General features: G+C 34.1%; 1 protein-coding gene and 1 non-coding gene across 3 annotated transcripts; both read right to left on the bottom strand.

Moving 5' to 3' along the window:
• Nucleotides 1-26,772: 26,772 nt before the first annotated feature.
• LOC130960221 (probable 2-isopropylmalate synthase) lies at nucleotides 26,773-59,243 on the bottom strand. Of its 2 annotated transcripts, XM_057885559.1 has the most exons (13): nucleotides 58,942-59,243; nucleotides 58,588-58,856; nucleotides 44,404-44,617; nucleotides 43,672-43,752; nucleotides 43,373-43,465; nucleotides 43,190-43,276; nucleotides 33,232-33,332; nucleotides 31,963-31,996; nucleotides 28,920-28,994; nucleotides 28,467-28,550; nucleotides 28,211-28,348; nucleotides 27,166-27,311; nucleotides 26,773-26,957 (listed from the first exon to the last, which is right to left on the bottom strand). In XM_057885559.1, exons 1-13 carry the CDS (start codon nucleotides 59,212-59,214, stop codon nucleotides 26,870-26,872), a joined length of 1,683 nt encoding a protein of 560 aa, XP_057741542.1. In that variant the 5' UTR covers nucleotides 59,215-59,243; the 3' UTR covers nucleotides 26,773-26,869. The 2 variants fall into 2 exon arrangements, 1 of the variants encoding a protein (XP_057741542.1); XR_009079033.1 differs by lacking the exons at nucleotides 26,773-26,957; nucleotides 27,166-27,311 and having other exon boundaries at nucleotides 28,334-28,348; nucleotides 28,467-28,553; nucleotides 28,922-28,994.
• Nucleotides 59,244-65,061: 5,818 nt separating this feature from the next.
• Nucleotides 65,062-65,165, bottom strand: LOC130964095 (small nucleolar RNA R71). The gene has a single exon (XR_009080204.1). It is a non-coding gene; the product is annotated as a small nucleolar RNA R71 (small nucleolar RNA).
• Nucleotides 65,166-72,089: the final 6,924 nt, after the last annotated feature.

Here is a 72,089-nt window from a genome sequence, read left to right as displayed (position 1 = left end):
AGGGAAGAAAACACCTAAATCATTTATACTACATACCATAACCAAGAAATACTGTTGGTTCAGGTCTGAACACAAGCTTGTGATTGTTATATGGTCGAAGATGAGGAAAGTATAGACAATTGGAGACCCTCAAATTGTGTTCATCAGGTTTCTTAGAGAGCAATTGTTAAAGAACTGGTGTTGGAAAAATGTTGATAAGTTGAATGGCAGTCAAAAAAGCCTCACCCTAATATTTCAGAAGCACACTAGCACTAGCCGTGAGAGTTAGTCCCATCTCCACAATATCTCAATGCTTCCTTTCTAAAGCATCATTCTGCTAATGCACATGAAGGCAGGCAAACCTGTAGATGATACCCTGCTCCTGCAAATCTTTAGACAAACTAATATATTCCTTTGCATTATCACTCTGGAACATTTTCATTTTAGCATCAAATTGTAATTCAACCATGCTTTGGAAACATTTAAAAACTGATTTAAGATGTAATCTAGAGGAGATTAAGTATAGCCAAATATTAGAATACACGAGTTCAAGAGGCTTATTATACACAATACATTAGCGTCGGATTTAGCGTCGGACATTAGCGATGAGTTTTTCCTCAGATTTACCATTGGAGTTGGCAATTAATTCGTCACCCTAAAATATTACCATCGGAGTCAGATTTAGCGTAAGACATTAGTGGCGAGTTTTTCCTCGGATTACCATCGAATTTGGCAATGAATTCGTCACCCTAAAATATTACCATCAAAGTTGATGTTCTGATGGTAACGTCGATGGTAACAATTGGAGGAAAAAAATTTTGGTGCGCTAGCTACCGTCGAATTTACTAGCGAGTAAATCCAACGCTAAACCTTGTTTAGTGAAACATTGCATTTTGATTACACACACAATGTTACCGTCAAATTAATCCGCATGTAAATCCAACGGTAATTGCGCCCTAAATTCAAACCGTGAACCCTCTTCCCCTTCATTTTGAAATTGGTTTCTCTCTCATCTTCCTCTCTCTCTCTCTCTAATCTCTCACCTCTCAATCTCTCTCCAGCCCCCTACCGCCGCTGTAAAGACCACCACCGTTGCTGCTGCTCCAACCGCTGCTGCTGCCCTGCCTTGCTGCTATTGGAAAGACTGCCGCCGCCGCTGCTCGAAACACCCCTTTCTCTGTCCTATGTTCCCGCCACTACTGCCCTGCCGCAGCTGCTCGAACCACCCATTTTAGTTCCAAGTTTTCTGTTCTAGTTACTTTAATTAGATTTATTTCTGTTTTAGTTGATTTTAGGTGGTCAGAGTTTTCATTAAATTAGTTTCCATTGATTTTAGGTAGATTAATTCCTATTGTAAATTGTTTTTAGGTGGTTAGGTTAGGATAATTTAGTTAGATTGATAAGTTATGAGCTCTGCTCAATGTGTTTAGAATTATTATCTAAGATTGTTGATTCTTGTTGCTGGGATGATTTGAATTGGTCTGAATCATTAATTCTGCATTTTACTGTTAATTTGGCTAAAGAATTGTTGCTGAATTTATTTGAGCAATGCTTAACTGTTTTGATGATTCGCTGGTTGCTGTTGCTTTGTTAATGAATTACTATTTTAATGCTTATTTTGCTTATTCATATTGCTGCTGAAACTGCTGGTTTATGTTGATTAATTACAATGTTTTGCCATATGCATTGCAAGTGATGTTTCATTATGTTATTTTGTGCTCTCTTGAGCTTGCATAGGATAATTTTTTTATTGTTAGAATGCTTTGAAAGTTAGAATATTTTGAAAAATTGTTAACAAAGTTAGAATGCTTTGAGAGTTAGAATGATTTGTTGGAATAAAGTTAGAATGGTTTGAAAGTCTAATTTAATTATTTTGAAACTAAACACTATAATTTTCTTTTCTTTTTTTAATTTGTTAAACTAAACTACTTTTCAAATTACTTATTATTTCTTGAGCTTCTTATGTTATTATTTCTTGGTGTTTGTTACATTATTAATATATTCACTGCACAGATATGACCACAAGCAGCATAGGTATGTTGAGTGGGACACGTGGTCATGGTAGAGGGCGGGCTGCCACCGAATTCCCCAGGGCTGCCAATCATTGCCTTCTACCCTGGCTACCCCCATCAACCTCATGTGACGTCACAGGCAGGTTAATCGGACTAGTAATTTATCATGGTCCTAAACCCGAACTGAGTGCCTCATTCTGCTACACCCACTACAAATGTAGTGACCCTATTGACAGAGCCTGCAGTGGGTGATACCTCTATTGCCCCTGAGCAGGATGCCCCTCCACTACTGTCCATCATCCGGTTGAGGATTTGGCCCGATGGCATGCTGTCATGAGTTTAATTTTATAATATTAAATTTGTTTATCTTTAGTTTGTTTATGTTAAGTTTGTTTATCTTATGTGATTGTTACTGTGCAATTTGTTTTGTGACAGGTTTGCATGGAATGCCAATGCTTGCACACGGGAGAGGTCATTAAGTCCATGTACGACTATCCATTACCGACCTACACGCAGATCCTGGCTGATACCAGAGAGCGCTGGTTTCAAAAGTAGGCGATTAGAACCCAATTTGGTTAGAATTGATTTATTGTATTTGAACTGTATTTTATTCCAACTAACTAATGTTGGTGAATCACTATGTGCAGTTGAAATTTATATAAGATGCAGAGCATCACCTCATGATCCGAAAGATCTAAGACCACCGGATAGCCAAACATTTTCAGCAGATGATGAGCGATGTTCGTCAGGGAAAAGACCACCTGACCTCATGGATCCATCCAAACATCAAGCATGACTTGGAGGCTCATTTTACAGATAACGAGAGATTCAAGTGTCGATGTCTGACAAACATCGCCAACAGGGCTTTGCCAAGATTGTTGAGGTATACAGGTGGGTTGGAAACCTTCATGAAGACAAAGACGAGATTGGTAAGAATTTTGGCATTGTTTTATGTTATAGTAGTTACTTGAATTAGTTAGTAGAGTTTACGGTGTTTAACTTCCTTTTTCATCAAGTTATCCAATTTAGTTAGTAGAGTTTAGGGTAACTAATTTTCAGATTTAGTGGAATTAGGTGGTTAGGATAGGTTAGATTAAGCTCTGAGATTGCTAGAAAATGTTGGATTATTTAACTATTTGCTGATTCATTGATGAGCGGATAATTTATACGCTTTTTGGCATTGTTTTTATATAGTTTTTAGTAAGTTTGAGCTATTTTTAGGGATGTTTTCATTAGTTTTTATGTTAAATTCACATTTCTGGACTTTACTATGAGTTTGTGTGTTTTTCTGTGATTTCAGGTAAATTCTGACTGAAATTGAGGGATTTGAGCAAAACTCTGAAAAAGGCTGACAAAAGGACTGCTGATACTGTTGGATTCTGACCTCCCTGCACTCGAAATGGATTTTCTGGAGCTACAGAACTCTAAATGGCGCGCTCTCAACGGCGTTGGAAAGTAGACATCCAGGGCTTTCCAGCAATATATAATAGTCCATACTTTATTCGAAGAATGACGACGCAACTTGGCGTTGAACGCCAAGTACACGCTCCTTTCTGGAGTTAAACGCCAGAAAAACGTCATAATCCGGAGTTGAACGCCCAAAGCACATCATAACTCGAAATTCAACTCCAAGAGAAGCCTCAGCTCGTGGATAGATCAAGCTTAGCCCAAGCACATACCAAGTGGGCCCCGGAAGTGGATTTATGCATCAATTACTTACTCATGTAAACCCTAGTAGCTAGTCTAGTATATATAGGACATTTATCTATTGTATTAGACATCTTTTGACCACTCTAAGTCTTTTATCATTCGGTCACTTGATCATGGAGAGGGCTGGCCATTCGGCCATGCCTGAACCTTCTTTTACTTATGTATTTTCAACGGTGGAGTTTCTGCACACCATAGATTAAGGGTGTGGAGCTCTGCTGTACCTCAAAGATTAATGAAGTTCTATTTTCTTTTATTCAATTCTCTATCTTATTCTTATTCCAAGATATTCATTCGTACTCAAGAACATGATGAATGATGATGAGTTAGATAACCCTCATTATTATTCTCACTGATGAACGCGCGTGATTGACAACCACTTCCGTTCTACATGCAACAAGGCGTGAATGTGTATCTCTTAGATTCCCCAACAGAATCTTCGTGGTATAAGCTAGATAGATGGCGGCATTTGTCTGGATCCGGAAAGTCCAACCTTGTCTGTGGTGTTCCGAGTAGGATCCTGGGAATCCGGAAAGTCTCACCTTGTCTGTGGTATTCCGAGTAGGATTCCGTTCATGAATGACTGTGACGTGCTTCAAACCTGTAACCTGCTGGGCGTTAGTGACAAACGCAAAAGAGGGATTCTATTCCAGTAGGGGAGGGAACCAACCGGTGATTGGCCGTACTGTGACAGAGTGCGTGAGCATTAGCTTTCACTGCGAGGATGGGATGTAGCTATCAACCATGGGTGATGCCTCCAGACTGGTTAGCTATGCGAGTGACAGCCGCATAGGATATTTCCCCGTGAGGATTGAAAGTAGCCACAGCTGATGGTGAACCCCTATACAAAGCTTGCCATGGAAAGGAGTAAGAAGGATTGAGTAGAAGCAGTAGGAAGGCAGGCGTCCGAGAGCTCTACAGCATCTCCATTCCGCTTATCTGAAATTCCCACCTATGAATCTACATAAGTATTTCTATCCCTTTTTAATTAACTTCTTTCTATTTTATTTAAACCCATAATCCAATTTTAATCTCCCTAACTGAGATCTGCAAGGTGACCATAGCTTGCTTCATACCAACAATCTCTGTGGATTCGACCCTTACTCACGTAAGGTTATTACTTGGACGACCCAGTACACTTGCTGGTTAGTTGAACGGAGTTGTGACTTCAAATAAGGACAATTATTGAATAAATCCAATTACAATGAATTAGATCAAAGAACAGTGATCACAATTTCGTCCACCAAGTTTTTGGCGCCGTTGCCGGGGATTGTTCGAGTATGGACAACTGACGGTTCATCTTGTTGCTCAGATTAGGTACTTTTCTTTTCAAAAATCTTTTTCACAATTTTTCTTTTTAATTTTCGTTTTTCTTCACATTTATTTTCGAAAATAATTAATAAAAATACAAAAAAATTAGAAAATCATAAAAATCAAAAATATTTTATGTTTCTTATTTGAGTCTTGTGTTAATTTTTAAGTTTGGTGTCAATTGCATGCCTTAAAAATTTTTCTTGCATTTTTTCGAAAATTTCATGCATTCATAGTGTTCTTCATGATCTTCAAGTTGTTCTTGACAAGTCTTCTTGTTTGATCTTGATGATTTCTTGTTTTGTGTCTTTTCTTGTTTTTCATGTGCATTTTTGCATTCATATTTTTCATGCATTAAAAATTTCTAAGTTTGGTGTCTTGCATGTTTCCTTTGCATCAAAAATTTTTCAAAAATTATGTTCTTGATGTTCATCATGATCTTCAAAGTGTTCTTGGTGTTCATCTTGACATTCATAGCATTCTTGCATGCATCTTGTGTCTTGATCCAAAATTTTCATGTTTTGGGTCATTTTTGTGTTTTTCTTTAAAAATTTAAAAATCAAAAATATCTTTTCCTTATTTTCCTCCAAATTTTCGAAATTTTGGGTTGACTTGGTCAAAAATTTTCAAAATTAGTTGTTTCTTACAAGTCAAGTCAAAATTTCAAATTTTAAAAATCTTATCTTTTCAAAATCTTTTTCAAAAATCATATCTTTTTCATTTTTTATTTATTTTTTTTCGAAAATTTCAAAAATCTTTTTCAAATTATTTTCAAAATCTTTTTCTTATCTTTATATGTAATTTTCGAAAATTCACTAATAATTAATGTGATTGGTTCAAAAATTTGAAGTTTGTTACTTTCTTGTTAAGAAAGGTTCAATCTTTAAGTTCTAGAATCTTATCTTGTAGTTTCTTGTTAGTGAAGTAAATAATTTCAAAAATTTTGAATTAAATCTTTTTATCTTTTATTTTATCTTTTTCAAAAATTTTATATTTTTCAAAATTTGATTTCAAAATATATTATTTAATTTGCTATCTTCTTATCTTTTTAAATTTTGATTTCAAATCCTTTTTCAATCAACTAACTAACTTCTTGTTTGTTTCTTACCTTTTTCAAAACCACCTAACTACTTCTCTCTCTTCTATTTTCGAAAATATCTCATCCCTTTTTCAAAAATTCTTTTTAATTAATTAATTGTTTCATGTTTTAATTTTAATTACATTTTATCTCTAATTTTCGAAAATCACTAACCCCTTTTCAAAAATTATTTTCGAATTTTCTTTTCTCTTTTCTTATTCTATTTAATTATTTAATTACTAACACTTCTCTTCACCTCTCTTCATCCATAAAACCGAATCCATTCTTCATTCTTCTACCCCCTTTCTTTTTCTACTAACATAAAGGAATCTCTATACTGTGACATAGAGGATTCCTTTTTCTTTTCTTGTTTTCTTCTCTTTCATATGAGCAGGAACAAGGATAAAGGCACTCTTGTTGAAATTGATCCAGAACCTGAAAGGACTCTGAAGAGAAAATTAAGAGAAGCTAAATTACAACAATCCAGAAACAACCTTTCAGAAACATTAGCACAAGAGGTGATGGCCGAAAATAATAATAATAATGCAAGGAGAATGCTTGGTGACTTCACAAAGCCAACATCCAAATTTGATGGAAGAAGCATCTCCATTCCTGCCATTGGAGCCAATAACTTTGAGCTTAAGCCTCAACTAGTTGCTTTAATGCAACAAAACTGCAAGTTTTATGGACTTCCATCTGAAGATCCTTATCAGTTTTTAACTGAATTCTTGCAGATCTGTGAGACTGTAAAGACGAATGGAGTTGATCCTGAAGTCTACAGACTCATGCTTTTCCCTTTTGCTGTAGAGACAGAGCTAGAGTGTGGTTGGATTCTCAACCCAAGGATAGCCTGGACTCATGGGATAAGCTTGTCACTGCATTTTTAGATAAGTTCTTTCCTCCTCAAAAGCTGAGCAAGCTGAGAGTGGATGTTCAAACCTTCAAACAAAAAGATGGTGAATCCCTCTATGAAGCTTGGGAAAGATACAAGCAGCTGACTAAAAGATGTCCATCTGACATGTTTTCAGAATGGACCATATTAGATATATTCTATTATGGTCTCTCTGAATTTTCGAAAATGTCATTGGATCATTCTGCAGGTGGATCTATTCACCTGAAGAAAACGCCTGAAGAGGCTCAAGAACTCATTGACATGGTTGCAAACAACCAGTTTATGTACACCTCTGAGAGGAATTCCGTGAACAATGGGGTACCTCAGAAGAAAGGAGTTCTTGAAATTGATGCTCTGAATGCCATACTGGCTCAGAACAAAGTGTTGACTCAACAGGTCAACATGATCTCTCAAAATCTGAATGGACTGCAACATGCATCCAACAGTACTAGAGAGGTAGCTTCTGAAGAAGCTTATGATCCTGAAAACCCTGCCATGGCAGAAGTTAATTACTTAGGTGAACCCTATGGAAACACCTATAACTCATCATGGAGAAATCATCCAAATTTCTCCTGGAAGGATCAACAAAAACCTCAACAAGGTTTTAACAATGGTGGACGTACAAGGCTGAACAATAGTAAGCCATATCCATCATCTTCTCAGCAACCGACAGAGAACTCTGAACAAAATAATTCTAATTTGGCTAATATAGTCTCTGATCTATCAAAGGCCACTTTTAGTTTCATGAATGAGACAAGATCCTCCATTAGAAATCTGGAGGCACAAGTGGGCCAGCTGAGTAAGAAAGTCATTGAAACTCCTCCCAGTATTCTCCCAAGTAATACAGAAGAAAATCCAAAAGGAGAGTGCAAGGCCATTGATGTGATCAAAATGGCCAAATGCACAAAGGAGGAGGAGGACGAAAATCCTAGTGAGGAAGACCTCCTGGGACGTCCTTCAAGCATGAAGGAGTTTCCTATTAAGGATCCAGAGGAATCTGAGGCTCATCTAGAGACCATAGAGCTCCCATTAAATCTCCTTCTGCCATTCATGAGCTCTGAAGAATATTCATCCTCTGAAGAGGATGAAGATGTGATTGGAGAGCAAGCTGCTCTATATTTAGGAGCTATCATGAAGCTGAATGCCAAACTGTTTGGTAATGAGACTTGGGAAAGTAAACCTCCCTTGCTCATTAGTGAACTAGATACTTGGATTCAGAAAACTCTACCTCAAAAGAAACAAGATCCTGGCAAGTTCTTAATACCTTGTACCATTGGCACCATGAGCTTTGAAAAAGCTCTATGTGATCTGGGGTCAGGGATAAATCTTATGCCACTCTCTGTAATGGAGAAGATGGGGATCATTGAGGTACAACCTGCCTTGTTCTCATTACAATTGGCAGATAAGTCCATAAGACAAGCTTATGGATTAGTAGAGGACGTGCTAGTAAAGGTTGAAGGCCTTTACATCCCTACTGATTTCATAATCCTGGATACTAGGAAGGAAGATGATGAATGCATCATCCTAGGAAGACCTTTCCTAGCCACAGCAGGAGCTGTGATAGATGTCAACAGAGGTGAGTTAGTCCTTCAATTGAATGGGGACTACCTTGTGTTTCAAGCACATGGCCATCCCTCTGTGACAGAAGAGAGTAAGCATGAAGAGCTTCTCTCAGTTCAGAGTCAAGAAGAGCCTCCACAGTCAAACTCTAAGTTTGGTGTTGTGAGGCCACAACCAAACTCTAAGTTTGGTGTTCAAACCCCAATTCCAAACTCTAAGTTTGGTGTTGGGAATACCACACTTAAGTTGACCTGATCATCTTGTGGCTCCATGAGAGCCACTATCAAGCTATTGACATTAAAGAAGCGCTTGTTGGGAGGCAACCCAATTTTATTTATCTAATTTTATTTTATTTTGTTTTGGTGTTATTTTTGTGTTGAATTAGGTACATGATCATGAGGAGTCACGAAAAAAATCAAAAAAATTAAAAACAGAGTCAAAAACAGAAGAAAAAAAAATTTTCACCCTGGAGGAGGCACAGACTGGCGTTCAACGCCAGTAAGGAGCATCTGGCTGGCGTTCAACGCCAGAACAGAGCATCTTTCTGGCGCTGAACGCCCAAAACAAGCAACAACCTGGCGTTTAACGCCAGGATGCGCACACAGAGGACAATCTGGCGCTGAACGCCAGAAACAAGCATGAAACTGGCGTTCAACGCCAGAAACATGCATAACATGGGCGTTTAACGCCCAGAATGTGCATCAATGGGCGTTTAAACGCCAGAATGATGCATGAAGGCATGTTACATGCCTATATGGTGAAGGAATGGTATTTGTTTTCACCTCAGGATCTGTGGACCCCACAGGATCCCCACTACAGGATCTGTGGACCCCACAGGATCCCCACTACAGGATCTGTGGACCCCACAGGATCCCCACCTACCACATTTCTTTTAATCACACTCTTCTAATCCAAATCTCATTCTCAATATCACACTTCCCAACACCCTTCATCAATCACCTCAATTCCTCTTCCCAATTACCCCATTTACCATTCACATCATCCCCTCTTCCCCATACACCCCACCTACCCCCACTACTTTCAAATTCAATTTCCCACCCATTCCCACCCAAATTGGCCGAACCTATACCCTCCCCCCTCCCTATAAATACCCTTCAATTCTTCATCATTTTCACACTACACAAACACCTTCTTCTCTCATATAGCCGAACCCTCTCTTCTCCCTCTCTTCCAATATTCTCTTCTTCTTCTACTCTTCTTTTCTTTTTTTTTTTTTTGCTCGAGGGCGAGCAAACTTTAAGTTTGGTGTGGTAAAAAGCCTAAGCTTTTTATTTTTCATTCACCATCAATGGCACCCAAGGCCGGAGTTTCCTCAAGAAAAGGAAAAGGGAAGGCAAAAGCTTCCACTTCCGAGTCATGGGAGAAGGAGAGATTCATCTCCAAGAGCCACCAAGACCACTTCTATGATGTTGTGGCAAAGAAGAAAGTGATCCATGAGGTCCCTTTCAAACTCAAGAAGAATGAGTATCCGGAAATTCGACTTGAAATTCAAAGAAGAGGTTGGGAAGTCATAGCCAACCCCATACAACAAGTTGGAATTTTAATGGTTCAAGAGTTCTATGCCAATGCATGGATCACTAGAAACCATGATCAAAGTATGAACCCGAATCCAAAGAATTATATCACAATGGTTAGGGGGAAATACTTGGATTTTAGTCCGGAAAATGTGAGGTTGGCGTTTCATTTACCTATGATGCAAGGTGATGAACACCCCTACACTAGAAGGGTCAACTTTGATCAAAGGTTGGACCAAGTCCTTAGGGACATTTGTGTGGAAGGCGCCCAATGGAGAATGGACTCCAAAGGTAATCCAGTCCAACTAAGAAGACTGGACCTCAAGCCTGTAGCTAGAGGATGGTTGGAATTCATCCAAAGATCCATCATCCCTACAAGCAACCGATCTGAAGTTACTGTGGATCGGGCCATCATGATTCATAGCATCATGATTGGAGAGGAAGTAGAGGTTCATGAAGTCATATCCAATGAACTCTACAAAATAGCTGACAAGCCTTCATACATGGCACGGCTAGCCTTCCCCCACCTCATATGCCATCTATGTTATTCAGCCGGAGTTATCATAGATGGAGATGTCTCCATTGAAGAAGACAAGCCCATCACCAAGAAAAGGATGGAGCAAACAAGGGAAGTTCCTCGCGGCCCTCAAGGAGAACAAGAGGAGGTTCACCATCAACAAATGCCTCAAATGCACTTTCCTCCCAACAACTATTGGGAGCAACTTAATACCTCCTTGGAAGATTTGAGCCATAATGTGGAACAACTAAGGGTGGAACACCATGAACACGCCCTCACTCTCCAAGAAATAAGAGAAGATCAAAGAGCAATGAGGGAGGAGCAACAAAGGCAAGGAAGGGACATAGAAGAGTTGAAGAACATCATTGGTCCTTCAAGAAGAAGACGCCACTAGAGGTGGATTCATTCCTTGTTCTTTATTTCTTTCTGTTTTCGGTTTTTAATTATGGTGTTTATCTATGTTTTGTGTCTTCATGATCATTAGTATGTAACCATGCCTTAAAACTATGAATAAAATCCATTAGTCCTTCACCTCTCTTAAAAGAAAAATGTTTTAATTCAAAAGAACAAGAAGTACATAATTTTCGAAATTATTATTGAATTTAGTTTAATTATATTGATGTGGTGACAATGCTTTTGTTTTCTGAATGAATGAATGAACAGTGCATATGTCTTTGGATATTGTTGTTTATGAGTGTTAAAATTGTTGGCTCTTGAAAGAATGATGAACAAAGAGAAATGTTATTGATGATCTGAAAAACATCATGAAATTGATTCTTGAAGCAAGAAAAAGCAGTGAAAAAAAAAAGGGATCTAAAAAGAGTATATAGAAAAAGAAGAAGCAGTAGAAAAAGCCAATAACCCTTAAAACCAAAAGGCAAGGGTAAAAAGGATCCAAGGCTTTGAGCATCAATGGATAGGAGGGCCCAAGGAAATTAAATCCAGGCCTAAGCGGCTAAACCAAGCTGTCCCTAACCATGTGCTTGTGTCATGAAGGTCCAAGTGAAAAGCTTGAGACTGAGTGGTTAAAGTCGTGATCCAAGGCAAAAGAGTGTGCTTAAGAGCTCTGGACACCACTAACTGGGGACTTTAGCAAAGCTAAGTCACAATCTGAAAAGGTTCACCCAGTTATGTGTCTGTGGCATTTGTGTATCCGGTGGTAATACTGGAAGACAAAGTGCTTAGGGCCACAGCCAAGACTCATAAGTAGCTGTGTTCAAGAATCAACATGCTTAACTAGGAAAGTCAATAACACTATCCAAAATTCTAAGTTCCTAGAGATGCCAATCACTCTGAATTTCAAAGGAAAGAGTGAGATGCCAAAACTGTTCAGAAACAAAAAGCTACAAGTCCCGCTCATGTAATTAAATTAATATTCATTGATATTTTGGACTTTATAGTATATTCTCTTCTTTTTATCCTATTTGATTTCAGTTGCTTGGGGACAAGCAACAATTTAAGTTTGGTGTTGTGATGAGCGGATAATTTATACGCTTTTTGGCATTGTTTTTATATAGTTTTTAGTAAGTTTGAGCTACTTTTAGGGATGTTTTCATTAGTTTTTATGTTAAATTCACATTTCTGGACTTTACTATGAGTTTGTGTGTTTTTCTGTGATTTCAGGTAAATTCTGACTGAAATTGAGGGATTTGAGCAAAACTCTGAAAAAGGCTGACAAAAGGACTGCTGATGCTGTTGGATTCTGACCTCCCTGCACTCGAAATGGATTTTCTGGAGCTACAGAACTCTAAATGGCGCGCTCTCAACGGCGTTGGAAATTAGACATCCAGGGCTTTCCAGCAATATATAATAGTCCATACTTTATTCGAAGAATGACGATGCAACTTGGCGTTGAACGCCAAGTACACGCTCCTTTCTGGAGTTAAACGCCAGAAAAACGTCATAATCCGGAGTTGAACGCCCAAAGCACATCATAACTCGAAATTCAACTCCAAGAGAAGCCTCAGCTCGTGGATAGATCAAGCTTAGCCCAAGCACACACCAAGTGGGCCCCGGAAGTGGATTTATGCATCAATTACTTACTCATGTAAACCCTAGTAGCTAGTCTAGTATATATAGGACATTTATCTATTGTATTAGACATCTTTTGACCACTCTAAGTCTTTTATCATTCGGTCACTTGATCATGGAGAGGGCTGGCCATTCGGCCATGCCTGAACCTTCTTTTACTTATGTATTTTCAACGGTGGAGTTTCTGCACACCATAGATTAAGGGTGTGGAGCTCTGCTGTACCTCAAAGATTAATGAAGTTCTATTTTCTTTTATTCAATTCTCTATCTTATTCTTATTCCAAGATATTCATTCGTACTCAAGAACATGATGAATGATGATGAGTTAGATAACCCTCATTATTATTCTCACTGATGAACGCGCGTGATTGACAACCACTTCCGTTCTACATGCAACAAGGCGTGAATGTGTATCTCTTAGATTCCCCAACAGAATCTTCGTGGTATAAGCTAGATAGATGGCGGAATTTGTCTGGATCCGGAAAGTCCAACCTTGTCTGTGGTGTTCCGAGTAGGATCCTGGGAATCCGGAAAGTCTCACCTTGTCTGTGGTATTCCGAGTAGGATTCCGTTCATGAATGACTGTGACGTGCTTCAAACCTGTAACCTGCTGGGCGTTAGTGACAAACACAAAAGAGGGATTCTATTCCAGTAGGGGAGGGAACCAACCGGTGATTGGCCGTACTGTGACAGAGTGCGTGAGCATTAGCTTTCACTGCGAGGATGGGATGTAGCTATCAACCATGGGTGATGCCTCCAGACTGGTTAGCTATGCGAGTGACAGCCGCATAGGATATTTCCCCGTGAGGATTGAAAGTAGCCACAGCTGATGGTGAACCCCTATACAAAGCTTGCCATGGAAAGGAGTAAGAAGGATTGAGTAGAAGCAGTAGGAAGGCAGGCGTCCGAGAGCTCTACAGCATCTCCATTCCGCTTATCTGAAATTCCCACCTATGAATCTACATAAGTATTTCTATCCCTTTTTAATTAACTTTTTTCTATTTTATTTAAACCCATAATCCAATTTTAATCTCCCTAACTGAGATCTGCAAGGTGACCATAGCTTGCTTCATACCAACAATCTCTGTGGATTCGACCCTTACTCACGTAAGGTTATTACTTGGACGACCCAGTACACTTGCTGGTTAGTTGAACGGAGTTGTGACTTCAAATAAGGACAATTATTGAATAAATCCAATTACAATGAATCAGATCAAAGAACAGTGATCACAATTTCGTCCACCATTCATGTTGCTGAAATTGTTTGCAAAATGCTTGATTGTGAAAATAATGATGTTAATTTGGTTTGGATGAAACCCTTCAAGGGTGGCTAAATCCGAATTTCAGGGGAGACTCCATTGAAATTTTTATAAGATTTTTATTTAAATAAAAAAATTAAAATTATGTTTTCAAAATTAGAATAAAGATTTCCTGCCTCATATATATTTGTTTGTCATTGTTTAATTTGTTCATTTATTTTAACGTTTGGTTGATATATTAAGTTATTCTTTAAGTCGTTGGATCGTAAGGCGACAATGGGAGAGACCTTCAAGTATACCCATACTTTGAAGGCAAACATGGAGAGATTTGCTGACAAGTGGTCAACGGCCCATTATGTGAGTTTAAATTCATCATAAATTTTAGCTTCATTTAGTTTAAAGTCAATTATTTAACTATTATCCTAATCACAACTAATGTGTGTGATGTGGGAAGATTATCAGCAGAGGTTAGAGGCCATGACCCATCAATCTCAGCCCCCTGGTGGAGCCGACGAAGCCGGCTCCAAGACCTCAGTTATGGATTTCGACAGGATTTAGCGCAAGACCGCCTCTAAACCCCACAAGAATTGCTACTTTGGGTTAGACTCATTCTTTTTTAATGGCCTTCGCTCCTCTGCATTGGCTACTTCCTCTGCCTCTGCCTCTGCCACCAGCCGTACTGATCCCAGGAAGTTATCGATCTGAGGAAGGAGGTGCAGAAGCTAATACAGAAGCTTCACCAATAGTCGAAGCAGTCTGAGCAAAGGTATCGAGATTTTTGTACGTGATGCCACTAACTCGGACCTGATGGAGAAGCTGGAGCAGCTCGAGTGACTGCGACAGCAGATGGAGGAGTACAGCTAGCAGATGCGCGCTGGAGGCAGTAGCGCTACTGGTTCTAATGGCGACGCTGTTGGTGGGGCACCAACTGCTGCACCTACTCCGCCGCCTTAACAGGGGGACCACGACGCCACCACTGCTGATGACGACGATTATCATGATCTGTAGAGGTTATGGTTTTTCGCATTTTTGTTTGTTTAGGGTACACTACTCTACCTTTGTGACATTTTGTTGTCTTCATGCCATTTATTCTTAATAACATAATTTGTTGATTTTTGCTAATTTTAGATTTGTGATAACAATTTTGTTAACAAGAGTTTTTATTTGATTTGACTGTCAATTATGGCTAAACTATGCTAAAAAAAAAAAAAAAATCCTACCGGCGCATGTACCGTCGGATTAATCTGTTTTGGTGCCATTTGAAGCAAAATGGTGCCAAAGTTACTGTTGAATTAATCCAACGGTAAAAATCAACCCAGGCTCAACAATCCATTGAAAACACTGATGGAAAGACCGCCAGTAATTAGCATCAGATTAAAAAATCTAGCAGTAAGGGGTTTTCGCTGCCGTTTATATCGCCAATTACAGGACGATGGTAAATCTGACGGTAGTTAGCATTTTTCTTGTTGTAGTAGAGGATGTGGGAAAAGATAAGTTATATGATTTTCCTAAGCAATATGTAAGACAAACAATTTTAGTTATATCAAACTTCAGAATACAATCATTTAACATTCTGACTAATATAGGAGATGAAGAATGTCCTAGCCTTTTATGCCCGATTTTGGCATTATTTGTGGCATAGCTATCAACAAGCATTGCTTTAGTTGGTTGAAGAGCAAGGGTGAAATTTTAAAACTTATACAGTCCATTCTCAATTGAGCTAAGGAGGAGCAATTCCTTAGTCTCCTAGGATTTGACACAACAAAAGTCATCATGGAGCTCAAAGAAGACTTTCTTATCTTTTGCAAGTTTATTAACACTAATCAAGTTCTTAGTAATATTAGGAACATGCAACAAATTGGCTAACGTAAACAATTTTGTGCTCAAATCAGATTTAAATAAAGAGTTTTTAACATGAGTTCTTTGCAAACCTTAACCATCTCCAATCATGACTTGATCTAAACCATCATAAGTTGTTTTCTGCATCAGGTTGTATGGATCGGGTGGCATATGGTGCGTAGCTCATGAGTCTGGATACCAATTCGGATCACTCAATGTAGAGGGAATTGCTATGGCATTACTTGTAGCCATGCTTGCTCTTGGACATGGTGTAACAGCCCAGACCACCCGCTAGCACGATATTGTCCGCTTTGGCACACAAGCCCTCACGGTTTTACCTTTGACGATAGGGATGATAGCCGAAGTCCCCCACACTCACTCGATAAAATGCATCATGCTAGGGAGAGGTATCCACACCCTTATAAGGCATGCTTTGTTTCCCTCCCCAACCGATGTAGGACCTTACAATCCACACCCCTAAGGGAGCCCAGTACCCTCACTGGCACATCAATCTGGGCTCCAGCTCTGATACCATAATGTAACAGTCTAGACCACCCGCTAGCACGATATTGTCCGCTTTGGCACACAAGGTCTCACGGTTTTGCCTTTGACGATAGGAATGATAGCCGAAGCCCCCCACACTCACTCGTCAAAACACATCATGCTAGGGAGAGGTATCCACACCCTTATAAGGCATGCTTCATTCTCCTCCCCAACCGATATGGGACCTTACAATATGGTATCAAAGCCGAAGCCCGGATCGATGTGGCAGCGAGGGCGCTGGGCTCCCTTAGTGGGGTGGATTGTAAGGTTCCATATCGGTTGGGGAGGGGAGCGAAGCATGCCTTATAAGGGTGTGGATACCTCTCCCTAGCATGATGCGTTTTGACGAGTGAATGTGGGGGGCTTCGGCTATCATCCATATCGTCAAAGGCAAAATCGTGAGGCCTTGTGTGCCAAAGCGGACAATATCGTGCTAGCGGGTGGTCTGTCCACAACCTTATAAGGCATGCTTCCTTCCCCTCTCCAACCGATGTGGGACCTTACACATGACCTTTGAAATTGTGCATTCGGATATTGTCTGAATCATTGTTATTACCCATTGACTCAAAATTTCTTGGTTCATAACTATCATCGTATCTGTACCAGCACTATGCAGCTGAGTGCCCTAGCTTGTGACATACTTGACAAGTGATTCATGGTCTTGAAAATCTATTTCCTTTTCCAAAATTGCCTGTTCTACCTCCTCTATCTCAAAAAAGTTTTGAATCTACGTCCTCTAAAGCCATATTGTGTATGTTGCCTCTAAAATTTCTTATTATTTTGACCCTTATAGTGTGCTATGTTTGGCTAAAGAGGGTGACGCGTAATGACGGACCCAGAAAATTTTAGGAGTGGGAGCAAAAATATATATCCTAAAATAAATTTTTTTTAACATTGCTAATTATACTAAAAATATAATGGAGATATAAAAATTAAAAAGAGTTAATGAATATTTTTATTCTTAAAATACTTTAATTTAATTTTGATATACTATCAAATTAAAAATTTTATGCATTTATTTAATTATGTATTATAAATAAAAAATTACATTTTATATTCATCACGTAAATAATTATCTAAAAAATAAATATAATTAAATGACTATGTAAAAATATATACATATTTTAATATATCAAAATTAATTTCTATGCTTTTAAATAATTATTCTACTACTTATTATAATTTTCAATATTAATTACCTCTCATTCAATTAGAAAGTTTATTCGTTATGATATTTATGACATAAAATATTCTTTAATTTAAAATAGTTGTCATAAACAAGATTATTTAAGAGATAAAATTAAAAAATTTTATATAATATTAAAATAAAAAATATTAATTAATAGATAGATACTATTTTTTTATCTTAACTACTTTTTGAAGACAAAATAAGATACAGGTAATTTTACTTATATTTAGAGAACTGAAATTTTATTTGGTAATTAACTAGTTGATTAGTTTTAAAAATTATATTATCATTGTTCATTAATTTTTTTATTGAGTTTGTTTATTTACTTATTTTTAATTTTAATATTAAATTAAATTTAACAAAATAAATATAGTTACAGGTTAAATTTAATAAAAAATTATTTTTAACAAGAATCTCAAAATAAAATTTTATAAATTTTTGTGGGACAAAAATATAATTACACTAGAATAAATATATTGATTCATATAATATTTTTTTTACTTAGTGGGGGCAAGTGCCACCCTCCTCATGAGCCTCGGTCCGTCCCTAGTAACGCGTTTTTAATTAGCCACCATTTTGACACATGTGGACCTTTGTTAGCCACAAATTTTGCCATTTGGGCATGCTCTGTTTTGTGGCAAAATGAAACGATCCATAACAACTTTTGCTTTTGCCACGCTTTACCCGTGGCAAAAATGGAGAAAACATGGTTTTTTTAGCCCAATTTTTTTTCGTGGACAATGTTAATTGTTGTTTAACAACAGTTTTTTTTCGTGGCAAAATAAAAACATGTAAAAAATAAGGTTCAACTTTTACCATGCTTTATTTGTGGCTAACATAAGTAGACTGGTTTTTTTCATGCTTTTTTGGTTGCCAATATTGATGGGTTATTTAACAACACATCATTCTGTGACTAATTAGATGTTTTTAGTTTTTTTTTTGTAAAAATTAATTTTTAGGTATTAATTGCTAATTTTTTTTTGAAATTATTTTCCTTCTATTCATGTGTGTGTATATATATATACTACTATTTTTAAAATATTTTACATTAAGAGATACTATTAAATAAACAACAATAATCAATAATAAACCACAATATATAACAAACTAAATAACAATGGTCCAGAATATGCATTGTTCATGAAACAAATTAAATCAAGCATGTTCTAAAATTCTATATGATAACAAATAAAATTATTTCTAATAACGTGGTTTAAACTAGACATATCTAAAAATTAAACAAACAAGCCATGAGGTACGCTAAGTCTGACTAAATGTGTGGCACATCACCGGAAAAAGTAGGTACTTTATCACCATACTTTTGTATTAGAAATGTGTGAAGTGTTGCCGCTTGATCCTTAGCTTGTTGAAGTTGCCTCTTTAAATTCGCATCATTCTATTGTGATACACTGCTAGAGCCACCACAATTTGCAACTCCAAGGATACGCTTTGACTTACCAAAACCACTAGGACATATAGTATTACTAAAACCACGGACTCGCTTACCATTTTCAGGACCACAGACTTTTTCAATTGCATACATTTGAGGGAACACCTTCAGTGACAGCACACTTTTGATCTTAAGGAAAATGCTCTGATATTTGTTCCTACATATATAATTGATGCATGAGCATATTACTTGTACCCTTTTTTTGTTTATTTTCTAGCTGTTTTTAGTTAAAATTTATTAAGTTTTATTATATTTGACTGCAAAAAATCCTCTTTTGATGCTACTTTAAGTCGTTTAGTGTTTTTATGATTTTAGGTGAAATTTGGAGAAATTTAGCAGAGTTTAGAGCAAAAACAAAGGAAAAGAGTTGAAGCCCCCCTCTGGGCGCTAAACGCCAAGCTTAGCGCCAGCAAGCTTCACAACCATGCACGTTTCTTCCCCCCTTTGATTCGAATTGAAGGCCCACTCTTGGAGCATCTCTAGTTGGACCTAGCCTTTATTATTTATTTTTTATTTTATATTTGTAATTTTTATTTAAAAATAATATCTTTTAGTTTTAGGATTTTTATATTTCTATTTTATTTTATTAGGTTAGTATAAAAGGAAAACGATCCACCCTTTTTGGGGGATCGGACTTCCGCACTTTTCAGAACCCAAGTTTTTCTTTGTAAGTCATGAGTCACTAAACCTTTTGGTCAAGGTGAGGAGTTCTGTTTATTTCTATGGATTGAGATTATTACTTTTATATTTTAATCAATATACTAATTCAGTTTCAAGGATTACTTTCGCACTTAATTTTATGAATCTGGGTGGAATAAAAGTATGACCATTATTCTAGATGTGTTCTTGTGACCCTTGGAAGAGGTCTCTCACCTAGACACAACTTGAAAGTAAATTCCACCTAAATTGCTAATTACATGAACTAATTGAGATACGTGACATATAATCCTATTTGCTTTGGGTAATTGGGGTTTTTGTGGCTATAAACTAGTTTTGAACTTAACCCTCTAATCAAAATGAAGTGACCACGACGGTGGCAGTTAATGAAGGTTAGAGGAGACTAAATCACTAAAACAGTAGGGTTTAGTCATTTACAGTTTGCCATGAAATGAATCATGCATTGTTAAAATAGTTGGTAAGAAGTTTTAATCCAGAAAAGTAAACATCCCCGATACCTTAATTGTTTTCTCTTACTGTTTTTACACTATACATCTTAATTGCTTTCTTTACTCTTTGGTTTATTTTTCTATGCGATTTCAACTACCAACCTACTTCTTTATTCACCTAACTAAGCCAATCAGCTAACCATTGTTGCTTAGTACCTCAGCTCTCGTAGGATTGATCCTCACTTACCTGAGGTATTACTTGGACGACTCAGTGCACTTACCGATTCAGTTGTAGAAATCCTAAATTCCGCACCAATAATACTACTACAACTACTATATATGCCTTGCCTATTGTAAAAGCCGATTAATTAATGATAATTAACCTATAAATAAAAATTTATTCTAGAAAACCAAAATGTGATTTTTATCGCTTAATATGATAGAGGAGATTGAGACGAGAATTTTGATACCAATTTTATAGAAATCGGCCCAATATTGGACCGAACGGGCCAAACCAGGCCAACCAAACCCATATTGGGCCCTTGGCCCAACCAAACTAAACGTAAAATAACCTAAAACAGCACTTTCTCTCCTCACTTAACACTCATTCACGCAGAAATGAAAGCAAAAGGGGGAAGAACACTCTCTCAAGTTCTAATCCTTGGTTGATCTTCAAACTACCATAACTTTTTATCTAAAGCTCCGATTGCCGAACCGTTTGCGGCCACGCGTTCACCGTGACGAGCTCTACAAAACACACTACTTTGTTCTTGAGGTAAGCCACGATTTTGGTTCAGTTCTTCATTCCTTAATTTCCAATTTCAAGGAGAAAAGTGTTGAGATTTTGGGCTCTTTGATGTTATAGGACCCAACTCTCTTGAAGGAGAAGATTAATCTTGTCTCCTTGAACCTTGGGTTTGGTAAGATTCTCAACCTTAGTGGAATTTATTGTTCTATGATGTTTGGGTATTGAGTTGTTGTGTTTGGATATGATAATTGTGGCATAGGTAGTGTGTATTTGAATATTGAAGATTGATTGAGATTTTGGAAAGCTTGGAAAAGGGCTTTGGTGTGCTAAAAATCTGTTCTTTGAGGTTTTGAGACCTTGAGAGCTTGTAGAAAAGTGATTTGGAAGTGCTCCGGTTGAGCAGGGGAAATCAGCTAAGGTATGGTCTCGGTTTCTTGTATCTAAAAGGTAATGTGGTGTGAAAACTTAGGCTAGAGGCCCTAAGATAGGAATTGAATTGTTGATGTTATGAATGGTTGTGATATATGGTGTGGTCATATATGTGATCATGAATATTGATGCCTTGATGGTATGATGCATGAGAGATATGCATGTTGTGATATATGCTTGATGATTGATTGAGGTTGAATTGTAGGTGAAACCATGTTGATGGTGAGTATGATATTGATTATGTGTAATGATGGTTAATTAGAAATGGTGTTGTTGGAAATTGGTATGAGGAAGAGTATATGACATGAAAATGTGTTGAGATTGAGTTAATTGGGTGGGATGGATTAAAATGATAGGATGGTGTTTTGTAAATTTTGGCAAAAATGTTAATGTATGAGTTGAGGAGACTTGAGGTTGATTTTTGGTATATCTTGATTGATTTTAAAAAGGGTTGAAATTGGTATGTTTTGGTTGATTTTGAAAAGGGTTGGAATTGGTTTGTTTTGAAAATAGCACTTTGTGGTTTTGTATGAAAATATGGTTTTTGGGCATACTTTGACGGAGCATAACTTGGTCTCCGGATCTTCGTTTTGTACCAAACTTATTTAGAAATGAAATTGGATCTGGGATGTTTATGACATTCAAAGAATGGGTGAAAAATGATTTGAAACGAAGAAGTTATGTCCATCGGAAGATTGTGGTTTGAAATTGTGAATTCTACAGCTTTTAACTTAGTAAAAATTTTGGCAGAATGCACCCCCACGCGTAGGCATGACTGACGTGTATGCGTCGTTTTTGCTATCCACGTGTGTGCGTGGCCGACGCGTACGTGTCGGTGTGCCGCACCAAATGCCCAGCCAACTTCCCGAGAGTTGTGCGAGAATTGTGCTGGTTTTGTGCATGGGGCACAAAACGCACCCACCCGTAGGCGTCACTTGGCTTTTCTTCCATCCACGCGTGCATGTAGGCGACGCATATACGTCGATGTACTTTTTGGCTTTTACACGTGTGCACATGGGCGACACGCACGCGTGACCTTGTTTTCTCTCCGAAGTTGATTTTTGAGTTTTCAACGCCAAATTTCATACTTCTAAGCCTCCGATCTCACCTCTTATGTCTCAAATCATTATGATATGCCTAGCAATGGGAAAGAAGTTAGGGGGTGTGGTAACTTGTGAATGAAGAAAGAGGAGAACTAATGATCAATGATGATCAAATATGATTGTAAGAGATACGGAGGATGGCGATGGAAGTGCTTTATGTGCCATGAGCGGATGGGCTGTATTTGTTAATAAATTGGCTGGTTCTGGATTGAACTATGAGTCGGATGGCTGAGTTATTGCCGAGTTATGGCGGAGCCATTATTGAATTATGGCTGAGTATAATTGCATATATGCTTATTGAATGAGATGTGAATGTTGCACTTCCACTATCTGAGATACAAGTTTCCCTAGGTGAAAGTAGTGGCCAGCCACCACGTACTCTAGGTGGAGACTCGATACTCTGCTGACCCTATGTCGTAAGTGTGGTCGGACACTAAAAGTTTCGGATGAGCTCGCCCCCGTGAATATACACCAGTGAGGGTGTTGGATATGAATTGTGAATTATGTTGGGTATAACTCGAGTTGGGGATGCACAACAGATGAACAGTCCAATGGTTAGCTACCGGAACTTGTCGGGTTGGCTTTATAACCGACAGATGAGACTCATCAGCCATTAGATACTTTGGTTTTATGTTTTCTCTTAGATACTTTTTCTCCACTAAATAATACATACTGTTTTGACTCCTCTTAGAGGTGACTTTGGAGAATAGGTTTTGTATTTCACCCTTTCGGGTTTCCTTTGGATTTCTTCTTTATATATTTACATGTATATATTTCTATGCTTGGACCGGTTATCTTCGCAACCGGATTTTGAGTTTTGATATTCCTGTTTTTTACACTCTTTTGTATATATAATCTCGTGTTAGTTTATCCTTTATCCGTTACGTTTTTGACCGGAGTGTTGCATCTTTCAGTTTAACGATTTTGTTTTATCCTTTTTCCCTTAAAGGCTCCTAGTTATAATAATTATTCACACTACTATACGTACTAAAATTTATTTTTAAAGGTCGTAAATCGTAATACCTTGTCATATCTGTTTTATGACTTAAGCATAAGACTCAGTATGGTATGGTGTTACACCTATTAATGGCATGAAATAAATATAGATACATACACTATAATACTACTACTACTATATACGCCTTGGTTATTGACAACTTTATTGATGATTCGTCGTGATCGGTTGGTTATCGATAGCCAAGTCGTCTTTAAAATATGATCATCTAGACGAGACATTTTTTGACGAGCCAACTTTATGATGAATGAGCCGTTAGTAACATCCCCATATTTTGTCATCATTAATTAAGTAAAGGTGTGCAATGCCTGAGCCATCCCTAATCATTTTCTTCTTAATATTTAATTTTTTATACATAGTGACGACTAAGCAGTCAGTAATAATTATATTATTATTTTAAAATATTAGAAATAGGTTATCGACGGTCAAGTCGACTACAACATATATAATCATGAGTGTTGGCTAAGTTGTCTTTAATTGTTATATTCTTTATTTTTTTTAAAATATCAGAAATTCGTTATAGACAACCTAACCATATGTAACATTTATAAATATATATTTTTTATATAAATTTAAATTTAATAATTTGCACAAATTACTATAACTAATAACTAGATCGTTTGTAATATAAAAACAAAAAATTTAAACATTGTGTCCCTATTTATTATTTTTTTTTATTTCTTGGTTTTCTTTACATTTCTAACATCTTTTTTTCTCTCTTTGTCTCTGAAATTTTCTTTACTGTTTTTTCCCTTGTCAAAGCATCGCTCTAGATTCTGTGAGCACCATTGTGATTGTGGTGTTTTCCTTCAATTTAGTGATTTACTTTTTTTATGATCTAATTTTTTCGATAATTTTGTATGGATGTATTTATTTGGCTTTTTATTTATTTATAACAATCATGATCTTCAATTGAAGTTTTTTGGAGAAGTTAGTTCTCTTGGAAATTGTGTTTGCAAGTACCAATGAAAGAGTTTCACAAATTTTTTTTCAATAGCTATGTAGTTAATGAAATTAATTAAACTTATTATTATTAAACCTTGTTTAAATTTAAAACTAGTAATTTATTATTTAATATAAGTGCAACTAACTTATAAACTGAAACTATTTATTTTGTGAATTATTGCATGTTTGAGATAGAGACTTGAACCTACAGAATAGGATTGTAAGATTGAGAGGTGAAATGATATGTATAGAAGGTGTAGAGATTCTTTTCGTTTGTCTGTTGAAAAAATTTGTGTATGCTCTATTTTTTATGTTGTTAATAAGGTGATTACGTTGGTTAGAAATATAATAACAAAGGTAATTATATATTATTTTATATTTGTTTAATTAAATATTTTAAAGTAATAATCATAAACTTGAAATAAGATGAAATTTAAAAAATTTATAGTGTATTGTTAGGGTGGTTATAAGAACCACTATTAATATTTATTATGAAATTTACCCAAGTTCCGTGTCTTATCTATGACTTTTAGTAGGACCAATTTAGGATAAGATGTATTTATTTATAACTTTATAATATTTAGTAATTTAAACCTTTATATAAAGTAATAAAAACTCTATTATTATTATTATTATTATTATTATTATTATTATTATTATTATTATTATCTGTTATATCTTAGTTGTTATTCAACATATAACTTGGCAAAATAGAAAAATATTTTGGTTTTATACATCAATAACCAACAAGGAGCATATTATCTTTCACTTTATGTTTATTTATATTTAGTTCGGTAATAAAAAATTTCTAAACAAAATTTCATCTACCAAGATGGTTATAAAAGGAACATTGCAGATTCAGAAGAACTTTATATTCTCTACATTCAAAATACAATTTGACGGTCCAGTTGTTGATGATGAAGAAAATCGACGAAAAAGTAATGGCTTGCACTGTTAGTTTTTGATTTGTTGACTTTTTGAAATTTAATAAAAATTGATGGTACCGAGCGTCATTGATAATTTTATCAATAATATTAACAGCTAGATCGCTAATTTAATTATTAAAAATAGCAATGGCTTGGCTATCAGTATTTATTGACAATTCAACTATTCTGTTTTTTTTATTTTTCTTTATCATTTTTAACTAAAAATCGACAACTTTGCCGTCAATCTTAATATCAAAATTCCTATATGTCCAATTATTTATTAATGATTCCATTTGAAAATAATTTATAGATAATACATCAATTAAGCTTTTAGAAATAGAAACAAAATTTATATTCAATATGGCAATAATATGTCCAAATAGTAGAAATAATACTCAATTTGGTCCCTAAATTTACATACGAGCCTCAATTTAGTCCGTAAAGTTTTAATTACCTTTATTTAATCCTCAAACTTTGCGAACATGACTCATGTTAGTCCTTGAAACAATTTTCAATGTATACACATTAATAGAACGCTGTCATGGACAGACGGATGCCACACTAGACTCTGTAAAATGATATCATTTTGTTTTTGACACTTAAATAACCAAAAAACATCATAAGTGGTGTTTATTAAAACTTTACCTAACAAAACAAGTGATGCGACATTATTTTTGAGCTATTTGAATGCCAAAATCAAAATTACATCATTTTACATGTTTAAGTGTGGCATTTGATTGTCTATTTTAACGCTCCATTAATGTTTTTTAACTAAAAATCATCTCAGGGACTAATGTGAGGCACGTTTATAAAATTTGGGGATTGAATAGAGGTAATTAAAGTTTGAGGGACTAAATTGAGACTCGTATACAAATTTAGGAACCAAATTGAGTATTAACTCTCAAATAGTAAATAGTCCGCTAATATAAATATTTCAAGATAAGAGATAAATAACTATACACATATTAAATAATTCACAAAGAAATAACTCAATTCACATTTAACAATCAACTAACAATATAAATCCAAAACAAAGTAAATAACTCTACTTATACTCATCTAAATAGCCATCATCTATGTCATAAAGGCTGAGAGATAATATTAATAAATGCATAAATAACTAAAAATGCATCATTCTTCAATATAAAAAAAATAAAAGATGACTAAAAAAATAAAGGATGTATCTGCAAAAATTGACACAATATGAAATATGATACATGATATATGGTATCATTCCATTCAGGTAAAGGTAATATAACAACAATTAAGTGTAAAAAATATCAACTATGCTAGGTGCACCAAAATTAGTCACTAAAATCAGCTACCAATATAGAATACACATGAAAATACAAAATACACACTAAAAATGAGTTAAACTACACAAGTTGGCTGATTTTAATAACTTACTTTAGTGTGCATATAGTATTTTTGGTAAAAAAAATATACGCCAATGAAGAGTTAATATATCTTTTAATTTTTTAGTTCTTCATAGATTAACACAAGAAGATTTAAGATACAAGATGTGTTATGATAGGTAACTATTTTGTAGTTTATTTTTTGAAATCACACGCACACGCACATTATTAATACTTACGAGATAAATTCAAAGGAGTAAATGTTTATAATGTAACTATAATATCTCAACTCTTAAATGTAGAAATTATAATAATTTTATCAAACATTATTATATATAAATTATTTCTTGGAATCCAACATCTTGTTCACAGCTGCAATATAAGCTTCAACACTGGAAACAGCAACATCTATTCCTGTTCCAATTCCACTATACATAACATCATAAAAAAGAAAACATTATGAGTGTGAATGATTTTAAATTGTGACTATAGTCATAATTCTAATTACCTTGTATGTTATGCAAAAAGAATATATATATATATATATATATGCAATAGTTGATTGATGATTATTGTAAAGAACATATTTGACAAGTTAAAGTAATAAACATTTGAATTTATCATAGAACTATTTACCTAAAAATTGGTTGAATACTTTCTTCAACTAATGAATGAGTAGATGTGTGGTTATTCATTCTACAAATGCTAACATTTGTAGTGATAACAACATTAACATCTTCTATCATTGTAGTCAATGTATATTGAACAAGTTTTATAGCTTCCTGCATAAAAATTATCATAAAAATTTATTCTTGTCATTTTTCAGTATTAAATACAAAAATATTAAAAATTAGAGTCTAACAAAGCATTCAAGTATTAACTTTCAATCTTATAGCTAGCTCGCTCTCTCTCTCTCTTTTTTCTTCTAAATGAATCCTCTAAATGTCATATAATTCAGTAAACTAAAAATGATCAATTTATTAAAATTAGAGACATGTATCTCCAAACTAGTGAACAATTATGTTAAAAAATAATTAAACATGATTTACCAAAAGAACCCTATAACAAAAAAAAATGAATACATATTTGTATCTATACCTATATTATCATATGTGTCAACTCTCTTTAGTATATTATGACTTACTTTTTCTATAACAATGACAATTTCGGAAACAAGAAAATAAATTCATGATCATTTCAAAAGTAAATAACATATATGTATTCAATTTAATTTGTAGATCTAATAGGATTTATTCATATAAAGTTATGCTAAAAGCTATACAAATGGATTATTTTAATGTATCTTAATTCATACATTATCTTTCTTGAAAGGTCAAATTAACTATTTACACAAATTAAGAATTTTGTCAAAAGCTTCTTGGATTATTTAATTTGTTAGGTATATCTCATCCTTTTAACATTTAATATACGTAATCTTAGCTAATGATAATCATTCTAATGAAGTTTTATAAAATTACAGAAGTTGTTTCAATCGACATTCTCAATCTAATCTATGAGTAAAATGGACTAAAAAATATAGTTAATGCTCTTTTCATTCATCTATTATTCACTAAAAATCTTGTCTCATCACAAACACACCAATTAAAGATGAATCATTAATAATAATTATAATTTTTATTGTAGTAATGATAAAAATACTCAATTGAGCATTATTTCAAACCTTTATAATAAGATTCACTGCTTTGAAAATTGAATCTATTGAACCTGAACCAACAGAACAAGCAACATGTATGCCTCCATCAATGGTATTATTGAGTCTAACAGTTGCTGTTGAAAGACCCAAAGTTCCACAAGTCACCTACATAGTACATACATTAACACATTTTAATTTAAATTAATTTGTTCCATTTTGTCAAGTTAAATCCTTATATCAAACACAAAATTTTTTTCATATATATATATATATATAAACCAACCTGTATGTCACTAAGTTTCCAAATAGATTTCACTTGAGTAACTTCATTTGATACCAATGCTCTAAGGTCCACATCAGTTACCCTCTTAATAAACCAAATATTGTAGTTAGATAATAAGAAAAAAATCATTCAATAGGTTAAAATTTTACATTGAATACTTTTTTAATGTATTAGGTTAAAAAGAGTGTAGTAACTTAATGGTTAAATCTCTTACATCATTTATATGTCCACTCTTAAAATTATAGTATATTTGTTTGGTATATGGTGAAACAAAATTATTTTATTGTATTAAAGTTTAAAGCAAATATCAAATAAATCACGTACTTAAATTGCAAATAGATGATTGTCATCAGTGCAAGTTAGATCTAGTTAATAATAATAATAATAATAATCATCATCATCATCATGCAAAGTTGAAATTAGAAAAATTTTAAATATATAATTATTATTTACCTTTTTTTTGTCGGCTACTGCTTTAAATTTCCAAAAGACACTATCAATTTCATTTTCTTTAAGGTGATAACCAAGCTGAAATCAGAAAAGACAACTAACTCATAAAATATAGAAAAGACAAAATTAATATGCCATTGAATATATATAAAGCAAAATCACTAGTTTTTTTTTCCAAAACAAAATTATATATGCATGTCATATTTTTTTATTGAGTTATGCTACGTGTATACCAAAATTAGCTACCAAAGTCAACCATCAGTATAAAATACATGTTGGAATATAAATACACATTGAAAATAAATTAAATCACACATGTATTTATGCAAAAATACATTGATGACTGATTTTAGTGACTAATTTTGGTGTACAAATAGCATTTTTGTTCTTTATTTATGTAAATCGTGATAAGGTCGTAGTGTATGTTTGATAGCATTTGTATGTAAATCACAATATCCTACCATAGTTTACGTTTCAAAATTTCAAACCCAAATGCACAAGTCATGCTAGGATGTTAATAGTGTGTAGAAAAATGTAAATCCACTAACGTACATATCTCATGATACCCTACCATAATTTATGTAGAAATAAAAAAAATACTCAACACCATCCAACCAAGATTTACACTCGAGATAAGTCTTTATATATAATTATGCAATGAAACTATTTCAAAATATTATAGAGTGGAAAAAAAATATTTGAAATTCTATTTGTGTTAGTCCATACTTACATAAAAATTAGAAGTGATTGCTCTTTCGGTGCTAGCTCCTAAAAACCCACATATCGTGGCTACACCTCATGACTATCATATTCATGTGGTGCTTGGCTCAAATTGTGCTGAAAAATGGGATGGTGGAGTCCATTTCAATGAGAATTGACCTCTTCTATATCTTGTTGGGGCTTTGTTAAGGTCAACATTAAGATCCAAAACACCTTCTCAAAATGTGGCATGTAACCATCAATGACACTTACAAGTTTTTTAAACTCCATAAAGAACTCTCATCTAGTACTAAATACTTGCTCTAAATCTCACGAACTTGCTAATCCTAAGAATAGCATAGAGTTAAAACCTCCTGGATAACCACCCTATTCCAATTTAACCTACACCTCTAGCTCCTCCCACCCCGAACTTCTAATAGAACCTCCATCACCCTATCCTAGACCTTTCTTAGAATGACTCATGCACCATCTTGAACCTCCTCAAGAACCCCCACACCCCACCTAAAAGCTCCTCCCAATCCTTCTACTGTCTCCACCACCTTCTTCTTCTCTACTGGCTCCATGTTTATTTTCCTCCACATTCCTACAACTATGTTGGTTAGTGCGAGTAAAAGTTATTTGATAATATTCAATTGGCATGATGTCTAGTCCTTGCTATTTAGCTAATGTAGTAATCTGATTTCGGACAAGAGAATTTGTAATTACTCTAGCCTGTCGAGGGTCATCCAAAAAGTTATCAGCAAAAAAGAACCATAATCCTGCATCATGTTACCGCTAAAGATATTCTACTGAGGGTCAAAGATCAATCACTAGTTTAAAGTATAACACCTTTTATCAAATCTTCTTTGCTAACGTTCATGCCACGTAATAAATAAATCTCGAAAAAACTATGTTAGTCTTTAACCATCTTTTGATAATAAAAGTCAATATTTATGGCTAGTATGGTGCACATCCTCAATCTTGTTTTAGAACCCAATCGACCTTATGCAACTCAACTGAAGTAAAATTCATCAAGATGGTCATCGATTTCCGAAATGCCATGTGTTTAAGCTCGAGGATACCAGGATGAAAATTGTTGTATAACCTCGTGGTTCTTACAACTTATTCTATCTGGAAGTTTCATATTAGGTAAAATTATATAAATATACTGCAATAAAGTAAATACAAATGATAGTGATCTTTAATTAAAATAATGCCCCTTACCTTGAGATAAGTGACCAACAGACAAAATCAAAACCTCTAGGCTTGATTTTGAAAAGTTACCAAATGTCCAAGACTATAACAATGTGAGCATCTTGACCAGGTTCATAATATTTCAATTCCCAACTAACACAAATACCTATAACTAGGGTATAACCTACCTACTACAGATATGACACTAAATGATTATGCATGATAATCTTTTGTTGTCTTCAAACACTCTGTACATTGAATTGTTTTGTAAAAACTAACAAAAAAATTTTAAACATTGGAATAAAATAAAATAAAATAAAAATATTAACATCCAATATCTAACATTCTTTAGTTTGCTAAACCAATACAAAAGCCTATTTTTATAAATAAGTGAAAAATATGTTTTCACTAACTTTAGATACTAGATTTGTTAGAATGGTAAAATATTTTTGAATTGTACTAGAAAAATAACACGTTATATTCTAAAGAAAATTCAACTAAACATACATATAAATAAAATAAATTAGCCATCAATAATAAAAAATAAATATGATTGTAAATTCGTTGTCAACTATATGTGCTACTTTTGTTTCGCTGTTTAGAGGCAATGCAAATACCCTAACACCCAAGAAAAACGTATGATTAAACGAAACAAACATGCATTATATCAAATTAAACTCCTAACAATATATAACAATGACTGTGGGAGTGTGTACTTAAATTTTGCCAGGATCCTAGATATCCCAATTGCATAAAAATTGTGCTAGGGTTTCGGGTATCCCAAATGCACAAAATTCTCATAGGCTGGTGTGCTTCCTCATTTTCATGTAAATCGCTATAATTTACCATGATTTTACGTGTTTCTACGCACTATCAATATGCTAGCACTATTTATGTGCATACGGGTTTAAAATTTTGAAACAAAAATTCGTGTCACAGTGCCACAATTTACATACAAACACTATAACATACAACCTTGTAGCACACTTATATAAATAAAGACATAGAACATATGCACATGTGATTTTATTTTTATGTAAAAAAATCTTATATATATATATATATATATATATATATATATATATATATATATATATATATATATATATATATCCAAAGAGAGTGAGAGAAAGAGAGAGAAAATATAATGCACCTCTTCAAGACGCTTCATTAAGCCTTGTCGTCCACTGTATCATTGAGGGGAAAAAGAGAAATATTAAAACATGAACAATAAAATTCACACAAGAATAAAATTCATGTGCAGAGTAATAATTAAAATAATGAGAATCTAATTAAGATTGCAATTGATTCGAAAAATTGTTTTCATAGTGGTTTTGTTTTTTGTACTTATAGGTGACCAAATAGTTTTTAGCCAACACAGAATTAATATATTTTGGAAAAGTATAGGTAGACAATGAAAATACTAAACAATGTGAACAATGGGTATATCGAATGTTCATTTCACTAAGTGTGCGGATGGTTATCCTAATATTAAGATTTAGGTGGGTAATTTGGGGGTGTAGTGTGTTTTTATTTTATTGGCCAATTTTAGAGCCCATTGTTCACATTGTTCACAAAAGCCATTGTCTACCTAGCAAATAGAACATTTTGAGTACCAATAGCAAATAGATAAACCAATAGAAAAAACAATAAAAATAAAAATACGACAGAAATTTCAATTAGTAGTATGTTATTCATTTTAAAATAAAGGCGCATAAATATCTAAAAGAAAATAATTCATATCATATATTTAACGTAAAGCAAAGTATACTCATTCTTTTGTGCACATATATGTGTAGATATTTTGAAAGTTTGCCATCAATAATCCCACAAAACCCAAGTCATGGCCACCCAAGCTTAATAAGTTCTTAAGAAGGTACTACTTATGTGAAATTCTATAATGGTAAAGCAGAATTTGGTTTGAGACAGAAGGAGAATTACATAGTTAACTTGTGGTAAATTAGAAATTGGACTTTTTATTATCGTTAAATATTTGAACTACAATCATACAAGCTACTGATTACAGTTAAAGCTAACTAAGCGATTCGATTAACTTAACCATTCTTTCAACTATCTACTACCAGCATGGTGCTATCATAATTGATTTACTCAACTGACTTTACCATCAACTTATTTCATTAACATCATCACAATAATTAACTTGCACAACAAGTCATCCAACAAGTAACAATCATCTAATCATATAACCAAGTTATTATATTAATTAACTTACAACAAATTACTCATTTAACCTCAACAATATATACTGAATACTAATATTTATATACTTTGTAAATGACAAAAGTTTTCAATATATAGATAATTACAACAACTTGTTCATAGATATTAAATCACACACACTAGCATAAAAGAATCATCCTGTATTATCTATCATACCAAAGTATTTTTTTATATGACATACCTAAGTTTTCCCAATACAATGCCAACTTCATTAGATCTTTCCAACCCAATGGATTCCGGGGGTATTATTTCATATGTAGCTTTATGTTTTAACCATCCATCCTTATAAAAATAAAAATAAAAAAGATAGACACAAATGCATCAGAAGAAAAAAAACTTTCTTTGTTGTGTGCTTAGAAAACAGCTAACAAAAATAATATTACATTATTGAATTTAAAGTAAAAATATTTTTTAACATATTATATTGATTTATTCATGTTAGAAGTAACTTTTAGATGTATTATACATGTTATTATTAGTTTTAAAAATAAATGAGATATCGGGTAAAATCCAAATTAGAAATGAAAAGTTTGATTACTGTATTATGTATTTCATGTCAAGAAAATAAAAATAAAAATAAAAATACTTCGTTTATGGAGTACGAAAAGAAAAACATAGTTATTTGAAAGAACTTTAAAAGTTTCCTTTTGTCATCAAATTTTAATCTTTAAAAATTAAAATATAGTTGTTTATTTATATGCAGCCTGCCAAGGATAAGTGTATGAATTCCTTAGAGTTAGTTAAAGGTTTTAAACAGAAAATCTAAATCAGGAAAGTTGAGTTAGTTGAGTTGGTCACGAATCTTGAATTCATGATATATTAAGTGATAGGTTGTGAGCTATTCGCAGAGTCTAGTGTTAGTTGTAGCTTTTAATCACTTTACCATTATATTGAGAATTCAGAATCATTAGTTTTATGCATCTCCTATTTTCATGATCATCATTCTTCTTCTGTTTTAGTTCAATTCTGCAACACAACTTTTTTATTATGAAAGATATCTCAAAATCTTTAATGGTATCACAAGCTATTGGATATTGATTCATGGTTGAATCAACGACTACCAACTCTACTAAATCAACAAATGACAATGCTTTGTTGAATGGCTCTTCTTTCTAACCAAAGTCTTTTCAAAATGCTATCAGCAACAAAATGGGTGAAAATAATCATAGAACCTTATAGCAACAGGCCTTAGCATCCATTAGAGGCCAAGATTTAGAGTCACCTTCAAAAAGATTCAATTCCTTCTTAACAATATAAACATTAGTGCCAAAAAGATTACAATGTCAGGTTTTTTGTTCTTGCTTCAATGGATTCTGTCTTCTCCAACATGGTTAGATGTGCATTTACTCATGAAATCTAGAATAAAGTTGATGATTATTTCCGTTAATCTACAAAGTATGAGATGAAACAGTTGAAAGCTGGTCTTAAGAATATCAAAAAGCATGGTTTAAGTGCAAATCAATACATCTCTAAGATAAAGGAAGTAGTTGATTCATTGGTAGCTCTTGGAAGCCCTCTTTCAAATGTAGAACACATTGAGGCTATTCTTACTAGTCTCAACTCTAAGAACCAAATCTTGTTTACTATGGTTAATTCTAAACCTGAACTTTGTTCTCTATATGAATTTGAAACTATAGTCATGATACATGATGACATGTGATGAGCGGATATTTTATACGCTTTTTGGGGGTATTTTCATATAGATTTTAGCATGTTTTAATTAGTTTTTAATATAATTTTATTAGTTTTTAAGCAAAAATTATATTTCTGGACTTTACTATGATTTTGTGTATTTTTCTGTGATTTCAGGTATTTTCTGGCTGAAATTGAGGGAGCTGAGCAAAAATCTGAGTTAGGCTGAAAAAGGATTGCTAATGCTGTTGGATCCTGACCTCCCTGCACTCGGAATGGATTTTTTGGAGCTACAGGAGTCCAATTGACGCGCTCTCAATTGGGTTGGAAAGTAGATATCCAGGGCTTTCCAGCAATATATAATAGTCTGTACTTTACGCGAAGATAGATGACATAAACTGGCGTTCAACGCCAGTTCCATGTTGCAGTTTGGCGTCCAGCACCAGAAACAGGTTACAAGTTGGAGTTCAACGCCCAAAACACGTTACAACCTGGTGTTCAACTCCAAAAACAGCCCAAGCACGTGAGAGGCTTAAGTCTCAGCCCCAGCACACACCAAGTGGGCCCCAGAAGTGGATCTCTGCACAAATTATTTTAGTTTACTAATTCTCTGTAAACCAAGGTTACTAGTTTAGTATTTAAACAACTTTTAGAGACTTATTTTGCACCTCATGACATTTTTAGATCTGAATTATATACTCTTTGACGGCATGAGTCTCTAAACTCCATTGTTGGGGGTGAGGAGCTCTGCAGCGTCTCGATGAATTAATGCAATTACTTCTGTTTTCTATTCAAACACGCTTGTTCTTATCTAAGATGTTCATTCGCACTTAACTATGAAGAAGGTGATGATCCGTGACACTCATCACCTTGCTCAATCCACGAATGTGTGCCTGACAACCACCTCCGTTCTACATCAGATTGAATGAGTATCTCTTAGATTCCTTAATCAGAATCTTTGTGGTATAAACTGGAATTGATGGCGGCATTCATGAGAATTCAGAAAGTCTAAACCTTGTCTGTGGTATTCTGAGTAGGATTCTGGGATTGGATGACAATGACGAGCTTCAAACTCGCGAGTGTTGGGCATGATGACAAACACAAAAGAATCAATGGATTCTATTCCGACATGATCGAGAACCAACAGCTGATTAGCCGTGCTGTGACAGAGCATTTGGACCATTTTCACTGAGAGGATGGGAAGTAGCCATTGACAACGGTGACACCCTATATATAGCTTGCCATGGAAGGAGCCTTGCGTGTGGGAAGAGGAATACAAGAAGAAAGCTTAAATGAGAAAGACAAAGCATCTCCAAAACTCCAACATATTCTCCATTATTAAAGTAACAATTATTTATTTTATGCTCTTTTTACTTAATATGAAACTAAAGAACCCTATTGGTATCCTGACTAAGAATAATAAAATAACCATAGCTTGCTTCAAGCCAACAATCTCCGTGGGATTCGACCCTTACTCACGTAAGGTATTACTTGGACGACCTAGTGCACTTGCTGGTTAGTTGTGCGAAGCTGTGTTAAATAGTCCATTAATATTGGCATACATAATTTTGTGCACCAACATGTTATAGCAATTTAGAAATCCAGAGAATCTATTATCTCAAGCTCATCTTTCTCATACTTCTTTTTCAAATTCTTTCAATTCTAGAGGTGACAATATCAATAAAAGAGGAAGATGGGGGCATAATGAATAGAGGAACTCGTTCTTGTTTTGCATCACCAAGACCCTAATGTTAAGATTGTGGTAGATTTGGCCACATTGTTTGGCACTTTTTCCATAGATTTGATAAACAAATTCCACTACCATCTCAACCATAGAGCTCATATTTTGCTTCTACTTCATCATAATCTGCACCATCTTCCTCAGAATCACAAGTCTTTTGGATCCTTTTCAGTTTCATCACCACCAACTCCAGCCTTTCACAATCCATCTGTTTACATGGTTGTTCCATCTTCAATGGTTGATCTAACATGGTATCCTAACACTGGTGAATTACACCATGTCACTCCAAATGCATCAAATCTCCTTTCAAGTTCATACTATGCTAGCCCAAAATAGGTTATTGTAGGCAATGAGAAAGGTTTGTCTATCTCTTATTTGATGACTCTATTTTATATGCTTTAGATACAAATAGATTTTTTAACTTACAACAACTGATTCACTCTACCAGATTATTAAGAATCTTGTTAGTGTCTCAAAATTTTGTGAAGATAATGTTGTCTTATTATTCATTAAAAATTAATTTGTATCATTAGAATCTTCATGAAGAGTGTTGAAGTCAAAATGGTCAAAGAGTTAAAGAAGCAAAGTTTGAGTTGAATACAATAATCATCAATTTGCTAGATTTTACTAGAAGATAACATATTGAAAGTTTGAAGATTTTTCAAGAATATTCAAGAGAGTAGTACAACTACAACATCCTACAACATTGAAGAAATTCAAAATCAAATTGAATTGAAATTGGAAACCAAGCAACCTAAATTAGAAGATTATGGAAACTACATGAATGCAAGTTGTGTTTCTAGCACAAATTGAAGGAAGATTCATGAAGCCAACTCATGAAATGGTGGCCATTACAAAATTGATTTGTGGTTCATAAATTATTATTTTAGTAGGAAGCATTGTCTATATAAAGGCACATATGCCTTGAGAAATGTGTGTGTTCCAACAAAAATGAAATGAATATGTTTTGAAATATTAAAAATTCTCTCCTTATTATTATGAGTGTTTGTGAGTTTGAGAGATTGAAAATATGATAGTGTTACTTATGAGAGTGAGTGATCTTGGGGCCAATTAAGTTGTGGGTATTATACTTACATTTGGTATCAGAACTGGTTAATCCAGCACTTGGTGTTTGAGAATTTGTGAGGTGTGGGAGATTTCTCACATAGTTGTTTGTTCATAGAGTCAGTATGGCAAATACTTTTAATATTGTGTGGTCCGGTCCCAAGTTAGATGAAAAACTTGATTATAGTTATTGGGAGACTTTGTTGTCTACCAATTTGAAGGCCCAGAACCTGTGAAATTTCATTAAAAAGGGTTTGCAAGAAGGAGTAGATGCTGCTCAACAAAGGAGAGATCAATTGGCGCTATCTCAAATTCATCAAGGTGTAGATTATACTGTGTTTGGCAAAATAGCAAATGCCAAAAGTGCAAAAGAAGCATGGAACACGTTGAAACTGTCATATAAAGGCGTAGATAAAGCTCAGAAAGCAAAGTTACATTCTTTGAGAAGAGAATATGAAAGATACGAGATGTCTAGCTCAAAAACTGTTGAGCAATATTTTACTCGTGTTATAGATCTTGTCAATAAGATGAGAGTCTTTGGAGAAGATATGCCCGATAGCAAAGTGGTGGAGAAAATTCTTCGCATCATGCCGATGAAGTATGACCATGTGATGACTATGTCTAGAGTCTCACGATATCGATACCATGACTATTGCAGAGTTGTAAGGAGCCATGGAAAGTCACATCAGTAGAATACTGGAGAAGTCACAAAAATCAACCGAGGAAGCCCTGAAAAGCCGAGTGAATTTAAACAATGTTGCAGAATCAAGTCGTACATAAGAAGGACGAGGTCGTGGTTTTAACTTTCAGAGTATAGGCAGAGGAAATTTCAGAGGTAGAGGTCGTGGCAATTACAACCAAGAAAGTTATAATAATTTTACACCACCTAATCAAGAAAGAGGTGGAACGAATTTCAGGCATGTCAACCGAGGAAGAGGTCGAGGCAATTTTTATCAAGAAAGAACCAATTTCAATTGCTTTCATTGTGGAAAGTATAGACACAAAGCAGCAGATTGCAGATTCAAAATGGTGAATAACAATCAAGCACACGTTGCAGAAAATCAGCATCAAAATACTAATGATAATCCGGGTACTCAGACTTTATTTTTTACAAGTAGTTCATGTGCTGAAGATAAAAATATATGGTACTTGGATAATGCTTGTAGTAATCATATGTCTAGTAGAAAGGCGTTATATTCTTCATTAGATGATTCAGTTAAACTATTATTGAAGTTTGGTAATAGTACAAAGATCCCTATTGAAGGAAAAGGGCATATACCAATTAGATGGTTCTCTGAGTTATATTTTTGATGTTTTCTATGCTTCTGAACTTGATTACAATTTACTAAGTATGGGGCAATCATCTGAGAAGGGATATAAGATGATAACTTATCGTGGATATTGCACTGTATTTGACAACAATGGAAGGTTCATAGATAAATCAAAGATGACTTCAAACAGAATATTTCCATTAAAAATTCAACATGTTAATCCTTCTTGCATGAGTTCTGTGATACTTGATGATAACTGGTTGTGGCATATGCAGTTTGAGCATTTTCATTTTTCTGGCCTAAACTACCTGTCAAGAAAATGACTTATTTCTGGTCTACCACGGATTTATATTCCCAATTGTGTTTGTGAGATTTGTCAACTGGAAAAGAAGCACAGAGATTCATTCCCTACAGAAAAGTCATAGAGAGCCAGAAGATTACTTGAAATTGTGCATTCAGATATCTGTTCTATTAACGTTCTAAGTAATAGTGGTAGCAGGTACTTTATCACTTTTATTGATGATTTTAGTAGATATACATGGGTATACTTTCTAAAGAAGAAATCAAAATCATGTGATGTCTTTAAGACATTCAAGGCATTTGTCGAAAAAAAAATGCCTAAAGAATTTTGGGCAAAGTAGTCGCAACAACAATTCAAATTTTAAACAGGTGTCCAACAAAAAGTGTTTGTGATAAAACTCCAGAGGAAGTTTGGAGTGGAAAGCGGCCTTCCATTCATCATTTTAGAGTCTTTAGGTGTATAGCTTATGCCCAAATACCAAATCAATTAAGGAAGAAGTTAGATGACAAAGGCGAGAAGTGTATTTTTATCGGCTATAGCACAGACTCAAAAGCATACAAGTTGTACAATCCAGAAACAAAGAAAGTAATCATCAGTAGAGACGTGACGTTTGACAAAAAAACCATGTGGGACTAGGACACAAAGACAGAAAAGTAGCCGATTGTAATTTCAAATACATGTAATCATGAAGAAGAAAGACAACCGGACACAACCGAACAACCAAAATCATCTAGAAGACCTCAAAGAGAGCGGATACTACCTGCTAGATTAGCAGATTATGAAGTTGGCAATGACAACGATCTGTCCGATGAAGAAATCATAAATTTTTCTCTATTTTCATATTATGAGCCGTTGAACTTTGAAGGAGCCTCTAAAGACAACAATTGGAAGAAAGTAATGGATGAGAAAATTCATGCTAATGAAAAGAATGACACATGGGAGCTGACAGATTTACCAGCAGATAAGAAGCTGATTGGAGTAAAGTGAGTTTACAAGATTAAATACAAGCCCAGTGGTGAAGTTGATTATTTTAAAGCAAGATTAGTTGCAAGGATACAAACAAAACCAGGTATCGACTACTTTGAAGTATTTGCTTCTGTTTCTAAATTAGATACTATTCATATGATTATTTCACTCTAGGCTCAAAATAAGTGGAAGATACATCAGATGGATGTTAAGTCACCATTTCTAAATGGCACTTTAGAAGAAGAAGTGTACGTTGAGCAACCTGCAGGATATGAAGTTCCTGGAGAAGAAGATAAATTTTACAAATTGAAGAAAGCTTTGTAAGTGTTAAAGCAAGCACCAAGAGCGTGGTACAAGAAGATTGATTCTTATTTCACTCAGAGTGGTTTCAAAATATGTCCATTTGAACATACTCTTTATATCAAGTTCGTTGAACCTGGAGATATCTTGATCGTGTGTCTTTATGTTGACGATTTGATCTTTACTGGCAACAATTTGAAGATAATTAAAGAATTCAAGAAGGCTATGATAAAACACTTTGAAATGACGGATATAGGCTTGATGTCTTATTTTCTTGGCACCGAAATTCTTCAAAAAGATGATAGAATTTTTATTTCTCAGAAGAAATATGCAAATGATATTTTGAAAAAATTTCAGATGGAGCATTCAAAGCCAGTTCCTACTCCAGTCAAAGAGAAGTTCAAGTTCCTGAGAGAAGATAAAGGAAGAACAGTAAATCCTACATATTACAAAAGCTTGTTTGGAAGTTTAAGGTACTTAACTACAACCAGACCAGCTATTGTGTTTGGAGTTGGTTTACTTAGCAGATTTATGGAGGAGCCTTGTACCAACCATTTGCAAATGACAAAACGGATTCTTCGATATATCAAAGGTACTTTAAATGATGGTATTTATTATGAAAATACTACTGAAGCGAATATTGTTGGTTACACTGATAGTGATTGGGCTGGAGACATAGAAACAAGAAAAATTACTTCAGGGTTTGTATTTCGTCTTGGTTCTAGTGCAATTTCATGGTCGTCAAAGAAACAACCAGTAGTAGCACTCCCTACAGCAAAAGCAGAATATATATAGTAGTAGCAAGTTGTGCAACGCAAGCAGTTTGGATAAGAATAATTCTTGAGGAATTGAATGAGAAACAAAGTACTCCAACAATAATATTTTGTGATAACAAATCTGTTATTGCACTTTGCGAAAATCCAGTATTCTATGGAAGATCGAAGCATATTGATATTTGGGTTCATAAAATCAGATAGTTGGTAAATGAGAAAGAATTTGAGATTGAGTATTATCCTACAGAGAACCAAGTTACAGATATCTTTACAAAACCATTGAAGACCGTGTTATTTTACAAGTTGAAAAAGATATTTGGAATAATTAATTCTACAAGCTTGATTTAAGGGAGGCAATGTTATTTATTATAAATCAATTTGCATCATTAGAATCTTCATGAAGAGTGTTGAAGTCAAAATGGTCAAAGAGTTAAAGAAGCAAAGTTTGAGTTGAATACAATAATCATCAATTTGCTAGATTTTGCTAGAAGCTAACATATTGGAAGTTTGAAAATTTTTCAAGAATATTCAAGAGAGCAGTACAATTACAACATGCTACAACATTGAAGAAATTCAAAATCAAATTGAATTGAAATTAGAAACCGAGCAACCTAAATTAGAAGATTATGGAAACTACATTAATGCAAGTTGTGTTTCTAGCACAAGTTGAAGGAAGATTCATGAAGCCAACTCATGAAATGGTGGTCATTACAAAATTGATTTGTGGTTCATAAATTATTATTTTAGTAGGAAGTATTGTCTATATAAACGCACATATGCCGTGTGTATTGTGTGTGTTCCAAAGAAAAAAATGAAATGAATATGTTTTGAAATATTAGAAATTCTCTCTTTATTATTAAGAGTGTTGGTGAGTTTGAAAAATTAAAAATATGATAGTGTTATTTACGAGAATGAGTGATCTTGAGGCCAATTAAGTTGTAGATATTATACTTACATGTCTTTTTCTAGTTTCATGCTTACATCTGCTTTGTGAAAAGTCAGAACTCCAATAAGATTCTTTTACAAGGCTTCCATAGAAGTGGTATATACAAATTCTATAGTTTTTTGTATGTTGATTGCGCCTCACATTTGGAGGATACGCGATCAGTATCTGAATTTTGTATTTTTTTTTATTTGGAGATAATTTAGTGTCTTGGTCTTGTAGAAAATAATTAACAATCAACAGGTCTTCAACAGAGATAGTATGAATCAATAATCTTCTCGAGCTGGATTAAGCCAGTCACAATTTCCAGCATGTTTTGTGATAATCTAAGCACTATTATATTGACAGCCAACTCAATTTTGCATGATAAAATCAAACATTATTGGTTAGATATTTAATTTGTGGAGGACAAAGTTAAGAGCAATATGCTGCATGTTGTTGATATTCCAAGAACTGAACAAAGGGCTGACATATTGACAAAGCCGTATTGTTAGCAGCATCCTTTGAAAAATGGAAGAACAAACTTAAAATAATTCAAGACCTATGCTAAATTTTGGCAGATGTCAAGGATATAAGAGTGTGAATTCCTTAGAGTTAGTTAAAGGCGTTGAAACAAAAATTTTAAATAAAAAAGTCAGAATTAGTTGAGTTTGTTACTATTCTTGGATTTTTTATATATTGAGTGATAGCTTGTGAGGTGTATATAACTATATATATTCAGAGTCCAGTGATAGTTGTAACTTTTATTCTCTCAAATACAAACTTTATAATTGTATTGAATTTGTTCTATCTAGTCTATTTCTGCAACACTACTTTCTTGTTGTGAAAACTACCTCAGAATCTTGACACAATTAGTGAAAAAATTGAAGTATTTTAAGCTTAGACAATAATGCTAATTCGTAGTCTAAGAGTTATAAACTTCAATAATACTTTTAGGGTATATATATTTTACAAGAAATTCATCTTTTCTAGAAATATTATTTAATGTCGTATTTTCATAAAATAAAAAATATTGAATATAATAATATTGTCCATGAAAAACCAATATATGTTTTCAAAAAACTAAAAAAGAATTGAATTAAACTTCACTACACCTAAGATATTTGAGCATAATTAAGCTATATATTTAATGCACTGCCGTACCAACCTGATGAATGCCACTTTCATGAAGAAAGGCATTGGCACCTACAAGAGCTTTGTGCGGTTGTAAATGCATATTAGTGTAATCTTCAACCTATAGACAAATTAAAGATTGTGAAAGGCTCAAACTAAATATATAGGAGTGAAAAAATTAATAAAATTGTTTAAACATTAGTTTGAGATGTAAAACCATCTTGCTTGTCTTTAATATATGCTTTGTGTTTATTGATGTATATAAACCATCAAAGACAGTAGCACCCCTGCATTTTAAGGCCATCACAACCTTGCAAAAATAAAATAATAGATTAGTTATTGAATACATATTAGCTATAAGATAAGATAATGTTACAAACTATTTATCATTATTAAAGAAATAACTATCTACATTTAAAAAATTCTCTCTCTCTCTCTCTCCACTTTAAATAATATATCACGTTCACTAATCTAATGCATTCATTGTAAAATTATCCACAAAATTTTAATACACACCTCTTCTAGTGCAGCATTACCAGCTCTTTCTCCAATTCCATTCATTGTTACTTCTAATTGTCTTGCACCAGCACGTGCACCCTGAAATAGGTTAATTCTAGATAAATTAAAATTGTTTTTTTATTATTTAAGTAATTAAATTGTTTAATTGTTTAAATAAATATTTAATCTTTAAAATAATTTATTTTTAAAAAGTATTTAAGCCTATTTTTCTTTAATTATCTAGTTTAGCATTTATCATCAACATCTCTTAGACTCTTCCTATAGTCATGTAGTGGCTAGGTGGGTGAGTGGTTTCAAAAAGATTTAAAAAAACATACAAGATTACGGTTTTACAAATACTAATGAGTTTGGAATTGAATCATTTGTTTATATATTTTGGAAAAGATGATTTAAAATTAAGTATGTTGAATTTTGAATATCATATATTTTACATTAAAATACAACTTAACAAAATTTTTTAAAATAGATTTTTTATGGGTTTAATTAACATGTACTCTAAAAATAGAATACGTGATAAATTTATTATTAATAAAAAATTTAAATATTTTTATTTAATAAAAATAAAACAAATACTTTAAAATAAGAACACATGTTATTAGTTAAACTCGTTTTTTATTTCATAATACGAATATATACAAAAGTTTTGAAAAGTCAAAAACTTATTTAAACCTAACTAGATTAATATTTGTTGTAATAAGTGATAGAGTTATATATATGCATGGTTATTACCGCTATTGTGTTAGCAACAGCTAGTCCAAAATCATTATGACAATGTGCTGCAATAACAACATTTTCAATTCCATCTGTATTGGCTTTTATATCTGCAATTAATTTCTCATATTCCCATGGCATTGCTATACCAACAGTATCGGGTATATCAATAGTTGTTGCTCCAGCTTTTATAACTTCTCCAAGAATTTCATAAAGGAACTCTTTCTCTGATCTGATTACATAAAATAATGAATTAATAATTTATATTAAAATATCTAAAATAAAACTTACATCAATGGCACTTAATTTGCTACATATCCACCTATAGTTGTCAGAATCGAATCGATAATTAACCCAATCATACGACTGAGTTACTGAGTCACTGGATCAATCGGTAAGTCACTAATTTATTCAATTGACCCGCTCATAATTAAATAAAATTATAAAATTATAAAATTAAAAATTAAAACTTAAAATACATATTTTTACAAATATATTAATAACAATCAAATATCAGTTTTTATATATAATTTATGATGCAAAAGAGATAATAAATTAATCATTAGTATAAAATATTTTCTCAATTCAAATGAATAAAAAAAAAAACATAACACAATCAATATATCAAATTTGGTATTAATATGAATCTAGCTATGTTTAAAAATAATAAAAAATTGTGGAAAATTAATTACTATATAATTATCTTTTGTTATATAAAATAATAAGGAACGAGTCGAGCCTTCCATCCTGCATTTTTTTAGTTTAAAAATGAAATTCGTTGAAAGAAGAGAATAAATAATGGTGTAAACAAGAGAATGTAGACATAGTGTAAGCAACAGTTAATAGATTTTTTAAAAAAAAATTAAGCAAATTATTTTATTTTATTATAATAAAAAATATCATGTGACATATTTTGATTATTAATTTAATAATAATAAATTATAAGCTATAAATAAAATAGAAGAATAGATCAAAATCAGATGAAAAATGAGAAAGAAGTAAAGAAGATGAGAAAGGCAACTTATTAATTTTAAAAGAAAAAAATTTTGTTTAATAATAATGACAAAATGTCATATGATATATTTTGTTTGCTAAATTAATAATATAATTAAATAAATAAATTATAAATTATAGATACAGAGTAAGAGAGATATAGAGAAATAAAAAAAAAGAAAAAAAAGAAAAATATAAAAAATAAAAAAATTTATTAATTTAAAAACATCTTACTTTAATTATAATAAAAAATATGATACGTCATATTTTAATTGTGAAATTAGTAATATAATACAAATAAAATATGCCGAGTAAGAAAGGGTTGAAATTATAGGCTTTCATAACATGATGGGATAACTGTAGAAACAAACTGGAAATATCAATGGTAATAATTGAGAATGAAAGGTTTGGGGTAAATGCATCAAATTGTATGGAATTGTACGGTTAACCTTCAATATAAATTGGTAAAGGCGACAAAAACAACTTAACAAGACATGTGGAGTTAATTACTGGATCAGAAAATAGAATTAACAATAAAATAAAGATACAACATTTACCTGTTAAAGTAGTAGAAGAAATGTCAATACTACTCATAGATCTAAGTATCTAATCTATATATATATATACGAGTATGTTGGATCGATCTCTTTTAAAATGAATAAATTAGTATAATCAGAAAATAATAACTTAATTATTTTTTAATCAAGTAATGAAGTTTGTGAATGATATAAATGACAAATTTAACGATGATTAATTTTTTATTTTATTATTTTAGTGTTTTTTTTAAATAGTAGGTAGGTTATATATATTTTTATTTTTATTTTTTGAAAGAAACAAAGCTATATTAAGTAAAGAGGCTCAAAATATCATGTTGGACCTGGTTACAATTCATAAAAGGTGTCTCCTCTAGCCACACAATATTTGGTTCGTTAAGAACTATGTTAGCTAGTGTATATGCAACTAAGTTTTCATATTGTTTACATGTGAGATTTGATAAGTTCTAAAACTGTACAAAAGGATTTTACTATTAGAATAACCCGTTCAAAAAGATCATTCTTCGTGTGTGTATCTAGCAAAGCAATAACAATCTGTATATTATCATATTCTAAAATAATAAGGTCCACAGTTTTGCCTAACGAAACCCAAGTCCAAGAAAACAGCAATGGCCTGTGTTTCTCTAACAAAGAGAGTGATTAGGAGAAAAAATGTGACTGTAATAGCAACCTCCCCGTGGTGGTTACAGACAATGATTGCTACGCATTCAGATAATTTGGTCTCATTTTTGAAAACATAACCGATTCCTCTCAAACTAAATTTGATGAAGGCAACAAAAGAATAAACTCCTGTGCTCCTTTCCAATGAAACATATGGGTTATCTAAGATTGTAAGGAAGTGTTATGTGAATTGGCTTATCGAAGCATAAATGGAAAACTAAACTAAAAACGCTTAGCCCAATCGCAATGTAAGAAAAGGTGAAGGGTTAATTCTTCATATTCTCAGCACTATGGACATAAAGTTAAGCAATGAATTCCCTTATTTTGCCAAAATTGTTTTTAGTTAATGATGGCTGCCGCCAGCCAAGTTGTTCCTTCCATTGTACGTAGTGTTTTGAGCTTGCTATCGGACCAACCGGTATACACTCTTAACCTGAAACTCTCCATTATTGTTATATTTTCAATAAAATATGTCTTGTTGAGCCTCTATATTGATTGAAATGGCTAGATAGTCTATCTCAAAGGATCAAAAAGTGTTCTAAATAACATTATGATTCTACGATTTGCCTATAGAGTTAATAAGATTATCAACTGTAGCTTGTGAATCCATATCTGGAAGATTACTCTATGCCTTAAAACCATTCTGATTAGGTAGCCACGAATCGCCCTATATTTTAATCGTTTCTCCTGTGCCAACCCTCTAGAGACCTCCCAGCTTTACGATCTAAAAGAGCCATATATATTCCGCAAAGTGTAACTAGATTATGTCTTATATTTGAATCGGTAAAGCATTGACGTGGGTAATATCTAGCTTTCAAGGTCATTGCAACTAAAGAATTTGGTGATTTAATAAGCATCCAACCTTGTTTAGTGAGTAATGCATGATTAAAGGCTTCAAAACTTCTGAACCCTAGACCTCTATCTGCTTTAGTTGTCCATAGTTTATTCCATGTAACTCAATGAACCTTTCGGTAACCTACTAACCATATTCTCCAAATGATTACATAAATCCATGGGAAGTTTGAAGCAACTCATCATGTGAGTGGGAATGGAATGGACTGTACGACAAATTTAACCAAAACTTCTTTGCCCACCTTTGATAGGGTGTTCTTTTTCTAACCTTTTAGCTTCTTCTAGTCTCATCAAATACCTATTTCTTAAAGCAACCTACTGCTATGGAAAGTCCCAGGTATTTAAAGTGATGTTCGAAAGTCTTAATGTTCAACCAATCTTGGATAAGGGTTCATTTGGGAGGAGGTACGTTTCAGCTAAATAAAATTCCAGATTTTTCCAAGTTGACCCTTTGTCTTGAAGCCAATTGGTAGGATGTGAGAATTTTCATCATGGTAGAAATGTTATGAAGAGTGGATTGTAAAAAAAGTATGCTGTCATCTGCAAAGAATAGATATGTGATCTCTAGTATAGTCCTAGCTATTTTAATCACGCGGATTGTGTTTCTCTCTTGGGCTCGTCGTAGAAGTCCCAAAAACACTTCTGCACAAAAAATAAAGGGATATGGGGAGAGGGGATTTCCCTGCCGAATACCTCAGATTGGCCTAAACTCATTAGAAGGCCTTCCATTAATAAGAATTTGAAAGGACACTGTACCAATACATGCCCCTATTAAGTCAATCTAGTGTTGAGGAAAGTCCATTTGTCGCAAGACTGATAGGAGAAAAAGACATTCAATTCGGTCAGGAATAATCAACTTTAACCTATTGACGATTGTCTTTGTAACAATCTTAAGCAAAACATTATATAGCGTAATAGGTCTAAACTACTTAGTATGGTTAGGCTCCTTTATCTTTGGGATAAGACAAATAAAAGTCTTGTTTGCGATAGAGGGGTTCCTTTTGTTGCTTAGGATATCTAACACCCAATTAGTTGTGTTGGCACCCACAATGCTCCACATTTTTTGATAAAAGAGGACCGGCATTCCATTCAGACCTGAGGCTTTTGTCAGGTGCATTTGAGCCAATGCTATCTTGACTTCTTCACGGGTGAACTCTGGTTGAAGTATTACCAGTCTATCATCTGTTATACGGTCATGCACCACCTCTGTGACCTAGTTAGTACTTTGAATTGTCTGCCCTCAAAAAAGATCCAAAAAAATTGATTATGACTCCCTCAATTTTGTGTTCTTCTCTATGGATGACCCTAACTTCATCTGTTATCTGAGTAATTTGATTCCTTTCCCTCTTTTGAGAGGTCTTATGGTGAAAAATTCTGGTTACGGTCCCCAACCTTGAGCCAAGTAGCTCTAGAATGTTGCGCCCACCAAACCTCTTGCCTCCGGCCTAACTCAATGCACGCGTGCGCGCACCTGGCGCGTACGCGTCCTTCAACCAATATGCACATCGACGCGTAAGCACGCATGACGCGCACGCGTCGGTAAAAAAAAAAAAAAAAAAGAGTTTTTTTTTCTCATCTTCCATTTTCTTTTGCTTATCACATTCGCATACTTCTACTCTTCCCATTTTCATTTAGTTTTTGTAGCATGTTTTCGTTTTTTTTTTAAGTCATTTCAATAATGGTGTTGGATTCTTACACTCAAGTGTTGAGACTTTCTTGCATTATTTTGGTGCTTCTTGACTTGTTTGATATTGTTGGGTGATGATCCTTTTAAATCAATGCTTCATCTTGTATGACTCTTAAGTCTTTGTGCATTGATATGACCTCCTATTGTCTTTCATGACCCACTTCTTCTTATGTGAACTTGATGTGCCATTTTCTCTTATTGTTTCCTCCTCTACATGTTGTAGCTACTATGTAGTAGAGGACCATACTCTTATTTGGCATTAGCCCCCGCCTATGTTATAATTGCCTTGATATCTTTGTTATAGGCTTAATTTTCTTTCTTTCTTTCCTTTTAGGTTGGCCACCAAGAAGGGAGATATGAAAAGCTTTTAAAGGGGCAACAAACAAGTCATCCGCACAACCTTTTGAAGGAGCTCATCAATTGTAGCAACTCATCCACCTTGCTCTTCTTTGAGTGCACCGAGGACGGTGCAAACTTTTAAGTGTGGGGAGGTCGTCCGACCGTTCGGCGATTTTGGGTGACAAGTTTCTAATCCCAACACTTTTGCATTTCATTCTAGGATTTTAGGATTTTTACTTGCATTCTCTTAATTTTTGCATATGTATACACAATAAGCTTAGTCAAAATAATGAATTTTTCAAGATTTCTATCTATAGGGCACCTTAATTGATTTGAGTGGAAAACTTTTCATAGAACTTGCTTGAATCATATATATTGTGGAACATGAATTTATGAGCTAAGAACACAAGCAAGTGAGATTTGAGCCTAATGGTGTGGTTACATATTATAACCACTTATTTTTCCTTCTTGTGTGCATTATTCTCTTTCTATGAATGTAATCTTTGATTTGTTTGATTCTTTATGTCCATTATTTTGTGTATTCATGCATTTATATGATTGAGGCCATCATTTCATTAGCTCACTTACCCAAATGGCCTTACCTTTTATCTTCCTTTGTTAGCCAAATTTGAGCCTACGCTTAACCCACTTTGTTCTTAATTTAGCACATTACAAGCCTTAAAGCGGAAAACAATAAAAGTCCTTAATTTGGATCTTTGATTAGCTTAGGCTAGTGTGTGTGTGAGTATCATTCAAGTGTGGGAATCTTGGGACATTGGGGGAATAAAATGGTAGTTTTGTATTTTTATTGAAATTATTGGGAATTGGGGTACATGCTCATGTATTGATTAAATGTATAGACCTTATGCATTGATGTCCTTGTATATAGAAAGAAAAAAAAATGAGAAAAACAAAAGAAAAAGAAAAGAAAAATAATATGAAAAAGAAAAAGAAAAAAAGAAAGAAAAAAAAGAAAGGAATAAAAAGGGGACAAAATGCCCCAAATCAAAGTATAGTCCAATAAAATCAATGCATAGGTGTTATGAAATGAAAAGGAAATACATGAGTATGTGAAAAAGTAAAGAATGGGTAGTTAGGTTAGCTTTGAAATTGTATAGGATGTCATAGGTTAGGTGGGAAGTTTAAGCTTATCAAAGATTCAAATTTCAAACTCACTTAACCAAATATGCATCCTACCTTGACCCTAGCCCCATTACAACCTAAAGAAAAGACCTCATGATACTTGTATGCATGCATGAAATATATGTCGATTGTTAGAAGAAAAACAAATCTTAGAAAGCATGATTAGGAGAGAATTGAGTGAATCAACCCTAAACACTTGAGCGAATAGAGTGCAAACATTACCGGTGAGGGTTTGATGCTCAATTACATGTTTCCACCTATGATCATCTCTTTTCATGCAAGTTTGTAAAAATATTTAATAACTCAATTCAATTGTGGATTAGACTTGCTAGTCCTTAGCCCTTGTGCATATATGCTTCTTGAGAATTGATTTATTTTGACCAAGCAATTGCATTCATTTAGATAGTTGCATATAGGTAGATTGCATTTAGTTAGTTTTCATTGAATAAATGTTGATCCCGTTGCTTTCTCTTGGTTTAAGCATGAGGACATGCTTGGTTTAAGTGTGGGGAGGTTGACAAACCCTAATTTGACGGTTTATCTTGTATTGATTTTAGGGGATTTTATAACCTTTTACCCACATTTATTCAATGAAATAGCATGGTTTTATAACTTCTCCTTTAATTGTGCTTAAGAGGGAAAACATGCTTTTTAGGACTTAAAATAGCTAAATTTAATTCTCCTTGATTCCATTAGATGCCTTGATATGTTTGCTAAGTGATTTCAGATTTAGAAGGCAAAGATTGGATCAAGGGAATGAAGAAAGAAGCATGAAAAGTTGGAGAACTCATGAAGAAATGAAAGAACCGGAAAGCTGTCAAGCCGACCTCTTCGCACTTAAACGATCATAACTTGAGCTACAGAGGTCCAAATGATGCGGTTCCAGTTGGGTTAGAAAGCTAACATCCGGGGCTTCAAAACGATATAAGATTTGCCATAGTTGCTACACGTATGGTGGCGCGCACGCGCAAAGTACGCGCACGCGCCGTTGCTGCCACCTAGTTCACTTAAAGCAACATGTGGCCAGCGATTTTAGAAGCCTTGTGGGCCCAATCCAACTCATTTCTGATGCTATTTAAGCCAAGGATTGAAGGGGAATCAACATACTTTCATACTTCACATACTTTAGATGTTAGTTACCATTAGTTTAGTTAAGTAGTTAGAGTAGTTTCTAGAGAGAGAAGCTCTCACTTCTCTCTAGGATTAGGATTAGGATTAGGTTTAGTTCTTAGATCTAGATTTAGATTCATCTTCTTCTACTTCTATCTTCTCAATTCCTTGTAGTTACATTCATTCTTCTCCTATTCTTTTGTTGTAATTTCCTTTATGTTGTTCTTATGTTTTGTTGTAGATCTACTTTTGTTTCTCCCATATTCTTTCAATTCAATAAGAGGTAATTCATAATAATTGTTCTTCTTTGCTTTTCTATTATTGATCTCTTGCCTTTATAGTTAGATCTCCCTTTAATTCTTGCAATTCATGTTGTTTACTTCTATTGCACTTTATGTGTTTGTTGAAATGCCTCTTCTAGATTTAGTGTAGATTTTATTCCTCTTGGCCTAGGTAGAGTGATTAGTGACTCTTGAGTTATCTAACTCCTTTGTTGATTGGTAATTAGAAGTTGCTAATTGATTTGAATGCCTCTAAAGCTAGTCATTCCCTTAGGAGTTGATTAGGACTTGAGGAATCAAATTGATTCATCCACTTGACTTTCCTCCATGGTTAGAGGTTAACTAAGTGGGAGCAATACACAATTCTCATCACAATTGAGAAGGATAACTAGGATAGGACTTCTAGTTCTCATATCTTGCCAAGAGCTTTGTTAGTTGTTAGTTTATTTCCTTTGCCATTTATAACTCTTGTCTATAATCTCAAAAAACCCCAAAATAACTCACAACCAATAACAAGACACTTTATTGTAATTCCTAGGGAGAACGACCCGAGGTTTGAATACTTCGGTTTATAAATTTAGGGGTTTGTTACTTGTGACAAACAATCTTTTGTACGAAAGGATTAGCGATTGGTTTAGAGACTATACTCTACAACGAGATTCTATTTGAGAAATTCTAAACCGTCAAAAATCCAATCGTCAATCATCTAATTCCAATTGGTTTTATCCTATAGCCTCCAACACCTATTCAGTTTGTATAGAGGTTTGCAAGTACTCCAACTTTTGTTGTTTATCTTTTATAACTCTAGGTAGAATTCCAAATTCCGTTCTCTCTCACTCATCAAGACATTTTCCACAATTCTGCAACTGCTATATAAGATTTTTCCTACCCAGTATCCATGCCTTCTTGACCACTTATTTACATTTAGCCTTGTTAAGCCAGGCTTCCTCAAAACGAAAGAGGTAAGGTCAATTTTTTTTTATGCCGTTTACCTTCGATATCAAGTAGAATTGGACAATGGTCAGACCTGTAGCGTTGTAGATGTTATATGACTACATTAGAGAAAGAATCCTTCTAATCAATATTAGCCATAGCCTGATCGAATCACTCTTGGATGTTGAGGTCACCCACTTGATTGTTTGACCAAGTAAATGCATGGCAAGCAAAGCTCAAATCCAGCAGCTCGTTTTATTGAATGGACTTGCAAAATCCCATAGTTTAAGTATATGTCACTAGTAGGCTCCTTGTTTGTCATGCTACTCCAAAACTTAATTGAAATCACTAAAAATCATCCAAGGCCTGTGATTTGAATAACCGAGTTATTTGAGTGACTCCCAATACCTTTGCTTATTCGTCGCTTCGGGAAAACCATGAAACGCAGTAGCCCACTGAGGATGGTTGTTGCTTTCTACCCAGATAATCATATCAATATGATTGGAAGACATTGATTGAATTTCTACGGTGATCGTACTATCCCAAAGAATCGCTAAACCCCTAGATCGACCTCTACCTTCTCCAAAACAATCTACTCCTACTATATTATTTAACTGCCATTGCCATCATAAACGATTGATCTCATTAGCTTTCCTTCGAGTTTCCATAAGGATGACTGGGGGGGCTTGTTGACTAATGAGCTTGTTTAAAGCTCTAATTGCCTATGGGTTCCCAAACCCACAGTAGTTCGACTTAGTAGTTTCATGGCTATAAGCAGGGCTGCCCCACATCCTCTACCTCTGAGTTTTGTGATTCTGAATATTGTCTCTTCACTCAGACAGCCCCATCTGCTAACTCCATTAAATTGTCATCCTTATTCTTTCTCTTTTCATGTAATTCCAACTGACCCCCTAACTCCCCTTCTTTAGTGTGTATCTCTTTAACCCTTTGCTTTCATTTTTTGACAGTATTTTTTAGTATTGTTGGTGACAACCCATGTGGGACCATCATTGCAGCTTCGTAATTAACAATATATGCATGATCATTAACAATATGTGCTGGCTGCATCTGTTCCTAGGTTGGATGTAGTATTGGGATCTGTTCCAGGTTTGAGGAGGCAGTTGCCCATGCTTTTGTTGTGTTTGAGGTGATGCCAAATTTGGTACTGTATTGAAATCACTCGTTGAGAGATTGGCTAGTTTAGCAAGGAGTTTATCATGTCTCTTGGCTGGCTCATTCCTTTGCTTAAAGTTATCTTTACATAAACTACTCTCGCAATCATGTGTAGTATCCTACACTTGAATTCTCTTTTCCATAATTTTAGCACGAAGCCATGTACCCCACTCACTTGATTGTATATAATTTTCTCCATTGGTTTCGGCAGAACTGTCACAATTGGTGTCATCATGTCCAATACGGTCCAAGAGTAACAAAAAGCTGGTAGTCTTTCATATTTGAAATCAACCCACGTAACTCCGTCTTGATGGCTGCCAATATGTGTGTCCACCAAAAACGGTTTATTAATCCACATCCTCACCTTGGCCTTAATAAAATTCTGAATTTGCCACCTCCATAATAGAGGTAGCAATCAAGAACATCTCCGAGTAAAGCTGCCAGTTTTTGGCCCAATTTCCACATTTACACATGAACATCATCAGTAAAGAAATCTATGCGTCGTGGGTTAAATTTCCTCTCCCACTTTCCAACGAGTAGCTATGAATTTCTAAAAATCTAGGGACTTCCTTTAAGGAAACGTACCATATTTGCCAAAAAAAAATTGGTAAAGTTTAAAGTGAATTTCCTTCGTATGGAATCCTTGGAGATTCCTCCAAATATTTGTCATAGCACTTTGTACCCAGTTAGGAATAATTAATTTATCGGTGAATTTTTTTTCAAAAGATTATACTTGCACTTGTTAATACCCTCATCTATGTCGGCTTCATCATATATAATCGGTGGGTTTTCATGAGTTTTGATTTGCTTAGAAGCTGAAGAGTTGGATGTATATTATACTGAATTATGCTGTAAATTTGAAAGTGTAAAAGAATTGCTCTGAATTATCTAGTTATGGTTTAATCGAGTCCTAATGTCTAGTTGGATGGAGGTTGATGTAAATGTTGATTGCTCTATGGTAGAAACAATGGTGAATAGCACAGTAGCAAAAAAGAGCTGCACACAGCAATGTTGACACGATTAATGATGAGATAACATATCTGATACTACTCACTTGGCAATGTCGCTGTTAAGTCAGTGACAAAACTGAGTGTAATCAAAGGAGAGGATTTTGAGGTGGTGCTAGCATGTTAAATTGGTTATATATACTTAGGAAAAGTATAGGTAGACAATGAAAATATTAAACAATATGAACAATGGATATATCGGATGTTCATTTCACTAGGTGTGCGGATGGTTATTCTAATATTAAGATTAGGTGGGTAATTTGGAGGTGTAGTGTATTTTTATTTGATTGGTAGTTGTTCATATTGTTCAAGAAAGTCATTGGTTACTTAGCATAACCCATATCACTACAAGAAAGTTTCAAAATAGTGACCGATTTTAGCGACCAACAAAATCGGTCACTATTAGAGACCCATTTTGCGACCAAACAAACTTTTCTAGGATTTAGAAAAAATTGGTTGCTAAATCAGTCGCTAAATTTAAATTAGCGAATGGTTGCTAAAATAAAAATTAGTAACCGATTTAGCTACCAATGACAAAGCCAATCTAGTCGGTCGCTAAAATCGGTCACTTTTTTTTATAACTTAGCGACCGAATTAGCAACCAAAACAAAAAACAAGATTTTAGGTATGTTGGTGGCTAAATCGGTTGTTATTTTTAATTTAGCGACCAATTTTGCGACCAATATATAAAAATAAGTTTAATGATGGTTGGTCGCTAAATCGATCGCTAAGAAGTTGGTCGCTAAATCGGATTCTAAGTGTTAAGATAGCGACCGATTTAGCGACCAACTATAAAATGCTAGTTTTAAAGCATTCAGTCGCTAAATTGGTTGCTATTTTATAATTTTGCGACCGAATTAGAAACCAACTTAAAAATATATTGATAAAATAGTTGGTCCCTAATTTGGTCGCAAAGGTAGCAATCACTAAATCAGTTACTAAGGGTTAATATAGCGACCGATTTTAGCAGTCACTAAAAACGGCGTCGTTTGGCATTGTCCCACAACGATGTCGTTTTATTTACGTGTCCAAAGACTAATCTGTCCTGAGTGTGACACATGTTGCTTTACCTAACACGTCATATTTACAACATCCACGTAGGAGAGAGAGTGTCGTGTTAATCGGTTTAACCTAACTTAAAAACCTATATGACATATATCTAGTAATTTTAGAGATCTAAGACCTAATTAATTTTTCTAAAAAACAAATTTATTGGACCACTAGATCTTTAAAGACGTATTTAAAGTATTACTCTAATAACAAACACTTACACTTACAGCCCGGTTATTAAAGCACAGCAGACACAACCTAATATTTGACAAATTGAAAAAGTTGGTCCTATTATTAGTTAGGATTTAGTTAATATGTGTTTTTAAAATACATGATAAATTATTATCAATAAAAAAATTTAAAATATTTTTATTTAATAAATATAAAATAAATATATTAAAAATTTAAATTTTTTTTATATTCTTAATAATTTTTTTAATTTTTAAATTGTGTGTCCTAAAATAGATAAACCCTATTAACTAACGCATTTAGATAACTTTAATTGATTCTTAATTACTGCATATCTAGCAACACTTATCAAGAGAAGATGCATCTAAAACACACGAGAATTTAGATATATACAGTTTAAACGAATTATACTTGTTTTTTTAAAATAAAATCTCATTTGAAAATTATTATGAAAATTAAAATTATATACCTAAAATGAGTTTTATATCATGGTTAATCAACCATTAAGGTATCTCCAACTACATTTGTTAAAGTTAAAAAATTCATTTTAACCAAAAAATATTTCAAAAGACGATTGAGGGAGAAAAAGTTCAATCATTTACAACATAAAAAATCAGATATTAATTAGTTATCATCATATAGAGATACATATTATACTTTTATAAAGTTTAATTATGCTATATAAAAATAATTTATTATTTTACTATAATAAATTTGATTATTTTATTATAAAATATTTTATTATTGTGATGTCAAATTACTTTATTTAAAAAATATATATGACAACATTTATAGATAATGTATATTAATACGTAATAACGACGGGTTATTGTTATAGACCATCTTTATTTAAAAAGAAAATATTATAACTACATAATATTTTTTAATCATTTGAAATACTTTGTGTAGTATATCCAAAAAATTAATCGCGTTATATATATATATATATATATATATATATATTATTCAATTTATTTTTAATATATATTTTATATTTTAATATATATTTAATACGAATTTAGTAGTTAAGGTTTTAGGGAAATAAAATAGAGGTGTTATCATATCAAAGAAGTTTACACTTAGCAAGTTTCAGGGCTTAAGTAAACTACTAGCAATGATCTTTGACTATTTTGTTTTCGTGATGAGAAAAGCACAGCCGACAGCACCAACCGCTGGTAAAATCAATACTTTTTGGTATATAGAGTTCTTTTTGTTGAGGAGAAAGGAATAATGAGCAAGGGAAAATTTAAATTGAATGTGTTTATAATTATTACTTACTTTACACCGATTTATTTCTACTTTTTATTAAGACTGCACATGAATCGAATAATATCTATATATCTGCGGTAATTATTTACATCAGATTTGATCCGTACTATCGTAAGATCGAATTGCAGATTTAGCAGTGATATCCGCAAATTTGATTCGCAGATCTATATATCCGCACGTCTCATATAAATAACATAGTTTAAGAAAGTAAACCCTAATGTGATATGAATTTTAGTGTGTTGTTTTATGAATTTTATAATATATTATTTTTAATTTTTTATGTTATAGTTCAACTTTTTTTGGTGACTTGTTATAGTTCAACTTAGAATAATTAAACTTAGATCTTGTGTTATTATTATTTTTTTATTATTTAAAAGAATTTTTATTGATAATATTTTAAGAGTAAATAAGTTTAAACATGTGAAAAAATAGATTTTTTGGACAATTTTTTGTAAAAATAGCCAAACAGAATCTTAAAACAGTTTTTTTGAATTATGCTGATATACCCGATATCCGATCCGATCCAATGAGTGCAGTGTGGATCAAATAGAATTATAGGCCATATCCAATCCGATTTGTATACAGCATTATTTTTTATAATTTTAGAAAGTCAATAATTTTAAATAAAGTTATATAATCAAGAAAATTTATTATTCTTAGTTTAATATTCTAAATTTTTAATAATAAATTTTAAATTTTAAATCTTAAAATTTATTCATAATAATGTACAAATAAAATATTAGACTAAATTATTGATTAATATTAATAAAAAATATTAATTAAAAAACCCTTAGCAAGAAGGAAAATATCATAAATAATTAAAAAAGAGAAATTTTTTAGTGACCAAGATAACAGTGTTTAATCTTTGGTCATGGTTAGATACCATTGGCGTGGTCTCCAGAAAACTCTTCAATTGTAAAAGCAACAAAAAAATTAATTGAAATAAAAAAGAATAATTAAACCTGACAGCATCTTCAGTGATAAATTGGACATCATCACAGCCCAAAGACCGTGCAAACTTGACCATTCTACATGCAAGATCAAGAACCTCTTCCTTCGTCTTTTTAAGCTTGTGCTTCATGTGGATCTCACTCGTGGCGATGAACGTGCTGATCCTTGGCCTCTTTGCCGCCTTTACAGCTTCCCAAGCTATTTCTATGTCCTTCTCATTGCATCTCGCACCACCGGCGATGACCGGCACGTACCCATCATCATCGACGTTGCTTCCTACCTATAAAGGCAAAAGGAAGAAGACAGATTAGGCATTATAATCATAATGATAGCCATCGGAGAAGTAGTTCCTTATAATTTTCTACCTCTTCTGCTATCATCTTTACGGCAGCGAAGTCATCCTTGGACGAACAGGGAAACCCTGCCTCGATGACGTCCACGCCAAGCTTAGCAAGCTGGCGGGCGATGTTGAGCTTCTGGTGGGGAGCCATGGCAGCGCCCGGGGACTGTTCGCCGTCGCGGAGGGTGGTGTCGAGGATGCGGACATAATTAGGATCAGGGATGTAATTGGGTTTGTAGTGTGGCCGCTTTTGACTATCATTTTTGTTTCCAGTTTCAGAAGAAGTGATAGGTGCCATGATGGAGTATTGTTTTCTTCAAGAGTGAATCAAAGCAAATATATATATAAATATACTAAAATTAAAATAATATTTTTTAATATTAAAAATATTTTTAAAAAATATTATTAAAAAAATTGTTACCAAAATATAAAAAACTTAATTTTAATTTTAACAATACTTCTAATATATAATCACCATAGCATAATCATATTATAAATATATATATATATATATATATATATATATATATATACACGATAGGACTATTTATTTTAACTTGACTTAAAAAAAATTAAAATAAATCAAATCGGTATAATATAAAATTAATATATACAAATTTATAAATTTTATATAATAAATTAATAAAATTTTAATTTTAAAAATTAAATTTAACAAATATTATATTATATTTATTCTAAAATGATATTTTAAAACAAAAATAATATCATATAATATATAAAAAAATATCTAATCTATTCTCCAAATTTCAAACCGTGCATCAATTAAATACTCGACTTTCGAAAATGATCAACTATGCCTCTTAAATTGAGAAAACGTAAATTCATGTTCGTCCTTGAGTAAACTGTCATCTTAATAGAGCTCATATTTATTGTTAAGTGACAGGTTGTCATGGCTAACTGTACGTTAATGTGCTCAAATTGATCTTTAAATTTATTTTTTTAATGCCCAAATTAGTCTATTTTAAATTATAAAACTCTAAGAAAAACGTTGAGTACCGTCGAATTCATCGTCAAAAACAATCGGACGGCACAAACTTCGCCCGTAAATATTTATCCTCGGATTTATTTCGTCCGACGGTAATAATTATTGTCAGATCCTCCGACGGATTACCAGCTCAGAAAATTAATTGGTTACTAGCGAATTTTTTTATGGTAATATTAGCGCCAGAAAATGTTGTTCTGTGCCATATTATCATCGGATTATTTCAATGGTAATTTCGACTGTAATGTCAATTTTTTTTAACATTTGACATCAATGGTCAATTTTAATTTTAAATTTAAATTTTTTTTCACATAATTAGTAGTTAATTCATAAATAATGAAGAAGTTTTATTTAAAATAAATAATAGAATGTTAAAATAAATTAAAAGTCAAGTACATCAAATAAATATAATAAAACAATAAAACAAAAAAATTAAACTAATATCTACAGATCCAGATAGTTGTCGTCATCATCAGTCCCGTAGTCCTGAGTTGGTGGCGCATAAGGCAGTGATGTTTGTATACCACTAGTAGGGTCGATGCCAGCGGCGCGCATCTGGACTTGGTACACACTCCATCTAATCCTCCATACGCTGCATCTGCTCTAACGACTTCCTAAACTCTAACCTAAACTCATCCGTAGACTAAGTCATGTGGGTGAAGATCTCTCGATACCTCTCTGGATAATCGTTAAGCTCTTGAACCTGCTGATCGGCGGTATATTCCCTACTTTGTTGAGACTGTTGAGTCTAGTGATAGACCCAAAAAATTTTAGTATGGAAGCAAAAATAATATATAATAATAACAAAAAAATTAATGTTAATTTTAATATATCAAAATATATATTAATTTTTAAATTCTTTTCTTCTCATCTTAGTATTTTGACAATATTGCAATTTATATTTATTATTAATATCAGTGCGTTGCATTATTGTCAACTATTTTGTGCCTATCAAATCATATTTTTAAAATTATTTTTTATCTAATATATAAAATAAATATAGTTCAATAGTTAAAAAATCTAAACAAAATTCTATTATAATTGTGTAAGATACAAAATAAATAAAATAAAATAAAATTTTGATGTGAGACCAAAATTGATTTTTATAATATTTATGATGAAAAAATTTTTAATAAAAATAATTATGAGCAATGTTACATGAAAAACAAATATTATTATTTTTTATCAGTAATAAATTATATCTATATTTATAAATATTTGCACACAATAAATATATAATTTGTATCTATATTTATTAAAATTTTACTGATGAGCGGATAATTTATACGCTTTTTGGCATAGTTTTTACATAGTTTTTAATGAGTTTAAGCTACTTTTAGGGATGTTTTCCTTAGTTTTTATGTTAAAATCACATTTCTGGACTTTACTATGAGTTTGTGTGTTTTTCTGTGATTTCAGGAAAATTCTGACTGAAATTGAGGGATTTGAGCAAAACTCTGAAAAAGGCTGACAAAAGGACTGCTGATGCTGTTGGATTCTGACCTCCCTGCACTCGAAATAGATTTTCTGGAGCTACAGAACTCTAAATGGCGCGCTCTCAACGGCGTTGGAAAGTAGACATCCAGGGCTTTCCAGCAATATATAATAGTCCATACTTTATTCGAAGAATGACGACGTAACTTGGCGTTGAACGCCAAGTACATGCTGCTGTCTGGAGTTAAACGCCAGAAAAACGTCATGATCCGGAGTTGAACGCCCAAAACACGTCATAACTCGGAGTTCAACTCCAAGAGAAGCCTTAGCTCGTGTATTGATCGAGCTCAGCCCAAGCATACACCAAGTGGGCCCCGGAAGTGGATTTATGCATCAATTACTTACTCATGTAAACCCTAGGAGCTAGTTTATTATAAATAGGATGATTTATCAATGTATTAGACATCTTTGGTCTCAGTTTTGTTTTATTCTTCATCCTAAGAGACTATTGATCACGTTTTAGGGGGCTGGCCATTCGGCCATGCCTGAACCTCTTTTACTTATGTATTTTCAACGGTGGAGTTTCTGCACACCATAGATTAAGGATGTGGAGCTCTGCTGTACCTCAAGTATTAATGAAGTTCTATTTTCTCTTATTCGGTCTCTATCTTATTCTTATTCCAAGATATTCATTCGTACCCAAGAACATGATGAATGTGATGAGTTAGATAACCCTCATTATCATTCTCACTTATGAACGCGCGTGATTGACAACCACTTACGTTCTACATGCAACAAGGCTTGAATGTGTATCTCTTTGATTCCCCAACAGAATCTTCGTGGTATAAGCTAGATAGATGGCGGCATTTATGAGGATCCGGAAAGTCCAACCTTGTCTGTAGTGTTCCGAGTAGGATCCTGGGAATCCGGAAAGTCTCACCTTGTCTGTGGTATTCCGAGTAGGATTCCGGTAATGAATGACTGTGACGTGCTTCAAACTTGCAACCTGCTGGGCGTTAGTGACAGACGCAAAAGAATCAAGGGATTCTATTCCAGTAGGAGCGGGAACCAACCGGTGATTGGCCGTACTGTGACAGAGTGCGTGAGCATTAGCTTTCACTGCGAGGATGGGATGTAGCCATCAACCATGGGTGATGCCTCCAGACTGATTAGCTGTGCGAGTGACAGCCGCATAGGATATTTTCCCGAGAGGAATGAAAGTAGCCACAGCTGATGGTGAACCCCTATATACAGCTTGCCATGGAAAGGAGTAAGAAGGAATGAGTAGAAGCAGTAGGAGAGCAGGCGTCCTTGAGCCATGCAGCATCTCCATGCGCTTATCTGAAATTTCTACCAATGAATCTGCATAAGTATTCTATCCCTTTTATTATGTATTTTCTTTTTATTTTATATTTTCGAAACCATAAACAATTTTAATCCGCCTGACTGAGATCTACAAGGTGACCATAGCTTGCTTCATACCAACAATCTCTGTGGATTCGACCCTTACTCACGTAAGGTTATTACTTGGACGACCCAGTACACTTGCTGGTTAGTTGAACGGAGTTGTGAATTCCAATAAAGAAAATAAACAGTGCCCTAAGGGTATATTCATACAAGTACAAAGAACATAAGGATCACAATTTCGTCCACCAAGTTTTTGGCGCCGTTGTCGGGGATTGTTCGAGTATGGACAACTGACGGTTCATCTTGTTGCTCAGATTAGGTACTTTTCTTTTCAAAAATCTTTTTCAAAATTTTGCTTTTATTTTTCGTTTTTCCTCACTTTATTTTCGAAAAAAATTAATAAAAATACAAAAAAATCATAAAATCATAAAAATCAAAAATATTTTGTGTTCTTGTTTGAATCTTGTGTTAATTTTTAAGTTTGGTGTCAATTGCATGCTTTTAAAATTTTTCTTGCATTTTTTCGAAAATCTCATGCATTCATAGTGTTCTTCATGATCTTCAAGTTGTTCTTGATAAGTCCTCTTGTTTGATCTTGATGATTTCTTGTTTTGTGTTGTTTGTTGTTTTTCATGTGCATTTTTGCATTCATATTTTTCATGCATTAAAGATTTCTAAGTTTGGTGTCTTGCATGTTTTCTTTGCATTAAAAATTTTTTCAAAAATATGTTCTTGATGTTCATCATGATCTTCAAAGTGTTCTTGGTGTTCATCTTGACATTCATAGCATTCTTGCATGCATTCATTGTTTTGATCCAAAAATTTCATGCATAAAGTATTTTTGTTGTTTTTCTCTCTCATAATTAAAAATTCAAAAATAAAAAAAATATATCTTTTCCTTATTTTCCTCCAAATTTTCGAAATTTTGGGTTGACTTGGTCAAAAATTTTTAAAATTAGTTGTTTCTTACAAGTCAAGTCAAAATTTCAATTTTAAAAATCTTATCTCTTCAAAATCTTTTTCAAAAATCATATCTTTTTCATTTTTTTTCTTTTTTCGAAAATTTTAAAAATTATTTTTCAGAAAATCTTTTTCTTATCTTTATATCATATTTTCGAAAATTCACTAATAATTAATGTGATTGGTTCAAAAATTTGAAGTTTGTTACTTTCTTGTTAAGAAAGGTTCAATCTTTAAGTTCTAGAATCTTATCTTGTAATTTCTTGTTAGTGAAGTAAGTTATTTCAAAATTTTTAAATTAAATCTTTTTATCTTTAATTTTATCTTTTTCAAAAATTTTATCTTTTTCAAAATTTGATTTCAAAATATCTTATCTAAACTTACTATCTTCTTATCTTTTTCAATTTTGATTTCAAATCTTTTTCAATCAACTAACTAACTTTTTGTTTGTTTCTTATCTTTTTCAAAACCACCTAACTACTTCTCCCTCTTCTATTTTCGAAAATATCTCTTTCTTTTTCAAAAATTCTTTTTAATTAATTAATTGTTTCATGTTTTAATTTTAATTTTATCTCTAATTTTCGAAAATTACTAACCTCTTTTTCAAAATTATTTTCGAATTTTCTCTTCTTCTTTTCTTCTTCTATTTAATTATTTAACACTTCTCTTCACCTCTCTTCATCCATAAATCCGAATCCATCCTTCTTCTTTCTTATACCCCTTTCTTTTTCTACTAACATAAAGGAATCTCTATACTGTGACATAGATGATCCCTTTTTCTTTTCTTGTTTTCTTCTCTTTCATATGAGCAGGAACAAGGATAAAGGCACTCTTGTTGAAATTGATCCAGAACCTGAAAGGACTCTGAAGAGAAAATTAAGAGAAGCTAAATTACAACAATCCAGAAGAAACCTTCTTGAAATTTTCGAACAAGAGAAAGAGATGGCAGACGGAAATAATAATAATAATGCAAGGAGAATGCTTGGTGACTTCACAAAACCAACGTCCAAGTTTGATGGAAGAAGCATCTCCATTCCTGCCATTGGAGCCAATAACTTTGAGCTTAAGCCTCAACTAGTTGCTTTAATGCAACAAAACTGCAAGTTTTATGGACTTCCATCTGAAGATCCTTATCAGTTTTTAACTGAATTCTTGCATATCTATGAGACTGTAAAGACGAATGGAGTTGATCCTGAAGTCTACAGACTCATGCTTTTCCCTTTTGCTGTAAGAGACAGAGCTAGAGTATGGTTGGATTCACAACCCAAGGATAGCCTGGACTCATGGGATAAGCTTGTCACTGCATTCTTAGATAAGTTCTTTCCTCCTCAAAAGCTGAGCAAGTTGAGAGTGGATGTTCAAACTTTCAAACAAAAAGATGGTGAATCCCTCTATGAAGCTTGGGAAAGATACAAGCAGCTGACTAAAAGATGTCCATCTGACATGTTTTCAGAATGGACCATATTAGATATATTCTATTATGGTCTCTCTGAATTTTCGAAAATGTCATTAGACCATTCTGCAGGTGGATCTATTCACCTGAAGAAAACGCCTGGAGAGGCTCAAGAACTCATTGATATGGTTGCAAACAACTAATTCATGTACACTTCTGAGAGGAATTCCGTGAACAATGGGGTACCTCAGAAGAAAGGAGTTCTTGAAATTGATGCTCTGAATGCCATATTGGCTCAGAACAAAGTGTTGACTCAACAAGTCAACATGATCTCTCAAAATCTGAATGGGTTGCAACATGCATCCAACAGTACTAGAGGGGTAGCTTCTGAAGAAGCTTATGATCCTGAAAACCCTGCCATGGCAGAGGTTAATTACTTAGGTGAACCTTATGGAAACACCTATAACTCATCATGGAGAAATCATCCAAATTTCTCCTGGAAGGATCAACAAAAACCTCAACAAGGTTTTAACAATGGTGGACGCAATAGGCTGGGCAATAGCAAGCCATATCCATCATCTTCTCAGCAACAGACAGAGAACTCTGAACAAAATAATTCTAGTCTAGCTAATATAGTCTCTGATCTGTCAAAGGCCACTTTCAGTTTCATGAATGAAACCAGATCCTCCATTAGAAATCTGGAGGCACAAGTGGGCCAGCTGAGTAAGAAAGTTATTGAAACTCCTCCCAGTACTCTCCCAAGCAATACAGAAGAGAATCCAAAAGGAGAGTGTAAGGCCATTGATGTGATCAACATGGCCGAATGCACAAGGGAGGAGGAGGACGAAAATCTTAGTGAGGAAGACCTCCTAGGACGTTCCTCAAGCAAGAAGGAGTTGCCTATTAAGGATCCTGAGGAATCTAAGGCTCATCTAGAGACCATAGAGATTCCATTTAATCTCCTTCTGCCATTCATGAGCTCTGAGGACTATTCTTCCTCTGAAGAGGATGAAGATGTGACTGGAGAGCAAGTTGCTCAATACTTAGGAGCTATCATGAAGCTGAATGCCAAGCTGTTTGGTAATGAGACTTGGGAAAGTGAACCTCCCTTGCTCATTAGTGAACTAGATACTTGGATTCAGAGAACTCTACCTCAAAAGAAAAAAGATCCTGGCAAGTTCTTAATACCTTGCACCATTGGCACCATGAGCTTTGAAAAAGCTCTATGTGATCTGGGGTCAGGGATAAATCTTATGCCACTCTCTGTAATGGAGAAGCTGGGGATCATTGAGGTACAACCTGCCTTGTTCTCATTGCAATTGGCAGACAAGTCATTGAGACAAGCATATGGATTAGTAGAGGACGTGCTAGTAAAGGTTGAAGGCCTTTACATCCCTGCTGATTTCATAATCCTAGACACTAGGAAGGAAGATGATGAATGCATCATCCTAGGAAGACCTTTCCTAGCCACAGCAGGAGCTGTGATAGATGTCAACAGAGGTGAGTTAGTCCTTCAATTGAATGGGGACTACCTTGTGTTTAAGGCACATGGCCATCCCTCTGTGACAAAAGAGAATAAGCATGAAGAGCTTCTCTCAGTTCAAGGTCAAGAAGAGCCCACACAGTCAAACTCTAAGTTTGGTGTTGTGAAGCCACAACCAAACTCTAAGTTTGGTGTTCAAACCCCATATCCAAACTCTAAGTTTGGTGTTGGGAATACCACACTTAAATTGACCTGATCACCTTGTGGCTCCATGAGAGCCACTGTCAAGCTATTGACACTAAAGAAGCGCTTGTTGGGAGGCAACCCAATTTTATTTATCTAATTTTATTTTATTTTGTTTCTTTGTTATTTTTGTGTTTTATTAGGTACATGATCATGAGGAGTCACGAAAAAAATCAAAAAAAATTAAAAACAGAGTCAAAAACAGAAGAAAAAAATTTTTCACCTTGGAGGTAGCGCAGACTGGCGTTCAACGCCAGTAAGATGCATCTGTCTGGCGTTCAACGCCAGAACAGAGCACCATTTTGGCGTTGAACGCCCAAAACAAGCAACAACCTGGCGTTAAACGCCAGGATGGTGCACGAAGAGGACAATCTGGCGCTGAACGCCAAAAACAAGCATGAAACTGGCGTTCAACGCCAGAAACATGCATTACATGGGCGTTGAACGCCCAGTACGTGCATCAATGGGCGTTTGAACGCCAAAATGATGCATCAAGGCATGTTACATGCCTATAGGGTGAAGGAATGGTATTTCTTTTCACCTCAGGATCTGTGGACCCCACAGGATCCTCACCTCAGGATCTGTGGACCCCACAGGATCCCCACCTACCATATTCCCACCTTCTCTTTTAATCCTAATCACACTCTCCTAATCCAAATCTCATTCTACTCTTCCCCATATCACACTTCCCAAAAACCTTCACCAATCACCTCAAGTCCTCTTCCCAATTCTTCCATTCACCATTCACATCAACCTCCTCTTCCCCATAAACCCCACCTACCTCCATAAAATTCAAATTCACATTCCCACCCATTCCCACCCAAATTGGCCGAACCTATACCCTCCCCTCTCCCTATAAATACCCTTCCATTCTTCATCATTTTCACACAACACAAACACCTTCTTCTCCCATATAGCCGAAACTACTTCTCCCCCTCTCTCACATATTCTCTTCTTCTTCTTCTACTATTCTTTTCTTTCTTGCTCGAGGACGAGCAAATTTTAAGTTTGGTGTGGTAAAAGCATAAGCTTTTTTTTGTTTTTCCATTACCAATGGCACCTAAGGCCGGAGTTTCCTCAAGAAAAGGGAAAGGGAAAGCAAAAGCTTCCACCTCCGAGTCATGGGAGAAGGAAAGATTCATCTCCAAGAGCCAGCAAGACCACTTCTATGATGTTGTGACAAAGAAGAAGGTGATCCCTGAGGTCCCTTTCAAACTCAAGAAAAATGAGTATCCGGAAATCCGACATGAAGTTCAAAGAAGAGGTTGGGAAGTCTTAGCCAACCCCATACAACAAGTTGGAATTTTAATGGTTCAAGAGTTCTATGCCAATGCATGGATCACTAGGAACCATGACCAAGGTATGAACCCAAGTCCAAAGAATTATCTCACAATGGTTAGGGGGAAATACTTGGATTTTAGTCCGGAGAATGTGAGGTTGGCGTTTCATTTACCTATGATGCAAGGTGATGAACACCCCTACACTAGAAGGGTCAACTTTGATCAAAGGTTGGACCAAGTCCTTAGGGACATTTGTGTGGAAGGCGCCCAATGGAGAATAGACTCCAAAGGCAAGCCAGTCCAACTAAGAAGACTGGACTTCAAGCCTGTAGCTAGAGGGTGGTTGGAATTCATCCAAAGATCCATCATCCCTACAAGCAACCGATCTGAAGTTACTGTGGATCGGGCCATCATGGTTCATAGCATCATGATTGGAGAGGAAGTGGAAGTTCATGAAGTCATCTCCAATGAACTCTACAAAATAGCTGACAAGCCTTCATACATGGCACGGCTAGCCTTCCCCCACCTTATATGTCATCTATGTTACTCAGCCGGAGTTATCATAGATGGAGATGTCTCCATTGAAGAAGACAAGCCCATCACCAAGAAAAGGATGGAGCAATCAAGAGAAATTCCTCACGGCCCTCAAGGAGAACATGAGGAAGTTCATCATCAACAAGTGCCTCAAGGAATGCACTTTCCTCCCAACAACTATTGGGAGCAACTCAACACCTCCTTAGAAGATTTGAGCCATAATGTGGAACAATTAAGGGTGGAACATCATGAGCACTCCATCATTCTCCAAGAAATAAGAGAAGATCAAAGAGCAATGAGGGAGGAGCAACAAAGGCAAGGAAGGGACATAGAAGAGTTGAAGAACATCATTGGTCCTTCAAGAAAAAGACGCCACTAAAGGTGGATTCATTCCTTGTTCTTTATTTCTTTCTGTTTCGGTTTTTAATTATTGTGTTTATCTATGTTTTGTGTCTTTATTTCATGATCATTAGTATGTAACCATGCCTTAAAGCTATGAATAAAATCCATTAGTCCTTCACCTCTCTTAAAAGAAAAATGTTTTTATTCAAAAGAACAAGAAGTACATAATTTTCGAAATTATTATTGAATTTAGTTTAATTATATTGATGTGGTGACAATGCTTTTGTTTTCTGAATGAATGATTGAACAGTGCATATGTCTTTTGATCTTGTTGTTTATGAGTGTTAAAATTGTTGGTTCTTGAAAGAATGATGAACAAAGAGAAATGTTATTGATGATCTGAAAAAATCATGAATTTGATTCTTGAAGCAAGAAAAAGCAGTGAAAAAAAAAAATTTTTTTGCGAAAATTTCAAAAAAGCAAAGGATCCAAGGCTTTGAGCATTAATGGATAGGAGGGCCCAAGGAAATTAAATCCAGGCCTAAGCGGCTAAATCAAGCTGTCCCTAACCATGTGCTTGTGTCATGAAGGTCCAAGTGAAAAGCTTGAGACTGAATGGTTAAAGTCGTGATCTAAAGCTAAAGAGTGTGCTTAAGAGCTTTGGACACCACTAACTGGGGACTCTAGCAAAGCTGAGTCACAATCTGAAAAGGTTCACCCAGTTATGTGTCTGTGGCATTTATGTATCCGGTGGTAATACTGGAAGACAAAGTGCTTAGGGCCACAGCCAAGACTCATAAGTAGCTGTGTTCAAGAATCAACATGCTCAACTAGGAAAGTCAATAACACTATCCCAAATTCTAAGTTCCCCCAGAGACGCCAATACCTCTAAACTACAAAGGAAAAAGTGAGATGCCAAAACTGTTCAGAAGCAAAAAGCTACAAGTCCCGCTCATGTAATTAAATTAATATTCATTGATATTTTGGACTTTATAGTATATTCTCTTCTTTATAGTTTTTACATAGTTTTTAATGAGTTTAAGCTACTTTTAGGGATGTTTTCCTTAGTTTTTATGTTAAAATCACATTTCTGGACTTTACTATGAGTTTGTGTGTTTTTCTGTGATTTCAGGAAAATTCTGACTGAAATTGAGGGATTTGAGCAAAACTCTGAAAAAGGCTGACAAAAGGACTGCTGATGCTGTTGGATTCTGACCTCCCTGCACTTGAAATGGATTTTCTGGAGCTACAGAACTCTAAATGGCGCGCTCTCAACGGCGTTGGAAAGTAGACATCCAGGGCTTTCCATCAATATATAATAGTCCATACTTTATTCGAAGAATGACGACGTAACTTGGCGTTGAACGCCAAGTACATGCTGCTGTCTGGAGTTAAACGCCAGAAAAACGTCATGATCCGGAGTTGAACGCCCAAAACACGTCATAACTCGGAGTTCAACTCCAAGAGAAGCCTTAGCTCGTGTATTGATCGAGCTCAGCCCAAGCATACACCAAGTGGGCCCCGGAAGTGGATTTATGCATCAATTACTTACTCATGTAAACCCTAGGAGCTAGTTTATTATAAATAGGATGATTTATCAATGTATTAGACATCTTTGGTCTCAGTTTTGTTTTATTCTTCATCATAAGAGACTATTGATCACGTTTTAGGGGGCTGGCCATTCGGCCATGCCTGAACCTCTTTTACTTATGTATTTTCAACGGTGGAGTTTCTGCACACCATAGATTAAGGGTGTGGAGCTCTGCTGTACCTCAAGTATTAATGAAGTTCTATTTTCTCTTATTCGGTCTCTATCTTATTCTTATTCCAAGATATTCATTCGTACCCAAGAACATGATGAATGTGATGAGTTAGATAACCCTCATTATCATTCTCACTTATGAACGCGCGTGATTGACAACCACTTACGTTCTACATGCAACAAGGCTTGAATGTGTATCTCTTTGATTCTCCAACAGAATCTTCATGGTATAAGCTAGATAGATGGCGGCATTTATGAGGATCCGGAAAGTCCAACCTTGTCTGTGGTGTTCCGAGTAGGATCCTGGGAATCCGGAAAGTCTCACCTTGTCTGTGGTATTCCGAGTAGGATTCCGGTAATGAATGACTGTGACGTGCTTCAAACTTGCAACCTGCTGGGCGTTAGTGACAGACGCAAAAGAATCAAGGGATTCTATTCCAGTAGGAGCGGGAACCAACCGGTGATTGGCCGTACTGTGACAGAGTGCGTGAGCATTAGCTTTCACTGCGAGGATGGGATGTAGCCATCAACCATGGGTGATGCCTCCAGACTGATTAGCTGTGCGAGTGACAGCCGCATAGGATATTTTCCCGAGAGGAATGAAAGTAGCCACAGCTGATGGTGAACCCCTATATACAGCTTGCCATGGAAAGGAGTAAGAAGGATTGAGTAGAAGTAGTAGGAGAGCAGGCGTCCTTGAGCCATGCAGCATCTCCATGCGCTTATCTGAAATTTCTACCAATGAATCTGCATAAGTATTCTATCCCTTTTATTATGTATTTTCTTTTTATTTTATATTTTCGAAACCATAAACAATTTTAATCCGCCTGACTGAGATCTACAAGGTGACCATAGCTTGCTTCATACCAACAATCTCTGTGGATTCGACCCTTACTCACGTAAGGTTATTACTTGGACGACCCAGTACACTTGCTGGTTAGTTGAACGGAGTTGTGAATTCCAATAAAAAAAATAAACAGTGCCCTAAGGGTATATTCATACAAGTACAAAGAACATAAGGATCACAATTTCGTCCACCATTTACACACATGAATTAATATAATTTGTATTTAAAATTTTCAAAATTTACACACATAAATTAAAAAATTTTATTTGTAAAAGACAATTTAATATTTATATTGACCAAATGATAACCAAAAATAATAAAAATTATTGCCTTCTAAAAGTTCTCAAACAATTATTATATGTAAGACCAAACTTATAAAACAATAAAATTAAATAAATGAGGTAAAGATGTATACAATAAGTAAATGATGTATATACATCAATCAAATTTTAAGAAAAACTACTAAATGAGTATATATGATTTTT

This window comes from Arachis stenosperma, chromosome 2 (assembly GCF_014773155.1).
Source record: "Arachis stenosperma cultivar V10309 chromosome 2, arast.V10309.gnm1.PFL2, whole genome shotgun sequence".
NCBI classification, from domain to species: domain Eukaryota; kingdom Viridiplantae; phylum Streptophyta; class Magnoliopsida; order Fabales; family Fabaceae; genus Arachis; species Arachis stenosperma.
Note: the sequence above shows the minus strand (reverse complement) of the source record. Positions and strands in the feature narration are given on the sequence as shown.

What these genes read in the sequence shown, in the direction of transcription:
- LOC130960221 (XM_057885559.1), bottom strand. Translation starts at nt 59,214, where the DNA reads ATGGCACCTATCACTTCTTCTGAAACTGGAAACAAAAATGATAGTCAA. An exon ending in ATCACTGAAGATGCTGTCAG is followed by an intron (nt 44,618 to 58,587) that starts GTTTAATTATTC and finishes TTATGTAATCAG; the next exon opens with ATCAGAGAAAGAGTTCCTTT. An exon ending in TATTAAAGACAAGCAAGATG is followed by an intron (nt 43,277 to 43,372) that starts GTTTTACATCTC and finishes ATTTGTCTATAG; the next exon opens with GTTGAAGATTACACTAATAT.